A 72089-nucleotide genomic window follows, 5' to 3' on the forward strand; every position below is an offset into this window, starting at 1 on the left:
TTATCTTTATCGAGAAAGAAATCGTCTTTCTGTGGTTGACATCATTTCGCTGGACAAATCATTCTTTTTTATTTGATAATATGACATGATGTCATGTAGGAAGGAAAATCGCGGTTTCGAGTCATCTATGATCGTCGAGATGAGATCCGTTGAATCATGATTTACGATTCGTGTAGATGGATTTTCTCTCCTTTGTGTGTCATCATTAATTTCTACGCTCTTCATTGATTTTATCTGAACGAATCCTATCTAGATTGCTGTACAGAAGATATTATATTTAAGAATAGCAAATACATGTTCCACGATGTTAGAAGAATGGGATAAAAGTACGCCGGAAACGGTACGTTATTTCAAGCAGTCACGCTAAGTTATGAAAGATTACAACGTGATTATGTGATGTAGAATATGGATCACAGAAAATTATGTTCTTGGAACTTGCTCAACTCGAGATGCTTTTCGATTAACGGTCGACAATTTCTCTTTTATTGCTGTGTCGGAATTTCAGCTATATCAGAGTATCACTCGTGCTATGAAATACTAAATTACATTTTAATGCCTTTCCGACGCTGCTAGTTAATTTCCTCCAGTGAGTCTCGAATTTATACAACTCTGTTTCAACACTGGCGCATACCCGACTTCTACTGAATTTACTAAATTTGTTTTCAATCACGACCTGATAAGTTGTTAATCCCAAAATTTTGAAATTGTAAAGATTTTAAATCGAAGTCTCGAACCTGTAGATATGTGCATCCTCGTATGTATACACTCAAAGAGGAGAAGGGAATATTCTTGCTCGAGATTCCGATATTTTTCCTCATTACTATTTGAGGAAGGATGCGTACGAATTGGAGCAGATAAAAACACGATAGGTCGTCCTAATTTCACGTATACATCTATGAGAATCGTGGCTTCGATGACGTAGATTGTGCTCTTGTATAGGTTAATTTTTTTCTGCTTCTTTCTCTGTCTGTTATTTTCTGCATGTTTTTTAGTGCTTTTCATTTGGTTACACAAACTGACATAAGTATCATTCACAAAATTGATATAAGTATTGAGAGAAAAATACTTAAAATTTATTTGTGAGATATACCTAAGTTTTTTTTATTTCACTGAAATAAATTCTTATTTAAATGCAGCAAAATAAAATTTTATTTCTAACAAATAAATTATCTATTTTATCTTTTTACACTAGCTATTAAATTCCTGTTAAATTGTATCTTATTTGAGTCATTTTTAATCTTCTTTATAAGTTACCACTGCTCTTACTTAATATATTATTTTAATCAAAACAATGAAGTTAATCAACCAATATAACTATAAGAAAGAAATGTATCCTATATATATTATATAAATTCGACTTAAATTTAGTTTATTACTTACTAAATACACATACTCTCTAAAAGTGAATCAGTAACGTTCTAAAAGTGAATCAGATATCAGAATTCAGTGTTGTACTTACTTATAAGTCATTAATAAATATTTACTATTTTTCAGTAATAACATATTGATTTATTTTTAGAGATAATTTTTTGCAGATTGAAATGCATTTCAATTTGCAAAAGTGAATCAGTGTATCAAGTACTTAAAAAAGTACAGTAAATATTCGCTGATTGCATCGATTATAAATATTGCACTGAAGTCAATAATAATACACTGATTCACTTTTAGAACGTTAATGTAGACATTGTTTACGTTGAAACAGAAGGATTGATTTACATTTGAACACACATAGAAGTTAAAACAAAATGTTATTTAATTCAAGGGATTGAGTTACTTCTTTGATATTTAATAGTGTAAATTAACGAGATGATATATTTCATAGAAGTGTATATTTCGTTATCACAATCAATTATTTTTTATAATCAATAAATATTGAAGAAAACGACATATGTAACATTTGTTTGCAAATATTTTGACTTTTTTTCCAGTGTGTCTTTATTATTTATAGAATGTCGAGAAAGATAGAACGACGTTTAGTGTCACTAAATAGAAAACACCCTTTCTGTCTCTCTTTCACTTTATCTGTCCATCGGTATCGATTTATCTATCTCGCTATATCGAGACGCTGTTTACGCTCGTACGTATGCCGACGCCTCCGCACTCAATGATGACGCCGCTTGCGCAATCGCCGTTTGCGTTTCGCATGATTCACTCTCGTAAAACGTCGGCGGCGTCATCGATGTCGGTTTCTCGAAAACGAGGTCGTACGGTGATTGTCACTGGACGGATCTGTCGATGATTCCCCGCGGCTGATGCATTCGTAGTGATGATCGGTTGGAAATAGCGACGTTCAGTGGCATACGGGGTGTTCGTAATCGACCTGACCTACTTTAAATTCGAAAGCGGATGTCAGCTCGAGAGCTATCCCCTACCCTGAAAGGAAGTTCTCGTCTCCGAGTTTCTGATGATATTCTCGAAAGAGTCGCGCGGCTTAGCTTCGTCATTTATTATGATGATTAATATATTGTATCGCAAGATATGGCGTGTCCTCGCGAAAGATTTACGCGGAATTTAAGAAGGGGACTTGTATAAATTGTGGACTAGATACGCCTTGATGTTTCCGCGTTTAATTCTCAATGAATCGTATTTATGTCTGAAAAGCGAAATTCGCTAAGCTCTCACGAGTGCTATTGAATTAATCTCCCGATGAATATTTCTTGATATATTTCTCTTGTATTCTTAATTGATATACGAGTGTCGTTTGTATGCATTGAGCTTCGTTAAGAGAATACTTGGAGGCTATTTGACATTAATATATATTAATATATATCCAGAAGTACTTTTTTCAAAAGAAAAGTATTAATTGTATTTAATATTTTGTTGAGTGGAAATAAGAAAATTCTAGCTAGCAACGTGCATAAATTTTAGATATCACTTGTGTGCTATCCTTTTTAAATTCTGCAGTTTTTGTTAAAAATCGTAACGCTATATTGAAAAATACATGTTATATGCAAGTAATAATTGTTTTAAATGCTTTAAAAATTCATACATCCGCAAATCTATATATCATAACTTCATTATAAGCACATCGAAAATTTATTCAAAATATATTTTGAATCCTCTAATGAGTTTAATACTTCAATCAAAATTATTAAATTAAAACAAGTTTAATTTGTATTATTAAAATCACTTCTTCAATCAATTTTATAACATTCTTTAGATGAACGTTTTTGTTTTGAGTTCATAATAATTAGTTGTTTTTAAACTTTTAAGTTTATTTTAAGATTATTATTATTTATTAAGACAGTTCTTCGTTAAAGATCATTGTTATTTAAAAGAAATAGAAATAAATGGAGCAATCACTTTTCTTAGCAATAGAATAATATTTTTCTAAATATGTGTATACACGAAAAGAATGGTTTTTTCATTAAAAATTACATTTTTTTTCAAGATTACCTCAATTTTTATTCTTTATAGTAAAATTCCTGAAATTCCTGCAAAGGATTTAAAAAAGTAAATACAAAAAAAAATTTGAAAAATTTTGTTTAAATTATTATAAAATTTATAATCATAATAGGACGCTCTAAAACCGATTAGAATATTAAAACAATCATGACATTGTCATCAACATTTAAGCATTCTATATAATTATTTCGATGGTCCGAACAAAATTATTTTCGGATCTGTGTGTCTGCTTAATCTTTAAATATTTTAGCAACTCTTTATTGTATACGGCAAATGGCACACGGAAGACCATATAAAGAATAAGATGTAAGCAGTGAGCGAATCGGCCAATCATAAGTGGGGAATGTAAGGAATGCAATAACGTAAGTATAGTAGCAAATAAAAAGTGTTGACTTGCTTACTGCTTACGTTTTTCTGTACCACTAGTTTATATCTGTTGAATATATTACAACTGTCGAATATTACGCTCTTTATTCCGAACCTAAAATTCCAAATCTATCTCAAATGCATTTAGTTTTGGTATTTAATATCAATAAATGATTCAATAATCAGCTATCGGTCAGAAAAATGCGACATTGTGATAAGGACGAGAAGATATGGGAAGGACAGTGATACCAAGAGTGACTCAGAAATTCCCCTCGCTCCGCTGTACCATCTCGATTCCACGTATTGCATCTGCATGTTAAGTTAGATTGACTCCGAGAGAACTGAACCGTGAACCACTCGAATACCCGCGTGGTCTTCGTCGTCTCTCCCAGCCATCTCTTCTCCTTTCCTTCACGATACACACTCGCCGGAGCGTACGCACTCTCGCGTCGCACGCAAATGTGTGCACCAATTGTATTTGCATATTTCAAATTATTTCGAGGAAGAGATGCTAAGTGGAGCGTCGCCTCTGCGCAATGGAGCGATCCCTCTCTCCCTCTCCCCTCGGTTTATCTACGCCATTTCTTTTTTTCATTTGTCTCTTTCTCTCTCTCTCTCGTTCGCGTAAGTACGCAGATGCATATGGGGCGACCCATCGTGTAATCGATACCACAAATGGAGCCCATCGCAATGCTCCGCAAAGCTACCGCGTCGCTCGCCCACACATTTTAAACGAAAGAGCATTCTCGTGCGCCTACGTAATGGACGACTCTCGAAATCGTACCAGCGTCATTTAAATATTTGCTCGCCACGGTTTTGCACTGCGAATTCTATTTCGCGAAATCTTGGAACGCGCGCCGAGAGAAGTTTTGCATAGGTGAGCCTTCGCTTACCCTAAATGTTGAAGGAAATTTTGCTCTCGACCGTCGCTCGCGCATCTTCCCGCGCGTTTATTTGCGTTTTTCGCATCCGCCGTGCGTTCCGACGAAAATAAATAAAAATTACGCGATGGCAGCCTGACATCACGGGCGTTGCATCCCCGGGCGAGTTTATATTTGCGAATTTTCACGCTCGACGGCCGAAGTCGTTATGAAGTTGTTTGCACACCGAGTTCTCGTCAAGCATCGGCACATCTACCTCGCGTATCGGCACAGTCACGAGGAAACGATGAGACGCGATTTGACGAGACAAGGAGACAGAAGAGGAAGGGTGAGATTACGTGGTATCGGTTCCTTTTTTTCGCCCGCGGGACTCGGCGCGGATTGCGTCTGTGAAAAAGTTACGTGGAAATACTCGCGGCGTGATCTCTGAGATGGAAACTCGCTCGCTCGCGTGCGCGGATATAAAAGAAACTTTTCTCTCGCGAAAAAATAATATGCATCACGCGCGGTGCCTTTTATGTGCATGCATCTTATCTAGTGTATTCAACATATATATATATATATATATAAAACGTTCTTTTATTGTCGCGAATACGCGAAGAGAATGTTCCTGCTAGACAAAAGTCGCTTTTTCAAACGTAACGCTTTTTGTTACGTATCTCGCAAATTTGAATTATTTCATTCGATTTTTCATCATTATTAGTGGCTTCTTATGTCGTTCAACTGCCGCGATATTATCGAACAAAGTTCATTGAAATGCCTTAAAGGCCGTCTATAATAGAAGTAGTAAGCTGTAAGAAATTGATAAATCGATTATTTTTCTCATATTCGACTATGATGGATCGATTTCTTACAGCTCTTACTATTTCTATTGTAAACAACCCTTTTAACTAACTAGTAGCATATATAAAAACGTAAAAAGTAACATAAGCAGTAAGTAAATCGGTCCATCATAATTGAGAACGTAAAGCGGCCTTTACAATGAGATTTTAAGATTTTTAAGACGTAAAACTTGAACTTTACGTCTTAAAGTCTAAGAAATTGACCAATCACAGTCAACTATATGATTGGTCAATTTTTTACGGCTTAAAGCTTAAAGTTCAAGTTTTGCGTCTTAAAATTCATTGTATATAGATACCGCTGAAGGCAATAACGTAAACAATAGTAAATAAAAAAATGTTTATTGCTTATGTTTTTCTATGTGCTGCTGTAGATTTCATAAATTCTTTTAGCGAATTCAATTAGATGCTATAGTATAATACATATAATGTATAGGTTGATATATTAAAGCCATTATACTGATTTAACTAGGTAACTGATCGTGTAACTTTTTCTTTACGGCGGAAATGTGAAAAGTGAAAATTTTCTCCGTTACTTTTAATGATAAAAATGCTCACTTTCCATATTTCTGCTTAAGAAAAAAAGTTACATGTTTACTACTGACGTGAAAAATGTAAATATTAAATACATATTTTAACGAACAATACTGTAAAGTATTGTATATTCATGATTTTACGATTTAATTTCTATATATGAAATTAAAACGATGCTGAAGTATCTAAAACAAATTTAGCTATATAGGTGTAGATTTAAAAATAATTTTGTTGAATCTCACAAACAAAGTTATTATATAAGACACTTAAGTGTAATGTTGCAAAAAGTTTGTATAGTCTAGCAATCAACTTGAGTATCCTACGTAATTATTTTGGTTCTACATTTTAGATTTGTATTTGGCTAAATTTTTAGATACTTTAGCAAAATCATTCTCTTTTTGTGTATTTATACAGACTAAATGAACATCTTTTGTTATTAAATTTATATCAATTAGTGTACAATAGCTTTAATGGACTTTAATGTGCGAACTGAGTGCATCCAACTAAATTTGTTACTTGTTTTTTTCACGAACCAGAATATCAAACAGCTCTTGGAAAAAACATTGCGGAAGAATGCGGATGTGTTGTTCTTTGGCGCGTGCCGCATAACCGCAGTGCGTTCGTATTAATAACCGCGAAACCAGGAGGTAGAAATGATCGAAATGTTGGCGCCAACAGAAACAAATCTTTATTAGGAACAGCGGCACACGGTAATCTCATTCTGCAACGGTTGCTTGGTAAAATCATCCCGCGCGTCATTTAGCATCGTGGATACTGGCTGCCTCTCTTGGCTCGATATAATTTCTGTTTGTAAATTAACACACGACACTAGGCCAAGTCGCTTGCTCGACGTTTCTATACTTAGAGCACACATCGACGTTGCTGGAACGGAACGGCAGCTGCACGATGTTGATGTCGTAGTCGGTGTTGACTAGCATGGCGTTTAGCGAAGGTAGGTGCAACTTGTTGATTACGTCACCATCTTGAAGCTCACCGGTCACTGGATTCACATAGGAACAACGAGTCTTCGCCAGCACGCAGGTGGTGGTGTTGATGAATAATTGCACAAGCTCCGTGTTCGTAAGAGTGATGTAGGTATTGCTGATGTTAGGGAACACTGTTGAAGCTTCACGAACGCATGCCCTGAGCTGCGGAAGGTATTCATCAGTGGGGAGTTCGTTGCGTTCGTCGCACTCTCGCGTTAGATTTTGCGGTTGGAATCCGGTTAAGTGTATTCATCGTGCAGAGAGAGAAATTGTACAATATGTATAGTATAATACAGGTAATTTACAGAATTCGCGGAGAATCGTGCGTGAGACATCTTCAGGTCCTTGCGATCGTCGCGTAGAGATATCACCGATGCATTTCCAAGGAAGAAAGTTGTGTCGCCTCGAAAATATGAAGATTATTTAAGAGGATCGCGCGGATCAATGGATGGACGAACGGTCGTAGTAGTTATTATTTGAGTGTCTCTTATTACGCAGATGCCTCTCTGTATAGCTTTCAAGAATTTAAAAATACTCTGTTGCTTAATTTGCCGTGCTGCTCCTCGCAACAGTGTCTCACTTCTTCTGTTTGCAGCCTAAATAATATTTACAATAGATATTTTCTTATTATTTATTTATAGTATTTACAATATATAGTATTATAATTTCTAATATTATTAAGTATTAAAAATATATAGATGAATGAAAAATTGGATAATAAGCCAAGCACTTTACAGTTATTTGAGAAATGATGTATTACACTGTTAAATTCATAAAGTTAAGAGAGAAAGAGAGAGAGAGAGAGAGTTATATCCAATTTGAGTTATTTTTAATGTCTATAGATCGCCATTGCTTCTATTTAGTATATTGCTAATTTGACTAAAACAAATTAACTTATGAAAATGTATTAAATTTGACTCAAACTTACAATTAGTTAATTATTTATTACATGCATACGTTAATATGGACGTTATTTATTTTGAAGCAATTTAACCATAGAATGGATTTATATTTACTCTATATGGAAGTTAAACATAACAAAATGTTATTTGACTAAAAAAATTAGTTACCGTTGCTCCTTTGATATAATAGTGTAATAAATATATTTCATACTTTTTTTTAAATGTTCGCTTGTATATACATATATACATTTAGTATTAAAGAAATAAAGATGCGTGTGTGTGCGTATAACGTGCGTAATATGAGTAGAAAAAAAAAACGATAGCGTTCCATAAGAAGGCGTTGTATTGAGAGCGTTGTATTGAAGCACAGGGAGAGGCAATCGTAGAATAGTGTATCGAGTAACATGATTAATAGCTATTAGTTCAGAGTTCAATCTTACCAAACTGTTCTTATTGACTTGACGAATGCATTCTAAGAATGAGCAGTATATTATCGTAGGGCTTCGTGTGTCGGGCACCCTGGTCACATTCTAGAAAAAAATCGAGACGTTATATTGACGAATTATAAAATTTGTAGATAAATTACGAAACATATATATTAGAGAATAAGATGAATGAACGGTCGTTTTATCCACGTACTCGCAAATAGGCCTGACAATGACCGTAGCTGGTGTTGTTGAGATAAGTGTCGGCGCACGTGGACATGGCTACTAACATGGAGTAACCCTGCGGTAAGACACTGGCACGATAGAAGCAACCGTAACAAGCGTCACGTCTAATCGTGGAACCCTGCGACTGATTGCACAACTGATTCAGCAAATCAGGTATCTTCACTCTGAAAAGAAAAGTCGCATCGTTATACAACGCGAAATAGGCGATAGAATATTCTTTCTTTTCTTTTGCGTTAAAACTAGCAATATGAACAATTCTATACTGTTTAATCCCGCCGAAGGTCCCCAGAAATTTTCCTAGGCTCTCCTGCAGAGAATCGACGAAGTTTACACTGAAGATTGAAAAGAGTGTTAACATCACGACTAATACCGTTCTCGTCATCGTTGCACGCGACTGTTTAGCAATTTCTCTGGAATAGCGTCGGGTCAGTACTTTTATACCGATGTGTGAATCTGATAAAATCCGCGCCAGGGATGTATTTGAACTCATTCGTTTAAAAGGTATGATTTAAATTGCTCTGTTATATTCGTTTTAAGATAATTTTATACTGAAAGATCTATTGAATGATCTACCTTAAAAAGTCAAGAATCGTTTACACGAACGTGAATTTGAATTAAGTTTGAATAGCTAACAATAAGTTTTGTTTCTCTTGTAATTTAGATTACAACTTGGACTCCAGTTTGATAATTCGGAGTTTGATAGCGCAATTTATTGCATGATTTCATCGACCTCGTTTGGTTTTAACTCATAATTTCACTTTACTCTTTTTCTCCTTCAACTTGTTGAAAAAAGTAGAGTTTGATTTCGTTGGTTGTGTAAGGTTAAAGTTAATCGACGTTGAAACGAGTCTTCAATCTGACTTCTTTTCCATTTTCCTTTTTTTTTTTTTATTCGCGACCGGTTGCTTGCGGCCCTGGCTGCGCTGAAGTTGCAGCTAAAGCGTAACGATTCCCATTACTTGCGACCTCGCACACGAGGCCGTGACACGTGGTTGATCGTCGTTGTCTCTCGTGAAAATGGACCGTGAATAGGAATATCTGGGACAGTTAGTGAATCCGACGACCGTATAGTTACACCGACGCAATTGTATATCGAACGAAATATGACTGGTCGCATTATCGCTAAATCGTGGAATGCATTCAGCATCGTCCAGTCATCGCTGCATTTTTGCAACGACACGCAATATGGCGTGCACGGACGTTTATATATTCTCTGACCGGGCCAAAAATCACCTTTTCTCAACGATTGTTTCCCGCCGGAAATGGGAAGCTCATGTCGGCCATGGTCAAAAATACACGACGGAACAACATTGTAGCAGTCTTCATGTCGCGTTGCACAACGAACGGTAATCTTTCTTAATTAACCGAGTCATTCAATATTTCACCTGTTTCAAAGGTTGAACACACCATGAATCGGAAACGTTTTATGCTTCCTCTCTTCTCTCTCTTTGTTTCTCTTTCTCTGTTTCTCTACATTTAAATGTGAGCTCTTCCGTTATATGCAGCAGGGGATGGGCTAGTTTCTGTAATTCATATTTTTTGACTTTACTTACGTTAACTCTTCTGTTATCTTTTTAACTCTTATACATAATTTTTATCTTCACATTATTTTTAATTTTGTATCTTTCGTTTTTATATTTTGAATTATTATTTTGTCACCATGTCTTCTTTTTTTATTTTCATTTTTGCTTGTCCTTTATATTCTTAGAGTGCTTGTCCTAGAATATTAATAAATGCCTTTATTTCTCTCGCTCCTTCTCTCTCTTCCTTTTGTAATTAGAAATACCCCCGATCCACGTTGTAAACTCTTTTAAATGCCTAATATTACGTCTGATAAAGCATACGTGAGGACACAATTGTTGATATCTCACGCATATTCTACCGACGCGGAACAAAAGGCGTGAAAGTTTCTCTATTTCATTGCTATCTCTCTTGGGAGCTTTTAATTAGATACTACCGAGCGTGCCATTTGGGAAAGATGTCAGGAAATCAGCGCGTTGGCCGCGACGAAAATGAATAGGCAAACGGTGCTCCCGTCGGGCGCTCTCTAATTTCGGGACCCACGTGGAAAAGTGGGCCATCGTGTGTGCGAGAGGCGACACACGCGTCGCAGCTATTTGTGCACCAGACAGACGGCGGGACGGGAACAGTGAGATGGAAGTTGAAAATGCACAGAGGGGAAGGGTTAAGAGTAGGGTAGATAGGTAGAAGGGCGGGAGAGACGAACGTTGACGAACGGTGGAAAGCGGTGCAAGCCCATCGGACAGAATTAGAATGACTCACGGGATTATTTAGGTTTATGTAATCCGAGAAATTCGACGCGGCAACCGACACCGGTGACGTCTTCTTGGTGTCACTGCGTCACACCTCGGCGTTCGACACCGTCGAGGGTCCGCCGAAGGAGTTCATGGTATCATGTTGCATCTTTGGTACTTGTACGAAGCAACCTTTCACGATCACGCTCGAAATAGATTCGACGATACTCGTCAGGATAAGACAAACGGATGTTAAAAACATATCGCCAAATCTTATAGTTCTCTCGTAACTTGATTACTGAAATTTCAATTAATTGTTAATAGGTTCCGATTAGATTTGTATCTATTCTCTTTTTTTTAAGACATCTAGAGACGCCCGGGATAGAGAATTTTCTAAATATTTTGCTTTGTTTCCTTCCATACTATCTTGTATATTAAGTCGGATAGAAAAATAGAAAGAAATTACATTAAACTGATTCATAATACATTTTTTACATGGAACAAACAGTTTTGCTAAAGTATTTAACTCTTCGCAAGCAATTGGAGTCTTTAAAGGTATTTGGATACTTATTATATTTAAATGTCTTATTCATAATTATTTTAATAATCCCCTAAACAATTATTTTCAGATCTAACATTTAGATATTTCAGTAAAACTTTAACACACTCGTGAAAATTATATCTCATTGATCGTGTCGAGTGTGGTCTGTACTTAACGAGTATAAAGCGACGAAAGCACATATCGCCGCGTCGTAAAAATATCTCACTCGCATTCGGTTTCCGTTTAGCACGTACTTGCATTGAAAGTGTCGTGAATCTCGGAAGACGCACAACACCTCTCTATGCTCTCAATCTTCTGCCTTATCCGATTCCTCCCACCGAAACTCGATCAAAGCGAGACTTAAGGATTCGGGTTGCTACTGGCGTAACGCTGCATCGACGTCGCCTTTGGTAATTGCTCTTTGGGTCCTCCGACGGAATCTAATTATGACAGTGTCTCAAAGAAGTGCACGCGTCGTAACGCGCCCACGTGACAGCTGCATTCCCTTCCCAACTTCTTGTTGAGAACCGCACCGCGGTCTTTGAGCCCTTCACCAAGGACCAATTAAACGGACCGAAGCTTCTTTGACGATCGCCGCGATGACAGGTGCTTCAGCCAAATGCTCCGTGGTTATGACTATCTAATTCAGTAAGCTAATTCATTAGACAGTAGCACGATCTCGTTGCGAGTTTCACGAGCGCTTTACCTCGACTTTCGCGCGAAAAGCGAGTTGCACATTTTTAGCGGATAAGTAAAAAGAGGAATTAAGCCGAAGTTTACGAACGCATTACGGCACGAATGAAAGGTTAATTCGCGGCTGAGGTTGTTCGAAAGTGAAGGGAATGCCACCGGGGGTGTCATCTCCACTGGATACTTTCCAATTACCAGGACGAGTTCGCAACTCTCTGTTGATCCGTCAGTAATCTCTGTTGGGCGTTCCTCATCGCCGAATTAGGATGCGTACATTCGTGATTGTAAAAGGTCAAAATTCGTTTTGCTTTTTACTGCGCTGCCCTTCCTTGCAACCGCGTCGCTTTCTCTAACCGTGACGAGAGAGGGACGTCTCAATTATTTTTCCTCCCCTCAGGCCTTCCTCTCGAGATCCTTTCTGGCCGTCTGATAAGTGCATTAGTTGAACCCGGAAATTGGTCGACACCCCGTGGCGTGTGCGCGCATTAACCCCACTATTTGGTTCCCGTCGTTTCAGAGACACGAGAAGCCGATGACGTAAAAAAAAAAAGAAAGAAGGAAAGAAAAGAAACGAAAGGACCGCGTGTGCGCGCGAAGAAGGAAGATGACATTACATGGACGAAGGAAAAGGTGATCCCACGTGTGAGCCGTACATCACAGATTTTAACCTACATACGCTAGGCGCTTCTCTTCGCGCGCGTTTTGCCCTCGCTTTGGAATGCTTTTAGCTGCATGGAGTGAACAATGCTGAGTGCTTTGTGTCGAATCGCTGAAAGAAACAGCCCCGACGGCCCTTTAACGTCGCGATTCTCTCTTCTTCCATCTTCGCGATTAAATTACCTTTGAATCGATATTTATCGTCTTTTTTTTACCGTGGATTTGAAATGCAAAAGCTGAAATTTAGATTTTTGGGATTTTAGATGCGTCTCTCAATTTGCTAAATTTGTGATCGTATTCACCAGTGCGATACAATTTTGGTGATTTTTACAACACCGCACCGATTTAGAAGATCTTGCTCTTGATTTGATGATCCAGGAATTATAGCACAACGCTGAATTGTTACAAATCATTATCTCTAAATTAGAGTTGAACATCAGGCACAAAAGAGCGTGCTCTTCTTTTGTTGGAATTACAGAGGAATTGTATTTTTTATATATTTAACTTAAAGAAACGAGATCACAACGAACAAAAGCTCTATATGTATAATTTTCATCGTGTTGTTAATATTAACACCAATAGTATTATTTAGATATTGTATAGTGTTAAATTCACTTCTATATGTTTTATAATGCAGCTACGGGATTAACAAAGAGATTGGTTCATTACAGGCAATTCGAAGTGTCCAATTTCGCCTTTTAACGTATCTAAATATTATTATATATAAATATTGTGTTCTTTTTTCTTTGCTTTTATATTTGTGTGCGCGCCCTCATTTTTCTCGAGATATCTTAAGTTCGTGAAGGGTCGTTTCAGGACAGTCATAGTTTGCCGCCATAATTCCCTTCGTCATTCTTTAACGTAAGCCCGGCGAAGGAAAGAGATGTAAGTCGTTCAGGTGTTCTCGGATCCGAACGTCGAATCTATAACCTGAACTCGTGGGCATGCGGGATAAAAATGCGTACGTGTAATTCGCCGATAAAAGTGGACCTTTTCTCGTATAATATCGTTCTTCACCGCGCAACCTGACATATTGGGAATATGTTAAACTTAACACAAGATGAATATGTTAGAAAGTAAAACAGATTAACACAAAAAGCGTAACATTGACATAATTTGTAAGCGATTGTATTTCTTTATTAAAATTAACATTATAATATTAAATTAACACATTTTTTATATTTACACACTCACATTTATTTTAAAATTTACATTTTAAAAAGCATGTGTATGTCATTTGTTCATTGATACGTACCTTATATTATTTTTTTAACATTGAGAAACGTTACATAAATATAAAATGTTCTTTTTACTGTGTATCTACCGTCACATGTGCACCATACATTTTCTTCGGCCGCATACACCCTAATTTGCGGGGATTCCCAACCGACGTAGGGGCAAACGGCAGTCTCGTTTTACGCGCACGGATCGTTAGGTTTTCGAGAGAACACAGCCTCCAACCCCATCTATAAATATTATAAGAAATCGGTGTAACATACGCGGTGATAAAAATCAGTTGGCTACGCAAGGGTGTTTCGTATTGACCCCAATAATATAATTTGAAAACGCGATGTATATGGACGAAAGGAACATTTTTGCTAAAAAAAATCTAAAATTTTAGCTATTAGATACAGTTTTGGAAATAATTTTATGGGATTAAAATAATTATATATATAGAATATGTAAAATTGTTTGCAACATTCTTAATACTTGGGTGTCTAACATAATTATTTTGATAGTCTAACAAAATTATTTTTAAATAATCTATATTCAATTAAAATTTTACTCCAACCATTCTCTTTTTGTGTATTATTATTCTTGATAGATGTATTATATATTTCTTGCAGTAAACTACTCTGAGTACCGCAAGGAATCTCGCATTCTTGTAAAATAATTGTGAATTATTGTAATCTTTATTGTACTCACAATTCGAGATGATTTTACCGTATCTAAAGCATGCTACCGCGAAGAGACTCTGCTTTTATTGATATTGCGAAAGCAGTACGCGTTATGAGAATGCCTTAGTAAAGCGCGGGAATTTTTAACCTTTAAGTGAATAGATAGGATGGCCACGGCATCTCAGATACAGTTTTCTTTAGAACCTTGTTCTGGAAAAGAAAAATAAAAAGTATTGCCCAGATGCTCGCAGAAGTCATAATGTTTATTATTTTTACATTTCTTTATCTCATAAAGGTATAACTAATATAAATTTAACTGTAACATATTAATAAAAAGTATTTAAAAAAATTTGTTGGGATATTCTGAGCACTTCACTTATATACTAACTTGCATATTTTTAAATCACCTACCTACTTAAAGGTTACCGAACAATATAAATTATATTGTTCTTTATGCGTTACGTTTTATTCGTATGCGTTGAATGAAAAAATTTGACTAAACGTATTCACGCATGCGAATTGCATTTTAAGGAGGTTGCGTAAAGATTATTAAACCTCGATGCGACTACATAACTCACTAATAGATTTCACTAATAGATACATAAACAATAGCAAGATTATAACTCCAAGGCATTTCGCGGGAAGTTTTCATTGTAGAAAACGCGTTATGTGCCGCGTTGCATTCGACGTTGCATACCTGGACGTTGCATCGAATTAACATTCTCAGTGACGATGCACTTCCAGCGTTTAGATGTTACGGTATTTGCACATACGTGTTTACCAGCCTATTTGTATATAAAATCGCATGTCATGGTGCTTACATTGTATGAATTGTATCCGAGATTGTATCTATCTTTGTGAAAATACCGGATTTAACAGTCTTGATATCATCGGTGCGACATTACTCTCGCTGCCTCGTTCAACATGAACCCCGCGTCCACGAAAATAACTTACTCGCCGTACGAATGGCCGTTTGGTGTACGAGAAAAAGAGAAGCACGCGACTTTCAAGGAGCTGGAACACGCTCGTTAATTTTAACGATCCTATCGAAGTGGCAGCGGCGCGCGCTCCCGTCTCTCTTCATTTTCGCTCGCATTTTATTCCGTTCTCTTCGCTTTGCATTTTGTCGCTTTACAGTTTTATACATGCGAAGGTAGAAATGTTTCGGAATTCCTTCGTGAAACTATTTGTCGTCCCTATTGAACGATTCGGTTTTGTTAGCGCAACGTATTACATATATTTATTTTTCTTGCTGGGTATGATTTTTGTTAGGTACTACTGAAAACTCTACAACAGAAATCTGGTCACGAGTGATTTTGTCAAAATTGTACAAGAGAGAAATATAGATATTACTTATAAGAAAAATATAAGTATAATATCGGAAAATAATTAAAATATTAACAATGTTGATTATTAATGTTTTGCAATTGAGAATTTTCATTAATAATCATTATTTCTCTTGTATATTTTTTTCATTTCTTGCAATAACTAAATTTGTCGCAAAGTAAATCTTTAATAGCTTATACTTTAAAATGAAGTAGTATACATACACAGAGAGACAGTATATAAACATTTTTCTCTTGTAGGATTTTGACAAAATTTATTGTAACCAAACTGCATTATAGGATCTTTAATACTAAATATTAAAAAAAAAAAAAGAATAATAGTAGGTAATTTAATCCCTCGTGCTAAATAACATTTTATTTTTAACTTCTATATGTGTCAGAATGTAAATCAATCTATTTCTGTGATTATAAGTTTCAAAGTAAATCACGTCCATATTAATGTATATATTTACTTTTAGCAAAGTGTTTCTAGGATCGTACATGTGAACACACAACAAAAAAAGAAAGAAAGCCTATAACGATCGCAGCTGGTTCTTAAGTATTTTAAATAATTCAGTGTGAATTTATATGTTATTTTATATAATCATTTAAATTGCGCGTCAAATTAATTTTTCTGTCTTGAAACGTAAATTGATTTTGAATTACAATAGTAATATCGTAGTAGTAAGATCCAACTTTGACCGTTAGAGGCTTTCTTTTCTTTCTTGTTGTATGTATCTAAGTAAGTAATCACGGACTAATTTTCATTTCTCGTTCCCCTTCAACGTGACGGGCTGATCGACGTTTCGCACGTGACCACATCTTCTCTATTTTCACTAAGAAGAAAAAGGCGAGAGCGTTGTTTTCGCATCGCTCTACATCAGCTGCCGCCTGATCCACGAGAGGGTCAGACTTCCCCCCTCTCAAAATTCTTTTTAAAAGTTTACAGGGTGCCGCAGGAATTTATTGAGGTGCCTCACGAGTGCTCTTAACGAAATTAAAGCTGTTCAGAGCCATAGATACGGCAAAAAGGGTATATTTCACGCTGGGAAATTTACAAAATTTACGAAAACGTCCGCGAAACTTCTCTGCGATTCGTGCGTTATGGTTTTCGACGACAGAACTGTTTATCTCACACACATACTTAAAGTTAATCGCACGAGCTCTTATTACGGAGGCCGCAACTATGAATCTTAACTCTACATTATTCACGTGGGTTTTTTTAACCCAATTGTCGTCATGTAAAGTGTTTCTAACAACACTAACATTATATCTCAATATTTATTATTCTTTATGATTATGTATAAGTAAACAAAGATTGATAATAGTTTCTATATCTTTTAGATAAAGATAAATGCATTTTGTTTAATGTGTATATATATTAACATTTATATATATATATATATATATATTTAGTGAAATTATAAGGAGATGTTCATGGGTGTATCCAAAATTTTTTTCGCGTAAGGTTTTTATTAATTTTATCATCACATAAACAGTAATTTTTTAAATTAATTTTAGTAATTTTTTTTGCATCAATGAATTGTTTTTGTGAATACTTCAGGGTTTGAAATGTCTTCTTTTCATATTTGATTTTTAATGAGAAAATATTATAAATAACTTGAATTTTTTTAGAAAGATATTTTGTTTATATTGTGTTTTTTTTCTCGAAGAAAGTAAAGGCAAAATATAGTATTATTATAAAAACGAAATTTGTACTTTAATATTGCCATTATTATTATATGTATACAAAATATAATCATAATTATTTTCATAGGGAAAGATATTAAAAAGAAAGAACATTAAGACTTCTTCAGTATGAGAAGTATTGCTAAATATTAATAAAAATGCAATATTAAACTGAAGTTAAGTAAAAAAGATGAAATGCAATGAATGCGAGGCAAAGATCATTTGATAAGATTTACAAAATTGAGGAACTGTGTCTTATATACGAGGGGAGAACTCCTTTCTTCCTTGGATACGCTCATGTTCTGGATACCTCAGTCGAGTAATGAATCTTAACAATCAATTCTGCGCACGGAATCTAACGCAACTTAGGTTTTATTCCGGCATTATAAGGATTTCGTCAGATAATATTAGTTGTCACTTGCGACATGCCTCACGGGCGTGTGTAGTTGTGTACGGTTGTTTCTCTGACGATGGCCTTTTTCTACTGTCCTTACGCGCGCGGAAAAAAACGATACCCCGAAATCGTAGATACCCTCCAGGTTCCATTGTTATGGTTACTGTTATAGCTTCGACGATCCATCCACCCGGGATGAAGTGCTATTCCACTTCATTCTACTTCGTGCCGCACTGTCCGCTTTTGCACGAGTCATCGGAAATATTTCATCTAAGGGACGAAAGCATTTCTTTGCCCCCTTGGTTTTTCTCCTCGCTTTTTTCTCATTCTGTATGACAAATAACATGATACACTATTTACTTTGCGAATTATCACAGTTATTATATGGAAAAACACTATACAAGTACCGCATATGATTTATTAATAAAAGTATTTTTATTACTGTGAGAAATATTAACAAGTAACACATATAGAGAGTTATCTTTAATTATTTATTATTATATTTTCTCGTCAAGTGATGCAATTTTGAGAAATGTTTTTTTATGCATTTTAGAATTAAATAATATGATCATGATTGGGAAGTAACGCGTTATTTGTAACGTCATTATTGTTACAATTATTTTCTTTAATAATGATTGGTAACATATACTTTTTATTAGTAATGGTAATAATAACATAGTTATATTTTTTTGATAATGGTATAATGATAAAAGAGTCTGGTTGTATAATATTAATTGGAATTCTGATTAAAAATGGAAAATTGGAATTTTCTGATTGAATCTATGTATTATAATTCTAGTTGAGATAACTGGAGAGAGAGAGAGAGAGAGAGAGAAAGAGAGAGAGAGATATTTAATTGATATTCAGAATCTTTTGGTTTATTCATTTTCAATTAGAAATTTTTCTTAGTTTAATGAATACAATCGTTACTTTTATTGTTATTTTGTATATGAAACATGCATAAACGAATTTTAAGGGAATATTATTATATGTTTGAGCGTATTATAATTAACAATAATCGTTATAAATTTTGCGTTGAACTGGCCATTGAGCGACATGAATAATTGGATGCCACTTGAAAGGAAAGATTATCAAAATTCGATGGAAAAGCAATGAAAATTAAACGGTTTGTTAATTTTTTTAATAACAGTTTTTTTAGTAACAGTAACAAGTTACTTTAAATCGGTAACCAATAAGTTTACTTTTCAGAACAAGCAAACAGTAACACACATACACACACAGCAATGAATTATAATACTCTTTTATAAAGTAAGTTTCCTAATCCTGAATATGGTCTAGTCTTGCAGAAATATCCAAATAGAATATCTTGGCGATTCTTTTACCTCGCTGAAATTGTTATGTAAAATTTATTGAACACGTGTTCACAAAATGCGTATCAGTTTCCCAGTTTTCAATTTTGTGTCTCCGTCTTTCTTCCTTCTCTTCTCTCTGCTAATATGGCGGCAGGTCAGCTCGATCCGGGTATTAATAACGCACAAAAGATACAATGCGCCGTAATGTAATACAATAAATAATAACATGCCGCATTATAAAGAGCGACGGTGTAACAGGAGGGAGACCTAGACTGGGATGCATCGTAGCTTTGTGCGCAGGTACTTTTGAATAATGCACTCGCCGATGCGATAGCGCCCACCGTCACATTATCGCGATCAAGAAATGTTGTAATATATGCTGCGTGAATATGCAAGCGAACACATTTCGCTCCCGCAGCTCGGAAATCGCTTCGTTTATTTGTGAAACTTTCCCATTATTCGTCTTAGCGCGATCGATCGCCGATGATCCACGCTTCTACAACATCTGTTTAATACTTATCGCACATCCGATGGGATATCTCGATTTTAGCATACAAGAATAAATAAACAAAGTTCACTCGTTAAGCGCATGTGCGCGCATCCCTTTCATGATGCAGCCAGGTGCATCGCGCAAACGCACTGAGCGATGCGTCGCATGACGTGAGGACACTTAAATCGCGGTAATTAGGAACGAGGGAGGGGGAGGGGGGGAAACATACGATAGAAGTGGAGGAAATCAAGCGGAACCGCGCCATCACGGCATTGCGACACGTGTCGCATGTGGTTCACGTGCCGTTCTGGGTAGTACATTTACAATGTAATAAGGGTGAACTATGTGGATTCAACGATTACTAATGAGGTCTAACGGGAAGAACGGTCCACAAAGCGAATTGCCTCGTAGATTACTGTGGCGATTTATAACGACACGGTCCGCGATAATGAAGTTGTCGCTTGTCACTGAAATATCTACTAGCGTGTCTATTTATCCGTATCGTATCATCTTGATAAGCGTCACTTCGGTTTATTGAGAGACGTAACTTGAAAGGGAACTGTAATACTTATAGGAAACGTCTACTTTGAAACGATGACTAAGAATATCCTAATTACTATTTACCCATTAAAGAAGTTATAATTTGATGCTCCTAAAAGATGAGAGAAACACAGCTATGTATGAAGAATTATTAGAGAATTATTGATTAAACTTCTTAAGAAATGGTTTCATAAAGTTCATAAGATGTCACAGCGAACCTTCGATTGCTGATGCAAATACAATATTAGATATCTCGCGTACGCATCTTTCCTGTGTCTCGTTTCTGCTACGTTTAAACTAGACATTTGCCACTTTTCATTGGCGTCCGATTCGATTTGAGCGATAAAAAGCGCGAAGATTCATACACCAGCCGCGTCTTAATTGTTTTCTCTCAGAAGCCGCCGGACGTAATGGAATATCGACGATCTGAGAGACGGATAATGAGCAAAACAAACGAAGCGAGGAGAAACAAAAGAGAACCCAGCCCTTTCCTTGCATCGGAGAAGGGTTCGCGTCGGTGTTGCTGTCCTGCGAGAAAAATGGAGGGCGAATTTTCCCGCGCTCGCCCCCTCGTCAAGTCGAGTCACTCCTCTCCTCCCTCCGGTTCCCTCGCGGCTGCGCTCGCGTCCGTCCTTTTTCCTCCCGCGTGCGCCAGAAAGGGCGGGAAAGGGCGACGAAGGGTGGTAAAGTGCGGAGAGAAACTACGGCGGGAAGGTACGACGACGACGACGACGAACGTGGTGGGGGTAAATGCGAGTGGGGACGGAGCCGATCAATACTTTTGCACTCAAGCTCCCTCGGGTTCAGGGCCGTGGTATTGTGGTGTTTTCGCACCTCCCGCGGATCCGGATATTCTTATCTCTGTTATTGTCAGAACTTATATATTCACCTAAGTATGAATAAATTCGCGAGCGTTCCCTGAGAACGACTGCGCGATTTATCAAAGGAGACTTCTCTCAGAGAGATCACGAGAAATGATCTCTCTGAGGATAAGACATCAAGTACACGCGTCAATTTATATATAAAAACTTCATGCGTTGTTATATAAAAACTTTTTATTATTTTGCACGTTCTGCTAGAAGCTCGCGAAAGTGGATATAACAATTGCTTCCCTAAATTGGATCTCTCCTGGAACACGAGCTATATCACTTGTGGTGGTGTCTCCATTACGGCACATAATATTCGCGCGGTTATTAAAGCAAACGTACATCTCTCTTTATACCGAAACGTTGCATCTGCAAGTACAGGTTCTCACTCTACGCGCATATGCCCCGCGGTTATATCACCGTCATGTTGCAGCAAACAGCGGAGCATTAAATGACGTGCAACTGTCATGCGACTTGTCACAACTTTCCAGTTTCTCCACTATCCTTAAAAAGAACCATTGAAATGAACTCCTCTGGTGAAACTCTGTCGTGATAAAACGACAAGTAGCGTGATCCCGTCGGCCATCTCGAAGGCATTAATGCATGATTTTGTATGACTTTCATCGGATTTTCGCTGAGCTTTCTATCTTTCGTCGCATGTGGCATAAGTAAAAATTGATGTCTGTCAAATCATACGAATAATCGGGTTTATAGTAGACGTGCTGTGAGCCTGCAATAAAAGCACGGGTGATCGTCGCTCGGTTTAGGATCCTAAATCCCCACCCCGTACAACCCCATTCCAGAAACTCGCTACGGCACTGCGTCAACCACCACTACCATCACTGCCTCGCCGACGACGAAGCAGCAGGGTATACGTGACGTAGTTTAGTGGGGATGAATGACGTCAGTGGTCGATACACACGGTTCTCCTCCTCGAGTATTACGCCACCCCCGACCTGACGTGGGCGGAGGAGGGGTGGGTTGGTCGGTCGGTCGGTCGGTCGGTTGGTTGGTTGGTTGGTTGGTTAGGTCCACGTTCTCCTAGTACGGGGCGCTTTCGAGCTGTTCTCGCCGTCTATTCCACCGCCGCAATACGAGTCTATGAATGGCCCGAGTTACTTGCATTTCGCACTTTTTCCACAACGAGTGAACTCGGCCTTCATTATTACGCCTGGAGTGTTGCGAACGAAAAGAAACGTTTTTACGTATTTCGCAGAAGACCTCCGTATTTCCCATCCTAAGGTTACCGAACTTTCTCTGTTTTTCCTTCCTTTACGCGCGAAGAACTCGCTGAAATACGTAACATGGACGCGAGAAATAATCCGAGCGTAAATTTCACTTAGATATCACACCCGCGGCGACTTATATTTCTAGAATACTTCATAATAGATATGACGACCCACGGTAAAAGTTAATGGGGACCGTGGTTAATCTAGGATTATCCTAACGCACGCGTAATTCTCGTGCGGACTCGGCACCCCGCGGTCCAATAGATCATAAACGCGCGGGATATAGGAGCATAAAATCATCGCGTAAAAGCATCATGATTTCGACTACTTTCCGTGGAGTGGATAGAAATGTCACCGCCGGCGCAATTGGCAAATCGCGAACCCCGGCGCCGAGACGTTCGTAAAATCTAAATTGGGATTTTTAGGGCCCACTAAACCCTCGATGATCCATATACATCCCGATAGTGGGCTGGATCATATTTTGCCGCTACGTCCCACAGTCCGGAGCCACTGCCATCCGCCGTACATCCTCATAATTGGACATAAAATCTGTTTTCCATGATTGACTGGATGTTATTGCCGTAGCCCGTGGTCGGCCTACGACGCGATAAAACCCGATAATCGAGCTTTTAAGGTTTCGCCGAGTTGCTTAATGAACGATCAACCTCCTTCTAATTCCTTTTCCCTTGGCTGTTATACTTTTCCTCTCTTTTTTCCTTCCTCTCACGCTGGAACATCGCCGTTATCCGAACTCGCACTGGAAACGCGCGCAGAAGGTCGGCGAGGACACTTTTAACGAGGTCTCGCGTACTACGACGCCGCCGCCTGCCACCTACTCTGCACCACCTCTGCCCACTTGTCCCGCCGCCTCCGTATTTTCCTGTAGTGACTTTCTTTTTCGCTTGCTTCGCACCCACATGCTGGCGGACGATTTCGTTGCGCTCGAGTCCGGTAATTTGATGGTAACGACGGTAATCAACAGTAACGACCGCGCGATCTCTCGAATCTCTGGGAGAATTAGGTGACTCGGCTGTGATCGCGAACATCTCCGTAACTTGGGTACCTATCTCGCGGTCGGTGAAGCGCCAGGATTCAAGACATTATTGTTCTCGAAGAAATTCCGATCTTAACATTTCTTATATGTGACAAAACATCAGTTTTTTTTTTAAATTTAATCTAGATACACTAAAGGAGTGATTATATTGTTTAATTATGAGAAACCCTTTTGGGGGGATTATATACTATACCTTTCTTGATAAAAGAAAATTCAATACCTTTATCTTATTCTTTCTCTTTTTTTTATTTTTAATTTTGGGAAATATGATTGCTGAAATATTTAAAACTTTCTAAATATAGATCTGAAAATAATAATTTTGAATTAAAATAATTATATGGAACGCATAAGCGTTAATGACAATTGCAAAAATTTGATATTCTAATAATCAATTCGAACATTTCATATAATTATTTAGATGGTTCAATAAAATTATTTTTAGATCTATATGTATTTAGTGCAATTTTTCAATACTTCGCAAAATCGTTCTTTTCGTGTACTTAATAATCAAGTAATACGTCTGTCATATTCTTAAATTTAAAAAAGGATATTAATATATGTATGTATATATATATTGCGAGATAATTCTTGGTTATTTCCTTCTTCTGTGTATGTTTTTTCATTGTGAAGAGACAGAAAAAAGCAAGTAAGAAATACATATACAATTATCAATCAGCTTCTGAAAATAAATTTTTCTAACTTAGGTAGCACTTAAGCAATTTTAGCGGAACACAGTCATCTCCGTGATTCGCGGTTATGAAAACATCACACTGTAATATATGGTTTCGAAACCGCACCATTTTCGGGAACACCTGGACACTATCGTATAAGTGAATTCGTCGTTAAATGGAAGGGTTCGTCAGGAATAATGCCTAAGTTTTTGCCTTGTGGCTAAGGGTCATTAGGCCCTCTCTAGCCCCGCCTGTGTCGATCTCCTCGCGATCCTTTCCCCATAGGGTCACGAAGATAGATACTCTACCGAGATTTCGGTATCGTTTACCACCGATTTTCTCATTGATGTCATCAATCCCGGAGACTGATGACGACTATTCAATGAGACACTTTGACAATACACGCTTCATTTCTTGGACTTTGATGAACACGTGTCCTCGCTCCGAGTTGGAATGAGAGAGCAAAAGAGCATTAAGATTGTTAAAGATACAAGTAGAAACGTCACGACGATAAATTCGATGGACATAAAGTGTATCATTATCCGGAAGCGGGCGGTTGGGTTATCAAATCATCATAGGATCTACTCTGTTATTATACTCGGATTCCCGACAATTCTAGCTTAGCCCGAAGGGAATCGTCATAGAGTGGCGGAGGGTTGCGCGCCGCGGCGATACTGTGAAGTGATGGAAAATGATACCACGATGATGATAATGCTTCGCGGCGGAAGAAAGGAAGATGAAATGCCGGGTGCGGGGCGAAACGAGAACTATTGTATTCTAGGTCCGATTATACGCTTCTCGCTCGTGTGTACCGTGTTATATAGATTTACAGACCCATGTGCGAAACAGCGGTACGGCAGCTTGGACGTGCTAATTCGCCGGCGAAACGACGGATGATCTACAGTGAAAATATCGCGAGAGGTAAAACACGTGAGATGCAATTTTATTAAGGGTTAAGTCCATTTTCTCTAGACACGTACGGAAATTTATCTCTCGGAGGCGCGCGGGTCAGCCAGAAGTAAACTCGCGCGCAATCATCGTCGCAAATCCCTCGGAATTATTATTACCGTCGTACGAATATTATTAGCGCGGCGTACTCCTCGTAGTGGAGATGGTATACCACCACGTTGGTGGTGCGGAGAGGGATGGATTTACGATGGCTAAGTGCGAGAACCGTATTCTTAGAAGTGACACGTGGCACACGCGCGAGTAATCCGCTCGGCACTTGTATCTCGCGTGCTATTCAAAGGGCGGTGCACGCGAGAATGTGCACGGAATCGTAATTTTGGATTTAACCGAGGCTTCCTTTTAACCCTCCGCGCGCCATGCAATTTTTTTTATTGGTGACAAATTTGACTATTCAAATGCGACGTATGCTGGGTTACGCGGTCACGTGTGTGCTTTAGAAAAATAAGAGGAGGTTGGCGGGACGACTACCCTTCCATCCTCGATAGATCGATTATTGTGTGTACTTATAGGATCGTCCCTCTTCTATCCGTCCCATTGTGGTTTAGCTTTCATACTTTCTACCTTTTCCCAACGTTAGAAGCGATCGATATGTAATAAGTTGATCGGAGCAAAACTTTTAAAAGTTATCTCGAAATCGCTTAAATATATATACCGCGTAATCTTCTGTAATCTTTCCGTGGTATATTGAGCTTCATTGTTTTCCTCTCCGTCAAATCTGTTCGTGAATATATTATAGAGAGAACTTGGCTTGGGAATCTATCCCACCATTCAATCACAATGACACGTTTGAGCAGATTCGACAATACCGTGGCCTAAATCAGGGAACATTAGTCCTAATCGCCACCATTCATAAGCAAATTTGATTTCCTTTCTAGTCGTCGGACATTCCTAATGTTTTCGACTAACTCCCCCTTTCACGCCTCATTTTCCACATGCTCGTCACAATTTTACTCGGCAATTCCCCCTTGGATTTCCTGTCTAAAGTATATTCGAGCTTCATGCTTTAGTCTTTGACCTAAAAAATAAATGACTGTATCAAAAATATTGCTTCATTTATGTCTGTTTCTACCAAAGTAGATTAACTTTAATCCTAGTTTAACTCTCTTTATTATTTTCTAATTCTTAAAACTAGAAAAAGATGAAGATAATTGAATCGAGATGAATAAAATTAAATTGAATTGACAGAAACAGGCATTAGTCGAATAAATCTAACTAAGACATCGCAATGAATGTGTGATTTGGCGTGATTAAGGTTGCACATAAAAATTTTTAATATTTAGCAGCTTGCAAGCACAACGAGGTATGCATTTAACTTCTTATTTCTCTATTATGTTTTATATTAATTGTTTACAGAAAGAAATGGTTTTGCTAAAGTATCTAAAATTTTAGCTAGATATACCTATATTTAAAAATAATTTTGTTGAACTGTCAAAATAATTACATAGGATGCTGATTATTAGAATATTAAAAATTTGTGCAGCATTGCTCATTATGTTGAAATTTCTTATATAATATAACTATTTTTATATTTTAACAATATTATTTTTATCTGCATTTAGCTGAATTTTTAGATATTTCAGGAAGATTGTTCTTCCTGTGTAAATATAATACTTAATCAATATAGAGAGAAATATAGAAATGTATGTGTTCTTAATTAATATTGAAAATGGGTATATATGGAGCTTAATTCAACCTACATTGAATCACTTTAATTAAATAACGTCAACTTTGCGTTGTCAGTTACGGATCGTTTGTCGTCGTTATTTCTTGCACGCCAAGCGTCGCGTCGGATTGAAGATATCCCACGATATTGGATAAAGTGCGTGTGTTCTCAGATAAGGAAGGCGAGAGGGGCACGTGGCAGAGGATAAGCCGGAGACGAATGGGCCAGTCACGCAATTTCGCATCAAACGAAGCCCCTTACTGTTGTTCTCTTTTACAGTCTTCTTTTTAGTCGTTCCAATCACCGCCTTGCCGCACGATGAAGGACATTTCTTACCTCCATTGCATTGTCCAGCATCGCACCTGGCGTCCATCTCAAAAACATTCGATTCTGTGGATCCTCTCCTGAAGGATTACGCTATAATTAATGTCCTGACCAGGGCACTGAGACGCCCTGCCTATTGGGAAATGTGTTATATTACCGTGTTTCAATTAGCAGTTAACAATTAAATGGATAGTCCGGATTTCTCTCTTTACGAAATCATAAACTACGCGTGTTAATTAAATTGGATAATAGGTAATATCATGGTTGACATAGTTCAATTTTTGATCAAAATAATGCTCGATTTCTGTACTTCAATCGATATGTCGTACAAATAATTTTTTAGGAAATTATTGTTTAATACATTTCAATATACGAAATATTTTTTCAAATTCTTGTACAGCAACAAAGAATTTTACACTAATTATATGAATAATTGGGTCCCTATGAAATGAGTTAGCTTTCGATGTAGTTTGACTCTAAAAGATATAGTTGATTTAACACCATATGGTTTATGTATTTCTCATCGTGTTCACGTTAATATTAACACGTTGTGGATTTAAAACTCATGTGGAATTCACTTTATATTTGTATTGTAATATTAACACAGTAAGAATTATATGGACACCGTTTGGTGTTAAATACACTGTTTTTTTTTTTTAGAATGTTATAATGTAATGATCAAAGAAGATCATAGACACAAAGCTCAATAATGGTTTTTAAACTGTGGTATATATTAAAGATGTTCTGTGAGTACAAATTTTACATCTTTGATGTGATATCGTATATAGTTAAAAAATTATCCATTATTGAATCTCTGACATTTTTTTATTTACATTATAAGTTACATTATATTTGAAAATTAACTTTAATTTTCCATATAATTAGTGCGAAGTTTCTTTTTCATGTTGAATGCGCATTAAAACACGCATATTTTTATGTCTTGAAAGAGGCAGAATATTGAAATTTAAAGAGCAATTGTCGAGATATGTAGAAGTCTTCGAAGAAAAAAAAGAGATGCACATCGAGTGTTGAATAGCGATTTTTCGAGCGGGTGAGACTCTTCGTCTTTGCGGAGGAAGTGAGAGAAGACATTTTACACGATTGTTGCTACGTTTGACCCGATTCTCGTTCACTTATGACATCCGCATCTTTCGTGGATAATAGAAGACTTGCCACGTTCCGTAAGATAGACGGTTGCCTGGAGGATGAGATTTCTTCGGGATGTTTCTCCGGATGAGAGAAAGAAGGGAGTGGGAAACCATCCGGAACCGGAATAATATGTATGGCTCGCGGTAAGGACACGTAAATTCGGAACGCGTATTTTCCAACGGTAGGACCCGATGCTAACCTTCCTTCTTGCTCAGAGAAAAAGAGAGATAGAGGGAGGTAGAGAAGCTGTATATGCACGGAAGTGCCGAACGCATATGCATGAATTTCAATCGTAAAAGTGGCGCTGCCTGCATTCTCATCTTGGAGAAATGTCCGAACGTGAAATCGATGCGCCGATATTGTTAGAATTTTATTGCACCGTGACTCGCGACGCGACTCACGGCGGGGGTAACCGCAAGGGATGGTATATAGTTACGGCCTAGGGACCCGTGTTTACGAGACCAAACTGCCCGGTAAATTGATACACGGCCAAGGCGGGGCGTTTTGTACGGTTTAACCCTTCTGCAATCACACAGGAATCTGTAGGAAAAATATCGTACCGCGCGATTCGATTTTTATGAACAGAAGTGTGTTTTTGGGTGTTACGATGAAGTTGTCCAAAGTTGTCGAGAAACGATATATCGCAGCAATACTGTATCTTACAATTCAATAAACGCTAAAGCTTATATTTAAAATTATTATTGTAGTTACAACAATTTCGTTTACTGTCGAACACATGAATTTTGTATTTACAGTGAGTATTAAAAAAAGTAATAAAAGTCATATACAGGGCTTTTGTAAAAAAAACTTTATGTGTACTTTATCTGTAACGAATAAACGTTAATTAGTAAGTTCTTAATAATGAATATATTACAATTTATTTATTTTATATGTGTACAAGGAAATATAATAATTCAATATGTACTAATATAAGGAATTATTTTATTGCAAAAAATATTTGTACTTTTCTTCTGGATAATATACTAATTTAATATTTTGCAGGATAAATTATTCGCACTCATGATCATAATAGCTCGCTGTCTTCGATGCTTTAGTCAGGTTTCGCTGATTGATGAAATAGATTCTCATTCTTCTTAAACAATGGCTTTTAAATCTTTTCAATTAGACGATAATACATTTTAATTATTCTAATTTTTTAGATAAAACAATTATGAGAAAAATGTAATTTATTGTTATTAATAAATTGATAATTAATGTTATTTTTTTAAATGAAAATTTTTTTTAAAATAAGATTTCTTAAATTAATATCTTTTTACATTCACGGTATTGTCGTATTTAATATTTGAAACGCGAACAGGAAGTCTCCACTTCGAATTGTAAAAGGACATTAATTTCCTCTTTAAATATAATTGACGCTAATTGAACGCTCGATTGAAATATTTAGACACATTCACTTTTTTGGATAAACGAATGATTTACAATTTAATGTTTTCATTGATCGCCGCCCGCGGCGGGTACGCTTGTCGTTGCACGTGTGCATTATTTGAATTATCCACTTTTCAGTTCCCGGCAAAGAGAGGCTATCCGATACTGCGGAAGTAGCGCTTCCACTGACCCAGATAATTATTACACGTTCGGCTCTCTCGCCGTGGCATTATTAAATGAACACGGGGATCTCTTTTATTTTCTCGTGGCGCTTTTGATCTCGTTCGTTGCGCGTTCGCAATGAATTTTCCAATTGGTAGTCTCGGCAAAATGCATCCGCATCGGCGCGAGGCGGGTTCGCTGCGCACGCGAACGTTCGGACATTAGTCCGATCGATGTAGCGCCGATATACGTTATTACTAAACGGCAATTGTCCCTTATCTAGATTATCTTGGACAATACTGTCGCTGATCACGACAGTTATTATGTCTCGAGGTCAATCGGTGACACAATCGCCCGGAAAGACACCGCGCTTTTCCCGCGATTCTGCAGCGGTCGCACCAGCACGCACGTCCTGTGTAGCGCCCTGACCTCGCACGCCTTCGACAATCCTACTACCTATCCACCTACCTACGCGTCCACGTATACGCGAATATACGCGCGTGCGTGCGTACGTGCGTGCATGCGTGAGTGCTTACTCTCTCGCTCGCTCGCTTGCTGCGTGACATCTCTGCCACGCGCGTTACGCGCCTGTGGGAATGCGGATGCCCGTGGTTTCCCGCTGGCTTTCATAGAGCCATTGTGAAATTACCTCGCGCATAACGCAGCTGTCCAAAACAAATTCGCACCGTGGCGCCGGTGAAATCTCAATCGACTCCGCGTCTTCCGTTCGTTGTAACGTAATCATGATTAATTCCCAGAAACCGCGGCGTCGGACTTGCGGGAAACGAGAGGCACGTTTCTCTCCCATAACGTATACTGCGATGAGATATTATGGAGATATTGACGGTATAACGAATATTCACGAATGAAAAAATCGATATTTATAAAATTTAAGTATAATAATTCTTCAGAAGTTCTCTCTCTCTATTATATATGGTATATTACGATAGATGTTATAAATTTTCACACACACAGATTGTAGTAATTCTTTAAAATGTATACAAAATTATTTCATTGTAATTATTAATTATATGTAGATCTATAATCTAAATGTGTTCTATATATTGTTTTGTATAGTTTACGTTTTTCATTCATCCTGCATTAAATGTTAATATTGCTATAAAATGAAATATATTACTGTGTTAATGATATATCGACAAATTTCGAATATTTCATGTTGTACGTACAGCTTAATTATACGAAGGATGATCTGTTAGTTTATCCCCTCTGAAACTTTCCATCGTTGATCTTGATCGCGGTAATCCCATAAGCTTGGGAAGACTATACCTCATGAGAAAAAATCGGTAGGTCGAGGGTGCAGAAGATGGCAGGGCGCGCAGGGTGGATTAAGAAATGCGGTCCCGTCCTTCGTGCAGATTTGCATAAATGCTCCGAAATTAGGACAACCTTGGGCTACCCAAATTATATTAAATCGACCCCCATTCGCGTAAGCCGGAGAGCAGGGGAGCAAGTGTTCAATTACGAATGTCTGCGATACCCTACGCGAGCCACGGGATTTTGAAGCGGGTCGCCGACCCGGGGATCGAGGGATGACTGTCACGTTGGTCCTTTGGGGCATTTTCATCCTCTAATACGATTTATCTCTCAACGTCGAGCGTTAAAATATCTCATGATTCGGGCATATCTTTTTCCTATATTTTTTTGCTCGTTCGAGTTGTTATTGTCGAATTCGTGATGCTATTAACTCCCATAAAACGAACTGGTATGCAAGCGCTGTTTAAATTTTCGACCCCGGGCAATTCGCTTAAAACGGCAGATTGATAAAAATGCACTCGTAATACGGGCAAAACGACGCGAGACGGAAGCGTTCCAACAATGGCGCGCTATATCGGAGTCAGTGGGTCGGTTTCACGATCGGAAAATCTGCGGAATTTTAGCGGTTGCAGAAAAAGAGTGTAGCACGAGCGTATAACTGCCATAATAGTCACAAGTTCTGTCGCGAATAATACGTCGTGGCTTCTCTCCGGCAAAACTCGCAATAAACGATTCACCCTATGACTTGCTAATGGTCTAAGTTAGGTGAATTTCCATCCTGTGAGCCACGTCGCGGGTGGTAGATAGAAATCTTGGAAGTCGAAGAACTTCGAGACCTCGTATTTGGAAGCGAACACAGTGGTTTTTCCGCGTTGCATTGATAATACGACACGCGAGCTTCGCCCCGGGCCTTCAGTGATGCCAGGCAATTCTGAATCGAGCGGAGTTGATAATAGTTTGATTGACCGTTTAGATACAAATAGAGAGATGCAGCGTCCAATGAAAGAGATGTGCCAGTTTCTAACAAATATGATCGATGATATCTTTGAATTTAAATTAATAAATGATTCAATCAATGTCTAGAATTTTCCTGCACTTGTCAATAGAAAGTTGATGAGTCTATTTTGTCCATTGCAAATGTCATAAGCGTTAAGGGAAGGTTCTACTTCGGAGGGTCAAAAAAATCGATTTTTTTTTACATTTTTTTGCATCTCTAAAGTGTGTAGAATATGCCTGTAAAAGGATTTTGCAATATTCAAAATTTTTAAACAATTTATTAAATTAGTAAAATTGGTAAAAAATACATAATTTTGAACCTTTAGACTAGAACCTTTCCTTAAAGGACGCATGGCATGAGAAAATAATAAGCATATTAATTAGTTGCAAAATATTGTAGTTAACAAAAAGTTATCATAAAGTAAAACTTTAATCGCGTTTTTCTCGAATTCACGTTTTTCAGACTGGCGGGAAATGTATAGTTTCAACCAATTATCCGATTGACATGAAGTTTTTTCCTATGAAAAATAGATAATTTTTATGGGGCTACGAACCTAAAAATGCCATAAATTTTCCAAAATAACTATTTCTTTGAACAGATTAAAAAAAGTTCGTGAAAATTGACATTTTCAAATGACTTTCATTTTGTAAATTAAAAAATTTTCAATGGGATTCATGTCCCCACAAATTTAATACATTTTAATAATTGCATTGGTTTATTTGTCTCAGATAAACTGTCGACAGTCGCCGATTTCCCGTCAATTGGCCACGTACGCGCTTCATGCTTTGATGCCATAGGCTACAGCCACAATTTTCTACATTTCAAAAAATAAAAAATTTTTTTTTGTATGTTGAAGTATAAAAAAACATAATGCCAAAAGAATTATTTTGATATCTATTTCCTTTTCTGAAAAAAATTGATAAAATATACATAAATTTTGGACCTCTAGACTGGAATCTCTTAAAGAACGCATGAACATAAGAAAATAATAAGCATAATAGTTAATATTTACTCATTTCGATGTAGATCGACGTCCATTGTTTCAATTTACGTGGCAAACATTGGCGTGACTCATAGTGAACTTCGTTCTCGGCGTATATTAAAAGCATAGTACGTGCCACAGCGGTTATCTAGTGTAACCGAACTCTCGGAAATGATTTTGATTAATTACGTAGTTTCATAAATCTTTCTTTCGAAAATATTATCATTTACAATATTTTAAAATAGTGTTTTATTTTTTATTTTATTATTATTTTATTATTTATTTAGTTATAATTAGTACAAAATTTCAATGTAAGTATTTTTTATTAAAAGTATTTCTTTCAATGGGCATTCTAACTTTTTGAAAAGTTAGATTAAAACGATTTTTTAAACATTTGGAGCACTAAATTCTCTATACACTAGGACCTGACTTTGTTTATATTAGAGACCCTATACCAGAGTCTGGACACGAGAGAGACAATTTTTGGTTCGTCGTTTGTGGCAACTCCCGCTCCAATTCAAACGTCGATAATCTTATAGATTCATATAGGATAGAAATGTATACATAAACTTTTAGAACATTTTTATTTTTTTAACGGATATTAACTAACTTCACAAAGAAGTGAATTATTTGTTGGTACCCAATCTTCTCGGTTAACATTTTTTACCCATATAACTCGTTGTTCAGGATTTTTCGGAAATCTTTTCATTGTATATCATTTGACAGCTGAATTATTACAATACGGAGCAGCGCAGCCACCCATTTTTACTATAAATATTTATTTAATGTTATTATTTTTAATATTTAATATTTTTTACGCTGTCAACTTAATGAAAGAGAATATACAAATATATACATTACATTAAGGTTAGAATTAATAGACGAAGATAGTGTATATATATATATATTTCTCTCTCGTAGCATTTTGCCACAATCGCGCTCGTGTCCAGACTCTGATATAGGGTCTCTAGTTTATATTGGTGTGCTACCTTAATGATATCTATTATGATATTGATATACTGTGTCTATTAAGATAGCATGCCAATATAAGCACAATTAAATCTCAATGTACGGAAGATTTACTGCTCTTTATGTGTTAATTTGAGTTATTTTTCTTTCTACAGATCGTTACGGCTCTTACTCAACTTTAACTAAAATATAAAGTTAAACAATCTGTCTCAACAAACTATATAATATATTTCGTTCAAATTGAGTTTATTATTTACTGAATACATTAATATGAATGTTATTTATTGTATTTTGAATTTAATTACAGAAATGGATGATTTACATTGTGACACACATGGAAATTACAAATGACAAAATGTTATTTAATTTAAAGAGGATTGCCATTTCTCTTTTGATATCTAACAGTATAGAAATCAAAATTTTTTATAGTATTGCTGCTCATCATACTTGAATTCCACACAATATTTGAATGGTTAACAAAATTATTCTCAGATCTATATCTAGCTAAATTTTTAGATACAGATGCTTCAGCAAAATCGTTCTTTCTGTATATGTACTGTGGCTCTTTGAAGAGAATTTGGTGTGTATTATTGATATCGTATTATTCATTAATGTTGCAAGATCCTCGTGCACTGTTTGCAAGGTGTGTCTGTGTTAATAGCGAATGGTGTGATGGTTTCTTCATTTCGGGAGTGGTGGGAATGATTCACACCTGTGGTCCGCGAACGATCGTCGCGCAATTCCGGGAAATTCAGATCCGTGCGGGACACACGTGTGTAGCCATGCGGTGGCGTCGATCTCGCCAGGGGTTTCTGGGCAGGTCGGATTGCTGGCAGAGCGTGAAGGGGGTTCACGAAGTCGCCATCCTGTCTGGGTCATCGCGTGCCTTCCGCGATCGCCGCTGCCGCTGTTGCAGGTTATACGTCGCGACGTGGAAATAATGCGGCGCATTATTGTCGTCTCGCATTAAGCCCCACGGCTCTCGGTTATCGCTTGCGATAGCGAGAGGTCGAACGACGTGTGCTAGAAGGTGTCGAAAAATCCATGATCTGAAAATCTCGCATTACAACGATTACGTCAACCGAATATCCGCTCGTTGCGGCGTGTCCGCCTAATGGCACCTTTGTCGACGCGGCTCATTTATTTCGTCGAGTTAAATGCTGTCGATAAGGCGTCCTATAACGTGTCGGCCGACCCATAATCTCTACGATAAAAATAGACAACGGTCGACGTCGCTTTATTATTTCCATCATCGCGACGTTTCTCTCCTTCGTAATGTCTGTTCCGCGTACATATATATTTCTCACTGATTGCGATCATAAATCAATCGTACGTCTATGAATATCTTCGCGATTATTATTATCTACACCATCGACGCGGTATGTTGTACAAACTCAAACGTACGGTGTCATTTTGTGGAATTTTTTCTTTCACCGCAAGGGTTAGCTGTAAACGAATTTCTTCGATAATTGAAAACAGCTGGGGACAACGAATGGCGCAGGAGTGCGTCGAACCTGAAAGTTCACGGGTCAGTGGGAAAGGTGTTACGTGAGCACGATGGAAGTTCAGAGTTCACGGGAACGCCGAGGTTGCAACGAGTTGCACGTTACAACGCGCATCGATCATTGAACGCGATTGAATTTTCAAAGATTCTCTTTTTCGAGATTTTTCGAGTGCACGAATGGATTTTGCAATTGGCCCTTTTCGCTTCGTTTGAAGCATCGGAAATGCTTACATTTTACGTGCGTTCACCGCGTCTTTCAGATGCTAGTCTTAATTTCATCGTGGGTGACCACAATCTTTTCAAAGTAACTGTAATGCTACGTAAAAAATTATTCTAACGTGATTTCTAAGCTAAAACATTTCCTATATTCGATTCAACGATAGATAGTGAGATTATATATAATTTTACCTAATTAATCGACTTTTATCCGATTTATCATATAAGATTTTTTTAACGGCAGCTATCAAAGAGAATCGTAAATTATTTATAATTCATCTAAGTTATCTTATAGGTAGCAATAAATAGTTATCCTCATTTTTCGTTTAAATATCTTAACTAGATCTTCGTAAAAAAAATAACAAAATTAAGTAATAAAATATATTCTATAAAATATATCTAACAAAAATACTATATATGAGATATATATCTCATACAATATAGTGTGCAGTTATATTGTATGAGTATAACTTCAACCAATATTAATAGTCAAGCCTGGTTTGTACGTATCTGTGCATATATATTCCATATTATTAAAATTACATTTTTTTCTGTTTACATGTTTATCAGTGTAATATATATTTTATAAATATATAGAAGAGAGAGAGAGAAAGACGTCACAAAATGCTTAATTGAAATTGCAAAGGTCTTTATGCGGAAAAGATTTGTATTAAACTTGTGCAGACTGCACCAATTTCATACGCCTACGAAGTACCCTGCTTGCAAAGTACACATTATTCCACACTCCTGATTAAAGACTACGTTCTTTTCGCGGCTTCATAGTGCACTGTTAACACCCACGCGATTGCAGAAGGTCATCAGCTCCACACGCCTACAGTCCCGCGCCCACGCCCGTGCTCGTGTGCAACACCCTTTAGACGCCGGCACGGGGTTGCAGGATGCGAAAGAAACCCCTCCGTTACCGACGCAGTATTTCTTCCCTTTGCGTGGGCCGGATCAATTTTGTGAAGGAAATTGCATAGGCTATTGCAACGTTGCCTCAAACGGGAGAATGTCATGCCTCCCTGGATGGAATTGTCTCCCTTAATAACCTTACGCGAGACACTTTCATTACCCAGAAACGTGTAATGCGATGCACAAAGACGCAATCGGGGCAAACTTTATTATCGCGCCGAATAGGATCTCGCTTAAAATGTAAGAAACATCCATTATTTTCATCCGCGCATTTGCAATGATAATGGCCGTTTGCTATTCGACAGCTCTCTGTTTGCGTGATAGAAATCGAAGTGCAGTTTATGTTCAGAATTTATATATATTTAATCGATGAGTGTTTTTAGGAGTTTTTTTTAGTAAAAATTTTAGATTTTTCTCAAAACAGAATAATTTATGACTTTTTCGTTATTATCTTTTTAGTGAAATCTTTATATAGTTATTAAAAATATTGTAAAATTATATTTTCAAAGCAAATCGGAAAACGGCAAAAATTTAAAGAACATAAAAAAGCGTATTATCGCTTAAAATACACAAAAAAAAACAGTTTTGCTGAAACATCTAAAATTGTTAAAATACAGATCTGAAAATAATAATGTGTTAAACTATTAAAATAATTATACAGAACGCCTAAACTGGTTATCAGAAGGTCAAAACTTTTGATAACATTATTCATTATGCTCGAATTTTTTACGTAATGATTAAAAAAATATTTTTAGATCTGTTGTATCTAACTAAATTTTTCGATATTTTGGTTAAAATCGTTTTTTCTGTGTACGTAAGATGTGTTTTCATTTCTGGAGATTTTTGTCACACAGTTAGAAAATTTGTGTTAAATTTAACACACTTTGCATGTCCCAAACTCAAATATGTGCACTCAAATTTTTATATTAATTTAACACAAGATAAATATGTTAGAAAGTAACACAAGTATCATATAGAAAATTAACACAAGACCGTAAAAATAATACACAATTGGCATGTTTTTTCATTAAAATTAACAATTTATTTTATGTTAAATTATAACACATTTTATTTATTTACTTTCGAATTTATATTTTAGAAAATATTATTTTTATGTTATTTTTATTTACTTATTCATGAATTGTATTATTTTAACACTAAGAAATGTTGAGAATATCAATTTATTTAACACAATAATTATATTATGTTAAATTAACACTCGGATATATTAAAAATTCAATGTAGATTTTTAACATGAATTTCAGTAGACCATTTCTAACACACAAATACAAAACGTTTTTTATCTCTGACCGATTTAGTCACTCCAATTAATCTTCGATTCTTTATAGCGCTTCTTTGCCATTGCTTCCTATTTTTTTCACGATCATATCTTAAATGTCATCAAACGGGTCATGTATCATTCTGTTGAAAGTTTTTAGATATAAATGCAAATGTTTACACTTTTTATGATCCATCGCCGGAGCATAAAATACGCAATGGATAACTCTTAATATCGCAATTTCGTATTTATCGTAATACTGGAAAATGGCTCGACTTTATGTCGTGGGGTGTAGTACCGCGCTTGCATGTGTCGTGGTACGCGTTTTACATCGTCGAGCCCATCTGCTTACCGTTTAAAGACAGAGCATCTGATGTACTCGTACCATAGCGAGACGTTGTCGAATGGTAATGGCCGGTCCGATCGTTATGACGGATGTTTACTTAACGTCGCATAATTCTCGACGAGCTTATTATTCCGAGTGGTCGCTTATGTGCACATCACGATCGTATATTACGCTCCCTTCGCTCGCTCCGTTCGCTCGGCTTGTAAATCAAGTGAACGCAAACGAATCGTGCCGCTGCTGTTAGCGGATTAAAATCGTATCTCGACGTACTGCTTGGCGCAGCGGTGGCGCAGACTTTACGCGGAACGTAAGAAACGTACAAAACGCCCGGAGTTACACCCCCGGATTCTCGTAAAGCTGCCTACTGTTTTCTCCCCTTTGCCTCCAAACAACCGACCTCTTACCCGTCCCCTTTGCCCGAGGTCGCGACGCATAAAACGAGAACGGCGACGCCGATTGGATTTCCCGGATTTTCTACGGGAACGTAGAAATGAGAAAGAAAGAGCCGGGCTAACGGTAAGAAACGTATATTTCGATAAGAAGCCGCGCGTAATCATCATAAAAAAAAACGCACGTTGTTATTAAAGCTAGAAAAGGAGTGTGGCAGGTTAGCGTATGTCGGAAAGGATAAGTCGACGATAAATCGTGCTTATTCCATAACAAGATAAATTACAAGCAACCTAATTTTTACCGCGATGGTACATCATGAATACAAAACGTTGGGATCACACCTGTTACCAAGTATCTTTGCCTGATGATAGAAAACTGTGACCGCAAGATTATATTACGCGTGCCTGGGCATGAAGTTATCTTCTGAACGATTCCTAATCCAGGGTCGGTATATTGGATATTTTGCGGCTATTGTGTGTACTTTTTTATTTCCAGATTTTTCAGTAAATTTGCTGTCCTCTTTTCTTCAACAAAAAATATAATTTTCCTCACTTTTTACAAAGATATCTTTGAACAACAATAAGGCTCTATTTAAAATTAGCAGAAAAAAATAAGATTCCTATCTAAGCTTCGGAATTTGAATACGTGAAGCATTTGTTCTTTTTTTTGCGATTATTCTTTCTTCAACAAAAATATAATGTTCGTTTTTTATGGTTTTCCTTCTGCTAAAGTTTATCTGGAAATCCAGGCGTCCAATATATATAGGATGTGATAGTCGCAAGGTACATTCTTCATTGTTCAAGTCAATACAGGAAGTAGAAGATGAGGGAAGGGACAGCGAGGTGTGGTTAGGGTATGACGCGCGGTAAAGACACGTTACGTAGACACCCCGACATAAATCACCGTAGATTAACAATAAAAAATATATTACCCCTCACGGGATACTGACTTACTTTCTCGTCGGTTAGTCCAAGGCGTCTCTTTCGCCTCCTATAGTGTATCTAAAATAGTAAACGCCGACGTATTTTCGCGTACGTGTCGGCGTGTAGGTTTTACGTGAAGGGCTGTCGAGCACGTACGGTCTGTAAAGGGGACCGTAACGAGGGCCGTGAACTTAGTATAGGGATCGTGCGACCGCGTATCCAGTGCGACTGCAAATTCCTGGTGACGACAAAACGGCCGAACGCCTGAATCCCATCTTCGATCGAACGTGCAATATTTCTCCGAAATTGTCTCGATCGATTTTCATGAATATTCTAGGCATCCTGCTAATCCTTCGTGATTCGCATAGCGGCTTCGAAAGTCCTTGGACATGTCTTAATTGCACCGTATTAAATTTTAATCGTTACCTGGTCCGTTACTTATCTCATGTTCGACGTACCGTCGATTACTGGAACACGCGAACTCTGTGTTGATACAAAATTATTCATGTCGATGAGACGAGGAAGATGATGATAGTAGGGTAAATGCTCTTTCCGCATCCATGGGGCCAGAAATGTATACCGGGAATCTATGGTGTTGCCGTCAATTATGTTTCCCGGGGCGGCGTTGAGAGACTTTTTTTTAATCCACCCCGCTGCTGTTCTTTGCACGCGAGAGTGAGGAGACTCGGAGATAATGGCACAATAACTGGAACAATGTATGTTGCCGAGGGAGGATGATGGTTTCACCATCACGAATCTTTCGCAAAAGCACTGAGCGAAACGAGCCATCGTCTACTTGCGGACCTCATGGTGGACCATGGCATGGCTCCCGTGAGGATACGCGTGTCGTTATTTCGAAAGAAGCGTGACGTTAAACACTTTCTGGAATAGTATGTGCTATCGCATACAATGTACGTAAAACATCGTTGATAGTAAAAAGAGCAAGATTGAGAGGGCTGTTAGTATATAATGGAGATTATTAGTAATATAACGCAATGACTTTTTTCAGTAATAAAATTAGAATATAATATATGGTTAAAAAATCATTATCAGAATTTTATCTTCTTTATATAATAGAGCATCCCTTTATTTGCATTGTTAGATTATCAAAGGAACAATGATGACCCAATCCCTTAAATTAAAAATAATATTTTGTTATTTTTAACTTCTATGTATGTTAAAATATAAATCAATTCATTTCTGTAATTGGTTTCAAACTGAACAATGTTTATATTAACGTAGATACACTTAGTAAATAATTAATTAAATTTAAGTCATTTAATACATATTTTTTGGAATTAAATTATTAGGTGCTTGAATTAATTCTCGCTATTTTTTGCTCGTGCTTATTTTATCAAGACGAGACCTGATATTTTATTCACAGTATTGTCCATCGAAAGCTATAACCTTTTCCCACTTTTCGGATAACAAATGGATTCCGTGGTAGAAAAATTCAGGTTTTTTCGAGGCAATCTAGTCATCGAGCCATTTTTTGATATCTTCCAAATAACTGAAGTGCTGCTCAGAAAGACTATGCTGCATCGATCGAAACAAATGGTAATCTGATGGAGCAACGTCTGGTGAATAGGGCGGGTAAGGTAAGACATCCCATCCAAGTGTCTCCAAGACTTCCTTCACTGGTTGTGCAACATCTGATGTTGTCATGGAGAAGAATAACTTTATCATGTCTTTTGGCGTATTGCGGGCGTTTTTCTTTGAGTGCTCGATTCAAATTGAGTAATTGACGTCGGTAGCATTCACCATTGATAGTTTGACTCAGTTGCAGTAGCTCATAGCATACGACACAAACTTGATATCCCACCAAATGCACAGCGTGACTTTCTTTCCATGAATGTTTTGTTTTGGCGTTGATGTTAATGATTCGCCGGGACGTACCTATGATTTCTTGCGTTTAGAATTGTCGCAACGAATTCATTTTTCATCGCCAGTCACAATTCGATGCAAAAACGACTTCCGTTTTTGTCTTTAGAGCAGCAGTTCACAAATGGCTGAACGTTTCGTAATGTCTTTCTCTCAATTCATGTGGGATTCAATTTCCTAACTTCTGGATCATTCCCATTGCTTTTAAACGTTTGCTAACGGTTGACACATCGACATTTAATGTTTCCAACAATTCTTTTCTGACATGAATCTTCTTGAATTAATGCCTCCAATTCTCCATCTTCAAATTTTTCGACTGACCAGAGCGCTCTTTGCCATTCACATCAAAATCGTGTTGTTTTTAAATCTTCTAAACCAATCTCTGCAAGTTGTTTCAGATAGAGCATGCTCCCTATAAGCCTCCACTAGCAAATAATAACTTTCAGCAGTAGATTTCTTGAGGTTAAAACAGAATTTAAAAGTAACGCTTCCTACAAATGTTCTTTTTTTGATACGAAACCCGACATTTTTAATGCGATAAAAAATTGTATTCTTTGCATCCGATCAAATGTTATATACTGATTATTAAAGTCTATCGATAGTACTTTCATATACATAAGCAGTCACTTTCGACCATGTTGAAACTACTCAAATACTGACCTCTCCCAACAGCGAGAATTAATTCAAGCACCTAATATTTAACTCAAGAAAATGTATTAATCTTTTATTTTAGTTATATTAACATTGAGTAAGAGCAGGTGACCGATAGAAGGATTAAAAGTAACTTAAATTGAGTATAATTTTGCGTTATAAATTCAGCAGTTTCTGAATTGCTTTCTGTTATAATAATATTCATAATCTACTGTAATTCGTAGATCGATAAGACGATGATGATCGCTTCCGGACATAGAGTGCATATCGTTTCGTAGAACAAACGAGGGAAACCGTACTTAGCTTCAAGAGAAACGCTTCTACAAAGTATCCGGGATATAGACTCGTATAGTATTATTCGTTAGAATCGATTGTACAGAGATGAGTATCGGGCGTGTGTTGCGTCGGCGACAACAGTTCCCGGCGCCTTTTGAAAAATCATTCGTGGATTCTATTTCCGGTAGTCCGACTTAAAGCGCGACGCAGTGGCGAGCGTAATCCTGGCTAGCACGGTAATAGACTGGAACTTACGCAGAGTTTAAGGGCGCCGGCACCGACGAAGCAATGTTGCGAAATGGGGCAGTTTTACAGGCAGTAAAATGTTGATTGGAATCCAGCCGATCGTTCCCCTCTCGCTTCCATCGTCGAAACCCCTCCATTCTCGCTTTAACCCGTTACAACTAACCTCAACCGCCGCCACCGCCACCGCCACCGCCACCGCCACCACCACCTCCGCCGCCTCCGCCGCCGTCATCGCCGATGCCCCCGGTTTCCCCGTGCCCTTCGACTTGCGCCCTATCGTAACAATGCACCCGTTGCACTGGGTTTCCAATGCATACCAAGCGTGCATATACCACGTATCTACGTGATACATAATACGCAACGCTATGGGTACCCGAGTAACGTTATAGAGAACTCGGGGATCCCGTCCCACTGTATTCCAGAATATCAAGACAAGAACGTAACCTCAGTTCGGACCTACATGGCCGCTTAAATGTAATATGTAATATTATGTTAAATTTCACATTATGCACCGCATATTCCTATCTCTTTATTGAAAAGGTAATTGTATAAAAATTGTATAAGATTCCTTTCGGAGAGTATTTAACAATGATTCGTTTAGCTAAACCAACGTACGTATAGTATTTTCTGAGACCTCTTCTTCTTTTATTTTATAAAGATGATAATTGTTTTTTAATTTTGTGATCAAAATAATAATTTTTGTGCTCGTGCTTCTAGTATACTTTAAATTAAATGTATCTTTGCTCAGTTAACGTAATTTTGAAACATTTTTTTTATTTTAAAGGTAAACATTTGAGGAATAAGATTATGTATATGATTGACTTAAAATTATACAAGGTTGTGAGAAACATTTGTTATAAATAATTTTTTACAATGTAGTTGAAAATCCACGAGGCTTGCGAATACCGATTACGGTTAACGCCATGCGGTATGTATAATTCTCACCATATGGTGAGATATATTGATGTAAACATTAATATATTATAGATTTCACACCATATGTTTTGAATCTACATCATTTTATGAGCTGTTGATATTAGCATCAACATGAGAATTATACAAGTACCGCATGATGTAAAACCATTTTTTTTTTAAAGAAAATATGCAGTCAAGATACACATAATAAAATAAGAGAGGCTAATACCCTTAAACTTTCCAACAATCTGACAAAACAGGATATTTATTTATGATAATTTTCAACTTGCACGAGAAAAAGCTCTCTGGTTGAGAGGATTAAAAAATTATAGAGCTAATAGAAATAGCAGAGTTAATAAAAATAACAGAAGAGAGGGGTTAGTAGCCTCGTAGAATTAGCGAACGGGAAACTTGAGTATTTCTCGGCAAGTTGCACCCAAGACTCAGTCTTACAACAATGTTTCAAGAGCGTTTTAACGTGGTAGGGCACGATATCTGCCCACTTCCGGCGCACATGTACGAAACCTCGTATTACTGTACGTGCACGCCCGACGCCGCTCATTGTCTTGGATACGCTCGGGCGTATTTCGTTGTCATCTCTCTTCGTAACGCCGCGCCGCGACTACGGGCCGACGGGAAGGAGGAGGAGGGAGGCTGGAAGGGGAGGGTTACGTGAGCATTGACGCGAAAACGTAAGCGACGAGAGAAAACGCGAAAACCGGGACGTGGAAACGGGATGTTTCTGACAGGGTAGGGGCCCGCGCCGCATCCTCGCTTCCTTCCTCCACTTTGTTCGACACGCCATGCGTTCGAGTATCCTCGGTACGTGTTATTGCGCCCAGTTATTACCGTGGTTATTACCGCGACACTGAGTTTTACGATCTGATCGTCGCTGCGGACCCACGGGGTTCGGCAGACGAATGGTCTACTCAGAAAGGCTTCGCATCCGCATGACAAAAAAAAAACTTTAACTGGTTAGAAGCTGACTCTCCATCCATCTCCGCCCCGTCAGTCTCTCCTTCCGTTCCGCTTCAATTTCGAGCGCAACCTTTGCTACGCGTACTAAAAACTTTATAGAGGGATATTTCGTTCCGCTGCAGCGATGTCGATCGCAGAGGAGATCGTCATATATATGGGATGTATCAGATATCGCGCGATTTACTTTAAATACAGATATTAGACGCCGAACTGAAACTTAGTTGCTGAGAGTTCAATAGCGAAACTGCGAACTTCGACTCTCTCTCCCTCTCTCTTTTTCATATTAAATTTAACAAAATTTGAAAATTTGTGGTTTAATTACTAAGATATTTAAAAACTTGTGCCCAATCGCGGTTTTCGTCAAACTTTCGTCAAGGAATCTGTTATGAGGGAAAGTATTAAATTTCTAGCTATATCCTGCACGTATTTATCAACATAAGCATCACTTATGTACCTGACTTGCTCTCGACGATGCAGTAGGCGGATCATAATGCAATTAAAGCGATCCATGTACTTCGTGGAGGAAATAATACTATACCAAACTCTCCGTTGATCCTTATACATATCCACGTTTTCGAGAAATTATTCTACCGAACGTATCTCTCGTATCTCTCGAAACTCACCTTCTTGATTATTATCGTCTCGCGTTCTACGTCGTGGCGCACCTGGTGCGTGTCGCCGGCGGAAGCCGGCCGATGACGTCGGAGGATCGTTAATCGAAAGTTCTGTCGCGTACGCGCCGTATCTACTTTCATCTACGGAGAGCCTTCGTCTACAAATGCTCGACTGCGACGCGACCCTGGCGCGGGTACGAGCGAGTGCGCGCATGAAAAACGACGACGGCCATTACTCTCGCATCGGAGAAACCGTCTGGCGTCTACCGGCCAGCGTGGGGGCCATTAACAAAGTAGGGCTCTGGCGTAAAAAGGGTAGGAAGACAAAACAGGTGAAACGCTAAAAAATGGGTCACCCCGCGCGCGACCGCCCCTTTGCGCCCACGTGTACCCTCCGTGCACACATACACGTGACGTCGCGCGCGCTCGCGCGCTACACACACCCACACAGACAGATTCGTCTCCGGCATGAGAGCATACGTCTCCGCGTGCACAACCCCCGTTATAAAGCCACGAACGCGCACACACCGTCGCAACCCCTGCTTGTACGTGTGTCTGGATGTGTGTGTGTGTGTGTGTGCGCGCGGTATCTGTGGGATGTGTATGGGGGTGGTAAAAGCGGTCTCGCAGCGGCGGAACAGAGAGAACAGCACCAGAGGAGAGACAGATAGATGGGAAGCGCGGGAAGGTGCGGGAGGGGATGAGTTTGGAGTTGAGTTGTCGGCGAATGAGGGCACTGAGGCTGGCGGCAGAGGGTGAGGCCAGACAGAGGCTATTGATCCACCAGGATCCACCTACCAACTCACGTTAGTGGGATAGGCTCGGTCTGAAACGTCGATCTACTGTGGGGGAGACGTGGAAAATGTTTCGGGCGAGCAACCCTTCGCGAAGAGCCCGTGCTTTGCCCGCGACAACCCAATGACGATGTTAGTCGCGACGAATACTATGGCGAGGACCATTTTTCTAACACGAGATAGAGAGACACATCTGCGTAATATTGTCGCGTTTTCGCCACCTTGTCTCCTAGGGATGGAAATAATTTGCGCCGCCGGTAGGCAGGAAATTATGATAGCAACTAAGATCCTACTTGACCGTTAAAGGCAACATCTCATTTGTTGTTTCTCACATGTACGGTTCTATATAAGATTTAGTACTTAAATATTGTTAAGTTATAATTATGGATGGGGATAGGAAGTAATGAAAAGAACAGTTACGTTTACTGAAAAGTAACTCAAAAGTAAGTCAAAGTAGCTTTTTCAGTAACTGTAAATACAGTAATTTAAAATTACTTTTACACTGTACTTTTTAACTGTAGTTACCAATTTAACAATGTTGATGCTCATAGCATCTTAGATCTTCATAATGTTGGTAGAATGACTGATAGGATGCTCACACGAATGTCAGACATCCGGGTTCGAGGTAATATTTTTCGCAATATAAATTAATTATTTACAGATTTTTAATATGTCATTCAACATTATTAAGATTCAAGATGCAATGAGCATCAAAATTGTTAAATTGGCAGATAAATAATTTAATTCGTTATTATTGCAGTAGTTTCGTAGAGTTTCAAGACCGAACAATTTTTCGATCTTGAAACGCTACTCTACGGAACTACCGCAATAATATCATAAATTAAATTATCTACCAATTTAACAATTTTGATGCTCATAGCATCTTGCATTTTAATAGTTACTTTTTTCAGTAACTGTAACTTAAATTCCTTTGCCTTCCGTTTGTCTTTTATTCTGCGACAAGCTAGTGCAGCTGATTCTCTCTCTAAAGTTTCAGGATTAATCCAGTGTACAGTTATTCCTAAGTAACTTTTATAAATATAAATTTTAATTTTCGAAGTATTAAACAATAATGTATATATACTATAATATATAATGTATTACAATTGGTAAATATCTATTTTAGGTGACACATCACCGATTTCAATGTCCTTTAGATATGTTGTAGGGGAGAGTGTCCCGAGTGATCCCCCCCAAGAATTAAGACAGCCTCTCCCCGGAGGCTTCGAAGTCGCCAAGATGTCGGCGAGATCGTTCCCGCGTTTTTTTTCTTTCGCTTCTTCGCTTTTTTTTCAGTCCAGAAGAGAAGGCACTTAAGGTGCTAAAATGAAATTTGCATGCTGAACGCGGCGAGGTTTTACTCAGTACTTGGACGAAAAAATAACAACCGCCAGCGGTTTAACCGCGTACGCGCATACACGCATAAACACGTGTACGTATTCACGTACACGAGCGCATATATTTTTTCTATTACGATAGCCGGTAACGAGCTCCCCGCGGGATCGGCGGGATACGGGCCTAGTCTTGTCGTGGTGTATCACATAAAGAGCGGGTATTTTGCATAAATAACTGTCCCGGGAGCAGATTCAATTTTCTTTAGGTGCTCTTAAGAGGTCAAGCAGTATTTAAAACACGAAGGCAATAACGGATTACAAACCGCCGCGCCGTTCGGAAGAGTATCTTTTTCAAATACTCCTTCGTGAAACGTGATAACTCTCCAATATATTTCAGAACTCAGAGGCCCGGTTTTTTTATTTTCTGGTTAACTTTTGGTTAAATTTAATCTAATGATAATGTAAAAATTGTGTTTTTCTAGTTATGGTCAGTTACTAAATTGGTGGTTTTGTAGAAACAGTACGTGAGTAACTTTTAAAGTTACCCACTACAAAACCATTAATTTACATTACTAGTTAATATGAAAATAATTTATAATTTAATTTTTACAAACACGATTTAAATAATTTTTCAAGTTTTAAAATATCTTTTATTTTACCCCTTAAAAATATTGTTCATAATTTTCTTCGCTTTTTTATTTATTTTTAAATTTATTTCTTTACTTTCTCTAAAATTTTCGTGATATACTTACAGCGACCCTTTGTACCACACTGGTTGAAAAATTTTGGTCTATTGTATTAATTTATTTATATATATTTGTTAAGATTAAAAATGAAAAGTAGGAGAATTATCAACGAATATGTGATAAAAATTATAGATATCGATGACAATTTTGTAGTATATTGTATTCCTCCTTTCTATATCAATTCGGTTTGTCCCTTTAATTGGCCTGCCATGCGATTTATATTCGCGAAGCCGTCTTGCCGGATCTTAATATCCTCGTTATCGCCGACACGATATTTCTTCCGCGCTCGGGTAGGCGACGTCTCCTGACAGACTGACAACCCTTCACTCGAGAACTAAACAAATTCGAAGAGGTCTTTCGCTGTCCCCAGGTCCCGTGGGAGGGGGGGGGGGAGAGAGAGAGAGAGAGAGTGCAGAGATAAATAAATTGCGGGGGCGAGCACCCTTGTGTCAAGGGGAGAAGGAGGGCAAATTGCGCGCCGGAGACAAAGGAAGCGAGACTCGCAGCGGAAGGGCGGAGAGATATAACGTTATGAATTTATTTATGCAATACAACTTGGCCCATTCGGATTACAATAGCGCGAAATTTAATTGGATCGTTTACTCGCTGCGCTCAAGGTATACGATCAGAGTAAACGCGAGCCCCGACCCGCGCTGCTTGTCCCTACTTCGCTTCTTTTTCCCATCCCTATTCTCTCGTCGCCGAGAAACAAAAGAGGTTTCATCGAGTTTCCTCAGAAATCTCGGGAACGCCTCTTAAACCAGACGCAGAGAAGAAGGACCGTCCGTCTCTTTCGGCTCGAGGACACATTGTACTTTTCGTCAATTTTGTAATTTCGCGTGTAAAGGGTATTAATTAAGATTGGACCGCTTTAAAGAGTAAAATGTTCATTTTTTTTTTTTATTGAAATCGATCATCTATTGTCCGATAAATGATTAATTCTTTCGCTAATGGAGATATTTCTAGTTCGTAAATAAATAAACATAAATATATATGATAAATCATATTTTTTTTTAACAGAAAACCTGTTTTTTAAGATTATTAAAAAAGATTGCAGCTTTTACAAATTCATCCCTCTTCACTTATGTTTTCATATTATTTACGTATATATTTATCTCTGGTCCGTTCAATTTTACCCCATCGCGTTCCCGTTTTTCGTACAGTCACAATTTTCTCTATTCTCTCGCTATCTCTTCGCTCTGGTTTCCCTTTAGTAACCGCGACGGCGGCGGCAGCGGCGGTTATTCCCTTCCCGCGTACCCCGTTTCATTAATTTTATCTGCACGTTTTACGAGCGGCATCCGCAGCTCGAAACAAATTAATTGCGCCACGCCACTCGAATTAATTGGCGAGCTCGTGATTCTCGGCAGAAAGTTTCGACGTAAGTTTACCGCGTCTTTCTCCGATTCCCCGCGGATTGAGATCGCTTGTTGTACAATGGCGCGAATGGGCCTTCTCCATTCTGAGTAATTTGTAACGTGTTAAGACGGCATGCGTTTGCGATTTAAATGGTGGTAAAATGAGGGGAACGTCTATTCGCGTTTTGCATGCGGAGCGCATATCTACGCGTAAACTACGATTAAAATCATGAAATGAAATTTTTTCCATTAACTTTTATAGCTGTAAGGGAATATCCACATAAGATCTGCATGTTAATACACAAATAAGCGGTACAAATATTCATATTTTTTTATCATTATATATTTTTATCTCTTCCTTTTTATTATTCCGAAAAATTAAAAATAATTTATGCAAATAATATTTCCTTATTTTACAACTGGTTATTTACTGATCCATGAGATTATAAGAATTGAATACGTTTTCATTTTTGTTGTTGTTGGAATTAAAACGAGACCGCACAATTAATTCTTGAAATTTTATTAATAAATAAATTTTTTGCATTTTTTTATTCGTGATATTAGAGGAATAATATACTTGACTCTAGCATTTTTCGAATTGATTTCTACGATAAAACCATTGCAAGAATTGAAATTACCGAAACAGGCATAACGAAAGCTCGAATTGCTCATCTTTCGAGATATTTTTGACCAAAGTAAATTTCAATCGTTAATTATCGTTATTAAGACAGTTTAAACGACGATGAGATCCTAAAAACGTACTTTGAACGGCAATACTGTGGGACGAGTAGTTGGGATCGCCGAGGCAATAACTGGGCATGACCCTCGGTTTACATGTAAACGTACGTGAATCGTCGAAACTGCTTTCGCAACTAGTCTCGGACCGAGTAAATTGGTAACTAAGTGCTGGAGTAATATCGGTAACAGTTTGCTACGGAAGCTTGTTGCTGCTGTTAGAGCGCATGTAGGTACTAACACACGTCGTATTCGGATGTTTCGAAGAAAGTGGGAGGGCCAGCGGTAACTAACTAACGATCGTCATGAGACTGCGTTTACATTCGAAACGGTTCGCGATTGCGATTACTCCGGGTAATCGAGGCCCGCAATAGTACAACAACGGCGCGTGTAGTGAATTCATGTCGCGTGTTCAGTAGCGATCACATATACTAGGAAAAAATATTTAATATCTTCAGTAAAACTAGTATTTTTAACAGTAGTCAAACATTTTATTTATATAATAAAAAATTCAGTGGTTTTACTCAATAACTTTTTAGTTTTATAAATAACAAAAATGTTTGTTTATACCAATTAAACAATTTAGTTGGTATAACCAAACATTTTCGTTCGGTACATTTTTACCCAATATTTTGTTGTTATAGTAAAATTTTAATTTATAGATGAAACATTTTTCCTAGTTTACACTGTTTTATTCTATGAAACTTAAAATGACTCGAGCAAAAATGTTTGGTTGAAATATGTACCTGACAATATTTGTTTATATCAACTAAACGGTTTAGTTGTTATTAATAGTTTTATTATTTAAAAAGCTGAAACGTATATCGAGCAGAAGCATATTTTTTGTTACATAAACAAAATGTTTGATTGATGTTTAAAAGATGCCTCGATTAAACAGTTTTGTTGAAGGTATTACATTTTTTGTCCTAGTGTATGTATCACTTTTGCATTTGATTTTATTTTCTCGTTGATTTACATAACGATCGTAAACTCATCACACATTGCAAATTCACTGTTTCGCAATTTCGATTTAATCACTCATATAATCAGGTCATCGCGTGTAAAGTAAACAAAAAACAGAGATTCCGCGTAAAAAATAAAGCGATTTGTCTTGTTATATTTTCGTAGCCACGGTAAACGTATGTACGTACGTCGACTTTTGCGATATTTTCGCGATTCGGCTTGGCAGATACATTCGCAGATATTACCCGGGTTACGAATATTTCCGCTGCCTCACAATGACGTAGCTGCACAATGAGATTGTCCTGCTTTTCTGACAGAAATGGTATCTGATTGCGGCGACGTTTCGGTACTTTGAAGGGGTACCTTTCTCGATTACGACCGTATGAAAAAGCTCATTAATGAGCAGCACGCATTCATCACAAAGAACGGAAATAACGAAAGCGATGGGAGGAGAAATAATGGAGGACAACGATACGTAGTTACGTCGAACGAGAGTACTTACTGTGATAGATATCCGAAATTTCGTTATACGTTCCGCTTTTATCGGAGTATAGCTGCCATTTCGCTGGGATGATGAAACGAAATCACTCTGTAGCAATATATGTTTACAAGTATTTATACATAACTGATAGTGAGAGGGTGTAAATTAATGTATATATACAATATATACAATAGATATCCCTTTATATCTTATTTGTATTACATCGGTATAAATTTATCCAATATAAATATATGTTTGTCATTGAAATTTATTTACAGCTTTATATTCTTCGTTTAAATACATTTTGTGTGATCTCGATCTGTATACGTTCGCAACGCCGTGCGAATGTAAGGAGTGAGAGTCGGAGACAGAGTTGTATGGCCACTTTTGCCGTGCCGAATGAAAATACGAACCTAAATATTTAACATGCTGTTTGGCGATGAAGCGATAGCGCGACGCAATAAAGCGCTAAGAAAACTTGATCGTCCGACTTAGCGTGGTAGCGACTGCATCCAGCGCATACAAATTCCCACATAACCGGCCGCATTCGATGCTGCTCTTCTCTCAACCCCTGTCTCTGTCTCCTCTCGTTCCCCGTACCTCTGTACCCTGAGAGATCGGTGAGTCGTTCTTTTATATGCCCGTCGCTTTTCCTCCCCGCCACTCTTGCAACCCCTTCACGTTTCCTCAGTTCGCCGAGGACCTATCCTGCCGCGACAGGATATCGCCAAGTAACTTCCCGCTCGTTCGTGCGGAGTCTCAATCCAATAACCATTTAAGAGCCTTACACTCGTACCTTACACGTCGGGGGAGCAGCTCTTACATGCCGCCCTGCCGTCGCTACCCTCAGGCTGCCCCGTTCCTTTCTTCCCCTAACATGCCCGCGGATGGCAATGCCGTTAGATAGCGCGCATGTAAACGTACGGAAGTGCGCCACTGAACGAGCGGTAGCAACGTTCGCGAGATTAAAAGGCATTTGTTTCTATATCGAAGATGCACCGTGTGATTAGTCCCTGCGAAATAGTCCGGTTGGATGCGTCGTTCGTGCCTTGCTTTACTTTTGTTCAATAATTGTGCTTACAACGTTATGATGTATAGTCTATGTAGATCTTTTACAATTAAATACCCACAATTAATTTATTCTTAATCAATCGTTATGTATTAATTATTAAGTATTAATACTTGTTCTGTATTAACCTGAGAATAGTTATTGATCTAGTTTTTTTTTTTTACGTAAACGATCATCCTGGTGTGATTTTCCAATTAATTACTATTATTGATTACATTTTATATATTATTATTGGTTGTTCTATAAGGTATTAATGTTATAGATATTATTATGTATATAAATTTATTAATATTTTATGAATATGAGGAGAAATTAAAAAAATAAGTTCTTCGCATTAATTAAGAAAATTGTGAGAGACTAAGCATCATTTCCTTGCTTCTGGAGTGTCATTCAGGTGACTATTGGATTAAATATGTATATATGTGCGTGTTTGTGTGTGTGCGTGTGTGTGTGTGTGTGTGTGTTTATATATTAAAAATGAAAGAAAGGTATATAGGAGATAAAGAATAATTAAATAGAGAAATTAGAGAGACTGTTAGATTAACATACATTAAATGCGCACGTAATATAAGTCTTGCATTTGGAAATAATTCGAGGATGAGAGGATTAGCATGCAACCTTGCAGAAATTTTATTCGAGGATTGTGTGCAAGGATTTAGCCGGCTACTTATGTAAAATTATGAAGGAAAGGAATTTAATCTTGCGCTTATATCTTACGCTTTATTCCCTGTATTCCTTGATTAGTTACCTACACCTACACTTTGTCTAATGCGTTAAATGTTAGAGTATGACGATAACATTTTTCTAGCACATTTCGTTGAGATATTTCAACATTTTCGCATAGTATTGACGCCAATATCGTTATTTCAACATGAGAAATCCTCTTTTCAATTAATAACCGCTGAGTCAATATTTACGATCCATCGTCCACGCAATTAATTAAATACTTCCTACCGACCATCGAGTAATTATGTTACGATTAAATATTTTTCTGATGCTATATATAAATTCTTGTTTAACTTTTATCTAAAAATTGCAATCGAAAAACATCTACTTACGTAAAAAAAAAATATGATATGAGTGTTGCAACATGTTTAATAAATTATTTCATGAATTATTAATGTCTTTAATACAAAGTTTGCTGCAAATTTTCTTTCGTAAGACATATTTCTATACACAGACGATATTTTTACGTAGTCTATCGCAAGCTTTTCTCGTTATTCACGTCGAAAGAACGATAACCATAGTGCGTACCGAGGCAATGAGTTATCGATCACAATCTATATGATAATAAAGAGCCGGCGAAAGCCGTTTTGATGCCCCCCTCTTTTTGTTTGTCTCCCGTATTCGCCATGTATGACAAGTTGCGCCCCTCTGCGGAATCGAAAAAAATGAGGAAAGGGATCTCGCCTGTTATACAGATTGCTCCTTTCTCTTACCGCGTCCAAACTTTGATATCCTTTCTCTCCTTTTTTGTTCTCTTTGCTCCGGTTCGTAACGCGTGACGATGTCTTTTGATTTCACGAACAAATCCTGCATCCAATTTCGGCGGATCGACGAACGGGCCGTTCCTTTTCTGTCCGAGAACGATTGGGGATTTCTGCCAGAAGTCAAACAAATCTTGTCCATTGCTAACTGTGAAACGAATTTCTAGCCCTTCTAAGGAGATCAATCTGTAGTTCTCGACGTCTGCACTCGATCAATTCGATGGTTTCTCCGTTTCGCGTCGACAGCAGCTGATGGAAATTAATTGAGGAACAAGAAGATGGTAAACGTGCACGATATGCTGTTTAACTTTATTTTTCGATTTTTTTGATAGAGAATCACAGCTAAATAAAATGTGAAAATCTTGTAAGTACATGCATGGTAACAAAAATTAGAAAGAGGAGAAATAATACAATTTATAAATAAATGAAGAATTTCTTTTGTAATTATCTCGGTGGATAAAAATTCTTTTAAAGAGGGTCGAGATGATGAGAAACGTATCTGATTGGGTTTGCCAATAAGACATCTTTTTGCGTCGTAGTTGATTCTAGAAGCAACGACAGCTAACGACTCGAAGTGACCTCACCGGCAACATTTTGCTCTTTAAACTTTAAGAACTGTAATCAGAAGCCAGACGCTTCTGATCTTCGTGTCCTCATACTTTCGAATCGTATTTTCCATGTCAAAACCTTCTTCCTAATTAGTGAGCAGACATTTAGTAAAAGTCGTTGCCTTGCAAAATATAATTTTCATTTCGTCAAGTGACTATGACACTATACTCTTGACGAAAATATTCTTCGGCTTTTTCACGGAGGTTAATTTTCTTAAGCACGATTTCGCTGGTACGGGGAAACAGTACCTTAAAGTATGTAGCTTGACTTTATTGGACGACTTTTGGACGAAAGAGCGCAAAGTTTTCACGGTTACGCAAGGGGAAGTCTGAGTCGTAAAAATAAGTGTACTGTGAGGTGGTTTAACAGTGTCTTAAGCAGCGAGCAACGTCGCGTTAAAATTTCTTTGAGAATGTTGAAAATTGTCCGTGAGAAACTGGCCGTAAAAAATATAGGACGCCGTTTTCATCGTGGTTCCCTTTCACGAAATCTCTTTGCAAATTATGTCAGGGCGTTCTTTTCTTGTGATACTCAACAAGCACCCTTCCAACCGTGCGAAATCGTCTGTTCACCGTATACTTCTGGTAACCGAACGATAAATCCAGTATAGTGTTCCACTCGTGTGATTCACGTTTGTGGCTTCATTTTTTTGGCAGAGAAGCTTACTTTTTAAACATTTATATATATATATATATATATATATGATATATGTTGCATATATATCTATATATATAAGGTGTCCTAAACTTTGACAACCGTTAATAACAGATTTCTGAGATCATTTTGAGACAAATATTCCAAAATGTTGAGACAAGTAATTTTAAAATGAGAAGGATGTTTGAAGCTAGCCGAAGTTTGCTCAGGTATGATACATTGCATAATAGTGAGGATGTTTTCTAGCATTAATTCTATTTTCTTTTATTCTTCTATATAAAATACCTTTACTATTTCAATTGGTTAACTTTAATCCTTTCTTATTTAAAAGCTCTTATTTAAAAACCTCAACATTAGGATTTTTGTTGCGAAATAATTTCAGGAATCTATTTTGATGGATTTTTTATGCCACATATACAATATATATACGGATACGTTCCCTCGTGAGTTTTCAAATAAGCGGCCCTCCAGGAGGAACGAATCGACCAGTGACGCGGAAGGGCTTGGAAACTCCGCCATTAAAGTTGCACGCGCTTCGCCCGCGTTGCCGTCCTCGCATCCTCGCGGCACAAGCATTGCCGGCCTGATATCCATATGCAGCAGCCCGAGGAAATAAGCTCGCTCGTAAATAAGAAAAGTTCTACCACCCGGGCACTTTCTCTCTCTCGTTCTCTTTCTCTCTTTGAAGGGTCGCTCGAAGTCGACGTGGAGCGCGCATGGCTTCCAAGATATCAGATGATTTGTTGCTAGTCGCCCTCTTTTTCGCTCCGATCCGGGACGCGTCGCTTCCTTCCTACGAACGTCATGAATACGCCGATGTCTTGCGTGCATGCAAGGCGACGTCATTTCCCGGCACTTTAACGCTATAATGGTTGGAACGGTCACTTAGCTCGCATTGTCGCTTTTTGTCGTCGTAGACATTATTGGGGCGGGAACCACGTCGCTTTGTTGCGTCTCATTGTGAATTACGAGAAACGTTTCTTTAGAATTTGTCGGAAAGTATGGCGAAGAAAGAATCAATAATATTGCAATTTAAGTTCTATAATAATCACGTAATATACTTATATTTGTAATATATACTTCGCAAAAAATAAATCAACATAATGGTATAGTGATTCGCAGGTGATTTTTTCTAAATTAAGATAAAAAAAATATATAGAAAAACGATTCTGCTAAAATAGTTAGAAATTTAGCTAGATCTAAAAAAAACTCGATTTTTAAGTATCTAAAAAATTAGCTGTATTGAAAATACAATATTGAAAATAATTTTGTTGAACTATCAAAATAATTATGTAGAACGTTCACAAACTAATTGCTAAAATATTTACCGTTTCGCAGCATTGCTCATCATATTTGAGATTCTTACAAGATTATTTTGATGATCCAATTAAATTATTTTCAGATCTGTGTCTGTAGCTAAATATTTAGATATTTGAGCAAAGTCGGTCTTTCCGTGTAGAAATTCAACGATAGATTTAATAAATTATACCTTATATTATATATTAAAAACATAACTTAATGTTTCGTTGTCAGATACGGTCAATAAAGGATTGGAAAGATATAGTTCAAATAAATGAAGAATAATACTGTGAGTTAAGAATTATTAACACATTTAATACTGAGCTATATTCGAACCAGTTTTTTATCGATCTCGAAAGAGGATAACTGTCCTCGCAATAGGTTAACGGTACACATGGTCACATGTAACATTATGGAACTAGCAAGATTGATTTACGAGTAGCAGTATTTCATTCGGGTTTCATTCGAGTGTCCCCATCGAGAAAGCTCGCGTTCTCGGCGACGAGGACACTCAGCGCGTCGCAATATCGCCTCTGTCCAACGATGCAACGCGCGGCCTTTTCGCGCTGCAAGATTTATAGTTTGCGCGGTACGTCATGTCGCGAAAGTCAGTGGACGATAATCAGATACAACCGGGACAACGAAATAGTAGATATTGCGGCACGTGCGCGCCTTGACCGGTAAGAATCAATCAAATACCACGGCTCGCTGGCGAGACACGCGTCCATCGTTAATTCAACGATGTTGATTCCGCGACGTCGCGCTCTCGCTTATTTTTTGCCCTGTCGTTTATAATCTCCGACCACGTCGATCAACCGGTCGAGGTTTCGAGCCAAAAATAGAAATGAAGCGAAAGAAATCTCATTGGCGAGACAGCACAGGAATACGCTTTGCGCGCTTCTTATCTCGCGGAATCTCCTGAGTGATCGCCGGTGATTTACCGGAATCAGCCGCTGCCGGTATCTCTCAAATCTCAGGACTTATGGCACCGTCATGGCGCAGTCGTCCTCTCCCGCGAAAAATCCTCGATCCCACTTTGCGTGGCTGAGCGCGAAACCGCAAGTCCCGCGTAAATCGCGTAAAAAATTTGCTACGCGGATTATCCGGTATAATCGGTGCAGACTAGAAACCCTATAACACAGTCTAATCACGAACGATTTTGTAAAAATCCTACGAGAAAGAAAGCTATATATATTTTCTCCTGGTACATTGTACATATTACCAGCATCAGTTTATCCAGATCTTTTTAAGATAATTCTTGAGCATCTGTATTATTAAATTACATGTCAATTTAATTTATGATATTATTACTCTATAGTTCTATTGTAACAGAATTGTGTTTCAAGACTGACGATTAAATTTGATGTGTAGTTTGCAGGATTGGATATTTAGTACATAATAAGTTAATGCCGAATTATTGAAGCATTATAAAGATTTGATTTAACCACGTAGGGTCTTTATTTTCTATTGTCGTGTATTTATACACACACACATTACGGTCTTAAAAGATACTTTGCGTATATTTAATATGTATATATAATTTATTTATCTCACTTTAGTTTGTGCCTGTTTAACTCTATAATCTTAACTCTCCTCTAGCAATTAGGATCTTTAAAAGCACTAATATTTTGACTGTAAGAGAAAATTTATTATTTATTATTAGGCTAAAACTGTCTTGATAGAATGTGGCTTTCCACATCTCGGTCCATTAATATTGCTCGTTGTTAAAGTTTTGACAAGTAGGTATATCAGAATTTTCAAGTTACGCGCTTTTTCTCTCGTAGTATTTTGACAAAATCGTTTCTGTCTAGATAGTTTGTGCTTTCTAGCGTAGTATAACAGTGATTATTTCATCTTTGTTTAACAAAGAAGATAAGATTAACGACAAGAAGATAATGATTTACTGTGTTACACCGTTATTTGTTATTTCTCTTACTGGAAAGAACCTCCTGTTACGTATATTCTCTAATGCAAACTGTATCTATTTCGCGCATTTGACGTTAAATCTGTTTTAACAATCCTCGCGTCATTTAATCAACACGCAATCTTCACATACTTTACAAATAAAATTGACTGTCCTAAAAAATCTTTATATCATCGCACATGGCGAACTATAGTTAGTTTTTTTATGATAGTAAATTATGACGTCGGGGAAAGATCTTTACGTCGCTGTTACACGCTCATTTTCTTATATAGCGTGTCCACTGACACAGTGATGGACAACCCGATAAGGGTTAATAAACGCGTCCCCATTTTGTCGACACGAGCACGAACCGCGGGCTCGCTGCGTCAGAAGTTCGCGGAATTTTTTTCCCTCGACAAAACCACGGATAGGTCGAGGGAACTTCGACGTATCGATGGGTGATTTCGTCGGGCGGGAGTCTCGTAAGCGACGACGGCGGTGTATGTGCTCTGGAGAGAGGGAGGGAGAGGGGGATAGGGGGGCTCTGGATATATAAAATAATCCCCAGAAATGGAGGGAATAAATCACTCGTGTCGTGAGAGGCTTTCCTGATCAGACAGAGGGGTTCGAAACGGGATAAAAACGTTCTCCCTCCCTTTTGGATCGCAAGGAACTGTGCTCCTGGCCAACCAACATACCCTTCAACACGTTTCGTCCGCGTCTCTCTCTCTCTCTCTCTCTCTCTGTTTCTTCCTCTCTTTCTCTCGCTATCTCTATCTATTTATCTATCTCGTTTTTAAGTCGCCCCTTCTCCACTACTCTTTGTACCCATCGGCAGCACTCCATTATTCGACCACGTCAATTACAGCCTCTGCGCCTAACGACTGAAGAATTCGATGTGCTGGGGAACCCTTACGTTCCTATCGCGCTGGCGGACAGCGAGTGCGTTGGCTCGATGAGAGGAGCGCGGGAATTGATAGGCGAAAAGGAAGGACTTTCACAACGCTCTCTCGCCCCGACGACAATGACGAAACAATCTTGTTCGAGCCTTTTTCGTTTTCCATCGAGCGTTAATTTGTTTTTCAGTTATTTGTTGTTCGGTTCCGCTGTCCTTTCTCGGCCGAGTCGAGCGGCGTGCAAATATTTGTCCGAGTCAATCGCTGGGGATTATTTGGGATAAACATTCACGGCGCGTAATAAACCCACCCAACGTTTTTCCCATTACACGAATTTCACGCGGTCGAGGATTTGCAACGACTCGGATTTGAAATGTCTGTATCGCCACAAGATTCCTGTGACAAAGCTCATTTTATACGGGGGATTAACGGTAACTGAGTTATCCCAATGACGACGTTAAATGCGCGATGTGAAATTTCTTAATATACGTGTCGCGAAGACTTATGAGGACGTATAACGGACAGGCCCCGTCGAGCGAGAGCACCATCAGACAGATCATTCCGGTTTTTCATTTCAACGCTCTCGTGCGCAATTTGTTTAATCTCGGCGTCTAATGAAGCCTATCGCGGCGGAGGGTACGTCGCGCCGTTCGATCCTAATCCACGCGAAATTGCGTCGTTCGATTTTCCTTCATCGAATTAAATCGTACCACGCCCTTTTCTTCTGCCGTCCACCCTCGCGCTTCTATTGTCCTCCTCCTCCTCCCCCTCTCTCTTTCGACCCGTCGACCTGGCAGCCCTTACCCGCCTGTGCATCGCCGACCTACTTACCTTCCCTCCGCGAGGGAGGAAAAAGTGGCGCTCGAGAAGTGCGTTAAACAAAGAACTGGATTAATTTTTCAAAAGGAATCGTTTCTAGCGGGATGAAGACGTGAGTCGCGCGTGGGAATGGTCGATTTGAAAAATAATTGATTAAGAGCTACGAGGGTGAAGACAGGGCACGAGACGACCCTCATTACTTTGTTCACGCGTCCCCTCTCCGTTTTCAGTTCTATTTGTTCTACACTTTGAGATCCATCTGCTACTTTTGAGTGGCTGCTGTATCTTTTATTTATGCAACTTGATACTATACTACTGTGTGCTTTAACTTTCACATTATTTTTTTAAAAAGAATAACACATACTAAAAGATAATTATTCTCGTATTATTCTTTGAAAATAAGAAAACATGTAATATTCTAATTTATAATTCGGTTTAAATATTTTATTATTTTTATCGCGTATACACATCGCTCTTTTATATACATATATATACTTTAAAAGTAACATTACTCAAAAATATATGATTTTTAAGTTATTACTATAAATGAATTAGGTAAATGTTACTCTGTCAATCATCAAAAGTGAACTTACTTTATTTCATAAAAAATCATCAGATATGATGGTTTCTTAAGGATTATTTCTTATGCAACGAGAATGGTAAAAATAACATTTGATCTTTTTACTAATATTATTTAGTTTGAGTCAATAATTTCTGTCAGGTTAAAAATAGTTTTTCACTTGTTCTAAGAAATTTAATTTTTTTTATTTAAATTGCTTTTGAAGTAAAAAACAGTATAGTTTGTAATTTTTGATTATATTTAAATTTTGTAACTATAATTTTGTTATAAAATTTTATATATAATTAAAATTATGTAAAGATTGATGAATATTTCTATTTTTGAAATACTCATTTATTACCTACGCTAAAAAGCTTTCTTAATTCACGTTATTTTATCGCAAGATTTTCTGTTACTGTTTCTTTTTTTACCGTCTTATATACGTATATATTATACCTATCATATTTATTAGCCGCTAACCTTTGCTGTATGTGTCGAGAATACCTTGTAAACTCATTTAATTTAAAAATGTGACTCGGAAGATTTCGCGCAGATGTTCGCGAGTACGTTTCTCTTTACCGGTGGGTCATTAGGTAGGGATCCTGAACTAACATCCGATCCGTGTGATATTTCTAGCGCGCGAAAAAACCTTTCGCCGTCACCTATTATGGTTCGCAAGCTGGCGGGGATACGCCACTCCATATGTCGCTATCCAATATCGGTCGAGCATCGATCATTTCCGAGTAGCTCCCATTGGTGGACAGTTAAGGCGATTTGGGGCACCCTGTGGAACGCGCGATGCATATTCGGGCCAGTCAAACTGACCGGTGTCCCCCTTCGGTTTTTTTCACAAAATCCTGGGGAGGCAGTAAGAACGAGAGGGAGTGGAAGGAAGAGTGAAGGAGCCGATGAAAGGATGCGTCATTGAAGGACTTGATGGATTATTTATCCGGAGAACGCGTTGATTGCTACCTTGTCGGACCTTCCGCATTATGATTACGTCGATCTTATATTTGCAGCGCGAAAGGTCCCTTGCCGTGTCCGGAATTCTAATCGCTCAGCCGACCGCTCGTGGCCGTATATACGCACGCTCGCACACGCACGTTTGATGTATGCGTCGTAGAATCTTACCGTCGGAATTTATAGGTTAGCTGTGAGCGAACTTGCGGGAGGATAAGGTAAGGGAAGGAAAAGGACCGATGAAACGAGGCTGAGGGTTCCCTCTCTCTAGAGAAGTCCGGAAATGCACGAAGGTCATCTTAGAAACCCTTAAGTAAGAAATTGGATATCATTTAGACACCCATCAAACAAGTTGACGTTATTTATCGTCATTTTGACGTCAAAATGTCATCTTTTACGTCAAAATAATATCAAAATAACGACAAATAACAGCTTGTTTGCTGAGCAATTTCTGATTGATTCGCCATCTTTTTTTAAGATCTGTTCAAGATAGAATGAGATGGATGCATAAGATATACTGAAATACGTGAATGTTTCATTCTGTTTTATGCACGATCTATTTTATTTTATCTTAAACAGATCCTTAAATACGGCGAATTAAACGTACAGTGTCCAATCTCTTACTTGAGGATCTCTAGATCATCCTAACGCGACGGACCTAAATCGATCGCAGATCCTTAAATTTCCCTTCGACTTACCATAATTTGTAACTTTTCGTCCCGTCTGTTTCCAGCAAAAAATACGATCGTTTGTTTTCGTTACTTGCGACTGTAATCTTCGGTCCTCTTGTTTCTTATTCAACGCGTGTAACGCACTTTTGCGCGCCGAGAATCTCGTCTGAGCAAAGTCCGCGCGGAGAAGAGACACGACTTTGCAGAGAACGAGGGAGAATTCATGGGAATTGGATAAAGTCATAAGGTAGAATAAGGGTGAGACTGGTAGCGTACAGTCCCCTAATGTAGAATCTTCTACCCTTAAAGGCGCGGAAAGGGCCTTAAGCTGTTTTCTTCCGCGCTACGTGTTACATTGCGCAGAATATACGCTATTCGTATACTGCATCTACTCTGCCATTTTATGTATACATAGGACACGAAAGAGACTACTCTGCCTACTAAAATTCATATTTTGTGTAGGGGAAAGTATCCAAGTACAAAGAGAAAATGGAAACAGATTATTATTCGATTTTATTCAACAATGTATAACAATAACGATAAAAATATAATAAAGTTTACTTTAATTTTTTTATAGCTTTGAAATATATATCTAAGAAAAAAAATATATTTGTTTATACATTATTCTTAATAAAAAATTAATTTTTGTGCGTAAAACTTTTTCTTCATTTTATGGATGTTAAATGCCAAAGTTGCATTTATTTAACAAGTTTTTTATTATATTTAATATTTGTTGCGTGAATACAAGAATTTGAAATATCTTCTAAAGAGATGGGAAATATAATTTTCAGTGTTTACGCGGATCTGTTTATTTCAGTCTAATGTAATTTAGTTCTATAATTTCATTCGCGAGTAGAGTCGATACGAAATACCAAGTGCAGCGTACTATTTCGTCCGTTTGTATTGTAAGAGAAATTTGACCCGTGCGCACGAGACCAGATTTGTCGGATATTGGATCGTACAAGTGCCTCCTCTCTCTCCGTCCTTTCATCCTGCCGGCGGCACTGGTTTCCCTTCTCAACCTTTTGAACAAGCTCTCGTAAGAAGTTTGGCAATTTGTAAGCTGACGTCGTCCGCGGAGAGATCAGGGATACACACACGCACGGACCACTTGCGTGTGTCTTCAACATACGTATATGAATCATGCATGTATGCATAACACATAATACGTATATATACAGCAGCGCGTAAGTGGTTGTCTCGCGGATACACACGAGGAAGGATCACTCTCGGCAGGATAATCGTGCGAGGAGACTCTCGAAACTGTCTATCAAATTCTCATCTCACATTTATGTCTCTGTAATTCGATTCGGCGGACACTCAATAATAATTTCGTTATCAAAATTTGAGACACGTATGCTTGACCCGTGCGGTGAATTTTTTTTTATACCGTCGAATAATACGGGACCTATAAAATTGTGATACGCGGCATGCTACGTACCATATATACGGCGCGACATGTACTGCCGAATTGACGGTAGTGCGGCACAGAGAAAGCAATTTGCGATTGATTCGACTGGCATTGTCAAAGGGTAGCCATACGAATCCGCGCGCCGATGCGCTTTTATCGTGCTCGAAAGCAGATAAACGAAAAACAAATAAAGCAAAACGATCTTGTGTTAATCGACGCTGTCCAGTTCGCGGATTTGCGCGGCTGCTATTTCCATGTTGGCCTCTCGCATTCGTTCGAACGTACATATACATATATCCTACATTTTTTACCGGCGCGCTCTAAAATTCCATTGCCATGTGCTCACTATCGAAAGGTTGGTTGCCAATATACAACGTGTTCCAAGTACTTCGCCTTCTCGTTACCTCACTCAATTTAAGATCTCTTTTTCATCAGCAAGAATATTTTGGGAAATGAATTTTCGAGTTATATGAGCGATAAAAAACCGTGATGCCTAAATTGAAATTAACGTATTTTTTTTAGATCCAATCTCTACCAACGTAGATTAATCTTGTTTAATTTAATTGTTGTCTGTTTTAATTGAACTAGAAGAAGATAAAAAGTAAGTTAAACCGAAATTAAATTTAACTTTTCGTGATCACACACACCTCTTGAAAGTTCTGTAATGGTCATACCGGAGTCAAAATGACCCCAGCGCATTTAACCGGTTATTAATGTTATTATATTCAAATATAAACTAAATAAAGGATTGTTTAGACACAGTGGTTTTATAAAGATTTTAATTTTAATATATTAAAAAAACAATTTTTGAAAAGTAATATTTTTTTATTCAAAAAAACATAGCTTTTTTAATGTTTTAAATAAAAATTTATGGATATACTCTACAACTACAATATTTTCAGAAAAAATTAGTGCAACAGATAGTTTGCGTTCTAAAAAATTCTAAAAAATGATATTTACTCTGAGAAATGAAGGAAGCCATTTTGCTGCTACACTGACGCGCTGGAAGCATCTGGTGTTTAGGCATAAAGAAGATATCTTGAATTTCAGGTAGATAGTAGGTCGTTTTATTTCAAAATAAGAACTTATAGTGAATTTGATTGGACGCACTCACTGCAAATTGGTGCACATTAAAGTCGTAATAACATAAATTGACATAAAGATTTGTGTTTATTAAAAACATAAAAACCCTTCAATACATTGTGTTGTTAGATAAAATATGTATTTTATACTGCGAAATATGTGCATTTTACTTTTCACATTCAGATTAAATTAGTATACAACGGCTTTAATACGCACCAGTGCGCCCAATCGAATTCGCCATTAGAGATATAGACTTTTACATTTTTTGGGGATCAAATTCAACCTCGAAGGGTTAATCGACATTAGTAGAAATAAATATTAATCTGCGATATCACAGAGAAAATGTCTCTAAACCATTTTTATAAATTTTAATAAAATATATCTAAATAATTTTTATTAAAAATTGTGGTTAAGAGATATAAACTAACAAGTTTACATTCGCGCATGTATGTATGTATGAGAAATTATCTCTTTGCGTTGGAACAATAGCGCAGCACCAGCGTTAACCATGGATTTTACCTTTATTAGACCAATATTGTACGTTTTCAGTCCACGTAGAACAGTTTCGCCAACGCAAGCAGATGCGAGTCTCGGTAAAGCACGTGTCGGTATCAACCCATTCATGTACGCCGCGAGTATAGTATATGTGCATACACGCTGCACTTTTTACGACCAGGCGCGAAGTGTTCGACCGTTGCGATTTCATTCACATAGACGAGACACACGAGAGCACGCGTTTCCATTCTCCCTTTCTTCGTTCGTAATAATCCCAGATGAACGCTGCAGGCGCTTCTACCGTGAAATTTTCAACGGCGCGACACGCACTGGCGAGAACAACGACTGGATATTAAAGAAAGAAGGACGCGATCGTTCTTAGAATAATACAGTGTCGTATCCTTTTACGTTCTCACTATCAACTCGGATACAGAGAAGTGCATCCTGAAGACGCGAATAATCCGCATCGCTATCCATTGAGCTTTTCACGCGAAGCCGCTCAGAGTTAACAGAATTTTTATTAGAGCTTAACTGTAATCACTAAAGAAAAAAAGGTAGGAAATGAAAGGAAGAAGAAACAGAGCTATTTAATTTGAATTATAACAAAAGGTGAATATTTCTTTTGAAACAGTCGATTCTAAATTTCGTATATTTTATTGAAAACCTCATAATAAGGTTTTATATTATATTATGCGCGGATTTTGAATTGTCAATTATCACCAAAAAAGAAATAAAAGAAAAATTGCTTCTTGTCCCATCAAATTATCATTTGTTATTGTAAATGTTGCATGACGAGCTTTCAATTTTAATTGATAAGAAAAAGAAAAAACAAGAGAGAGAGATAGCTATTGAATTTGAAAAGTCATGGGGGAAGATAAATATGGTAAGGGGGGTCGTACAATTTCGAACAATACAATTCTGAACGAAATAAATTTGAATCCAATTTTCGAGATTCAAGTTTGACTCTTATTATGTACCTACTAAAAGATACCAAACAAGAAAAATCTAATTTGAACTTCGAAAATTGGATTAAAATTTTATTTCAGATTTGTGTTTGTGTGCGCGCGCATCATGTTTGAAATCGTTACTATCCTTATTTTATTTCTTATATTTTTGTTAAAGAGAGAAAAACTTAAGAAGAGAAATTTTATTTTCAAAGTTAAAATATATCTATAATCCCGAAATAAAATCTTATTTATTATACATACTATATTATCCATAAATTTCAGACAGCTTGTCGACATGAGCACCGAAAAGAAATTACAGGAAAATTGCTTCTTGTTCCGATTAAATTATCACTTGTTATAATAATTGCTGCATGACAACGAGTATTATGAAATTAGATCCTTGAAGCGCGCGGTACTTATGAATGAGATTACAAGAGCGTTCTGGCTCGCAGCTGACGGTTTAAGAAGAACTACCACCGGATATGAGCCTCCGTAGTTCGAGGTCGGTGAGATGCAAGAATGTCACGTGGTGAGCATTTTGCTCGCCCGTCCGTGCATCGCGCCATCAACTTTGGCCATAAAGCCTCGGCTGCTCGAGAAGTTGGACGCTCTTGTCTTACAATTAGAACGCGGATTCTCCTTCTCCAAACTCTTGACACACATACATCTATCTACGAACGTGCATTGACGTATTGTCCGTCCCTTCAACCTTGTCTGGATTGAATCGAGGATGCTAATGGCGCAAAACGTGAATTGAATATATGATAAAAAATAAGAAAGAAAAAAGTTACTCACGTGCGTGCATGTATGTAAGTGCATATCATGGTTCGCTTGAACCTCCCTTGGAGTTGTGAGCTTTAATGACGTGTCATATTCATATCGTGATAACGATTGATAGAAAATTTTAATTGCAGCATGTAAATTATTCAGTTTCTTTAGAAACTAAATAATTTACATGCTGCAATTAAAATTTGCTATCAACAGTTTCCTTAGAAACTGAATAATTAAAATTTCGTGTTTTTTTTTTATTTCCGTTTTAAGTGATGCAAGAATAAGGTATTACGATAAGGCCCGGTTTTTTATTATCTGATTAACTTGCAGTTATTTATTATCTGATTAACTTGCAGTTAGATTTAACTTGATATTTTATCCAATGGCTTTCATTTATGATGATGTCACGGTTGAAGTCTATCGAATGAAACATCAGGTTAAGTTTAATCACAAGTTAACCAAATAATGAAAATCTAGGCTTAAATGTGAACAGAATTGAAGCGATAGATATGCGACAATTATATATGGTGATAAAAGATCAAAATTGGAGCGTTATAAAACTGATTTAATCAATCATTGCATAGTCATGTATGTATGTTTATTTGCTGCAATAACGCAAAAATTATCATTTTTTTTAGTCGTTTGTAAAAAAAACAACAGATACATTAAAAAAAGAATAAAATATTAAAAAATGTTTTAAGTTATCCTCTACAATTAAAATTTTAAATTTAATATTACAGAATATTAATTCAAAATGATAATGATTCTAAATATTCAAATTAATTTTTTTGAAAATTATATTTTTTGAGTTGTGTCGTTGTTGTAACAAATGAGCGAAATATAATATTTTATATAATTTTCATGGATTTATAATTATCTCAAATTGTGAAATAAAATTCGTCTCTCATGAATATGATGCGCAGCAGCAGAATTGTGACTACACTGTAACTATACGTTGATCTCTCTAAAATATAAATATATCTAAATTATAATGATGGTCAAAATGACTAAATCAAAAGGTAATTGTTACGCGCATAAAATAGTTATAAACAAATGATTCATTTCACACACTGAGAGAAAAACTAAGTACTAAATTTTAATAAATATTTGTTTGAATAGTATAGCTGAATATTTACTAAACGTAAACATATATTTATTTGGTACAAGAATCATTAATTTGATTTAACTATCATTTTTCTATATTTAACAAATATTTATTTACCGTATATATATATAATCAAATAATGTTACATTAGTACTATTAAAACAAATATTTATTAAAATTCATTACATTTTTTTTCAGTGTAAGTAACGACTGAAATAATAGATGATAACTAACCCCATGGTTGCACCACTGTTGCTTAATGCCTCCCAAGGCTTTCTCCTTCTCTCAGATTTCTCCGTTGCACACAGCACAATGAGAACATGGTTAATTACACTCGCGCACTAATCAGCAAAATATGATAATCGCGCGACACTAATTATCGCGACACTCCTGACGTTAATTGCATACATGTGACGCATGTCACTGTATTGCGATGGACAAATAACGCGAGAAAAGTACACGTAAGTCTACTTGACGTGCACAACGTCTCACGAACTAACATAATAAACCTTGAACGGTGGAGGTAGATAATCGGTAATAATCAAGTAATCGTAATAATCGAAGTAAACCATCGCGTTTGAAGTCTCGCGTTTCTTTGCTGCGAGCGCGGTTTGATAATAATACATCGAGCAATCGATTGCTTGTTGGCTGACTATTGGAGCCATGTAGTAAATGTTTACATTTTGTGTGTACTTATACAGGAAAATGTTATGCTACACCAGAGAACTCTGTTTATGATCGCAAAATACTTAACGGAATATTATAAAGTAAATGTGTACCCAATATTCGGTCCTTCGTTCAATCTAGATAATTCAGATTGAAATAAACGAAATGTTCAGCGTATATCAACGTATATATATTAAATACTTCGTAGCGGTCAATATATGCAACACTTGATAAATTGTATGGCAGTGCGCTGTTTACCTTTGTTTGTTATCATTCGCCAGGCGAGATTCGAGTCAGTACGTTGCGACGAGAGCCGTGACCTCGTATTACTTTTTGAGACACAGTAGCCGCAAGTACCGAAGAAGAATGTGATTCTTTCTAATGAATAATTATTATCGATACTCGCGAAGAATTTATTTACACGCGATTCGTATGCGTACATAAGTGTACAAACAGTAGCAAAACAAATACATCGTTAAGTGATATAACAATTGCATATTACTGCCTAATTAATTTGAATTAAAAGAAAAAGAATATTCTCGACATATATATTTATTTTATAGAGTACGTTAAATATTTTGTGGCCGTGAACACTTGTTGTTTACGACGTAAAGTGTTATGTGTGCATACAAGATGTAAGCATTGCGAGCTTGAGCTGACATGCTCCGATGTATATTGCTACCGTAAACCATGCTTGCGATATATACGAGACGTGAATAAGATTTTTTATGATTATAATCTAATAATTGTTATATAATTACCGATTATCTCTACCAATATATCTGCTTCGAAATTTTGTCGTTCAATATTCATTAGATTAATTTTTTCGTGAGGTTTTGCTTGTCGAATTTTATTGGATCGTAACTTTAGTTCATATATATTTTTCTCGCGTTTTAATTTATTTAAATATAGTAACTTGCGTATTATGTACAATTAACGTCAAGAATGTTGCACCAAAGTGTCGTATGTTCGTCGTATTCTCATAATTAATGCGCGCATTTAAACACGTTTTTGTGAACAAGTGTTGGTGTGCAACCTGAAGAAACTTGAGAAGAGGAGTTCTGGGAAGCATCGGGCGACAGCGGAGCAACCATGGGGTAAGTTATCTTTTATTAATTCAATTGCCACTTCCAAAATTAATCGTTTATTTTATGATCGCAACGATTATCTTTGGATACATATTTTGAATTACACGCACTGTAAATCCAAGTATGTAAAGAATGACTTTAATATACATATGTGTAGATAATTCATGTGTGTGTTAAATTATGTATGATAATTATATATGTGTGATAACTAATTTATGTATTAAAAATAACACTGTATTCTACATACAAATATGGATTTATATATTTAAATACATATATATTCTGTTATTTTTACACGAAAAATTAAATAACATACATACATTAAAATTGCTTTTTACACTTGGATTTGCAGTGCAGTTGTAATTTAGATATTTGTGTTATATAGTTTGACACAGTTTCGAAATTCCTACTACTACGCATCTTTGTGTATATGTGTGTGTGAGAGAGAGAGAGAGAGAGATAGTAATAAATTGTATTTAATTTTAATTTGAGATAGTTATATTTTAGTTTGAGATCTGCTAAAACTTTATGAAATACATATTGTATGAAAGATAATATGTAGTATATACTAGGTTTAAAGTTTTTAAATGAATGCATAATAACAGCATATATTTAATCTGTTTAATAAGAAATGCGCATTATTATTAATTATATCTTTTATAATGAGCCGATCTTACGTTGATAATTTGTTTTGGCGTAGAGTATCATATATATTTGTTCGAAACAATGTAACGTAAAATGCGAATACAACTTTAAGTATCAGAAAGATTCTGAAGAAACGATTGAACAATAATTTGATAACATCTCAATTTGGCAAACATATCTTGCTTATTTTTGCGTTGGTGTGTAATAATGAGTCGCCCACAAATCGCGTAATTCTATTTCGAGTGCATCGATAACAACCTCCGCGTTTGCAATAAAGTAAGCATTCTCTGATGACTCAGCTCATACACATTGCGGCGCAAAACTGTTATTACACGGAGGCTATTTCTGGACGCATCAGATCGTAGCAACGTTGTATTTAACTGACTTGAAAAAGTATTCCGTCCGTCCACCCGTCCATCCACCCGTCCGTTCATCCGTCCATCTTAGCGTACGCCGTTGGTAGATAATACGCACGAAGTGACCACGGCGAAACACGCAATTACGAACGCTGAATTAGCCACATGCTTTTGGCGTGGTTGCAGTTGCGCGGCTAGCAGCAAGCATGATTTCGCTCGGACTGCGCGCGCCGGTGAACGGTGACGAATTCAATTTTAGTCGCCATAATTTTCCAACGATGTTGATACGCCCTTAATCGCGAGCTCGATTGCTTTCCTCTTAATGCGTGTTGCATTTATCGTGAAGTAATGTCCGCTTGTGTATCCCAACGGCGCGTTTATACGATGCTCTTGATATTCAACGGCGTCGTTTTTGCGCGTCTCGTCGCCTTTCGGTTTTTATCGTCTCGCGCAACGACGCAATTTTAATGCTCGCATAATAACGCGGAAGATGGGTATAATTGATCGGCGATAAATCCCTGGGACTGAAATTAGAATACTCTTATGCCCCGTATAAAAAGATTCGCTCGTATTCTCGTAAAATTATCAGCCTTAACAGTACTGGAGAGCTATGTAAACGATCGAATGTTGTGTTGGGTGTACTTGTATTTTTATACCCCTTACGGTTATATGCAAGCATATCATTTACCGTATGGTATATGCGTATAGACAGGCGACGTTCTAGAACCTTTGCATACGTATGCATACACCGCGCGTGCATGCAGGTACGTACGGGCAACCTGTTGCAGCGCAATTTTTACGGAACTTTCCGCCTCGTCTACCAAAACTGACACTTACTGTAAATCACTCCCTCAGAAAGGTCTATGCATCTCCGAATCGATTCCCGATTTATGACGCAAAAACCGTGCTGCAGCCGCAACAGTTATTTTTATCTTTATGACACATCTGAAGCACGCGCGATGACCATAATTTTTAATCA

At 37.5% G+C, this 72089-nt stretch overlaps 1 protein-coding gene across 1 annotated transcript; it reads right to left on the reverse strand.

Moving 5' to 3' along the window:
* Positions 1-6840: 6840 nt before the first annotated feature.
* On the reverse strand, positions 6841-8966 carry LOC108775161 (uncharacterized). The gene is made up of 4 exons (XM_018541448.1): positions 8848-8966; positions 8553-8748; positions 8354-8443; positions 6841-7173 (listed from the first exon to the last, which is right to left on the reverse strand). The coding sequence occupies exons 1-4, from the start codon at positions 8964-8966 to the stop codon at positions 6841-6843; spliced, it is 738 nt and encodes a 245-aa protein (XP_018396950.1).
* Between the last annotated feature and the right edge of the window lie 63123 nt (positions 8967-72089).

This window comes from Cyphomyrmex costatus, unplaced genomic scaffold (genome assembly GCF_001594065.2).
Source record: "Cyphomyrmex costatus isolate MS0001 unplaced genomic scaffold, Ccosl1.0 scaffold29, whole genome shotgun sequence".
In the NCBI taxonomy this organism is placed as follows: Eukaryota; Metazoa; Arthropoda; class Insecta; order Hymenoptera; family Formicidae; genus Cyphomyrmex; species Cyphomyrmex costatus.

What these genes read in the sequence shown, in the direction of transcription:
- LOC108775161 (XM_018541448.1), bottom strand. Translation starts at nt 8,966, where the DNA reads ATGACGAGAACGGTATTAGTCGTGATGTTAACACTCTTTTCAATCTTC. An exon ending in ATTGTCAGGCCTATTTGCGA is followed by an intron (nt 8,444 to 8,552) that starts GTACGTGGATAA and finishes ATTTTTTTCTAG; the next exon opens with AATGTGACCAGGGTGCCCGA. An exon ending in AAGTCAATAAGAACAGTTTG is followed by an intron (nt 7,174 to 8,353) that starts GTAAGATTGAAC and finishes TACCTTCCGCAG; the next exon opens with CTCAGGGCATGCGTTCGTGA.